At 37.9% G+C, this 72,089-nt stretch overlaps 4 protein-coding genes across 6 annotated transcripts in view; 2 read left to right on the top strand and 2 right to left on the bottom strand.

The window, feature by feature from the left end:
• Positions 1-3,282, top strand: part of LOC122029482 (probable amino-acid acetyltransferase NAGS1, chloroplastic) — a 12,314-nt gene extending 9,032 nt beyond the window's left edge. The window contains exons 9-10 of one of the 2 annotated variants that reach the window (XM_042588481.1): positions 2,385-2,457; positions 3,008-3,282. In XM_042588481.1, coding sequence (XP_042444415.1) covers positions 2,385-2,457; positions 3,008-3,167 — 233 coding nt within the window. In that variant the 3' untranslated portion in view covers positions 3,168-3,282. The remainder of the gene's footprint in view (positions 1-2,384; positions 2,458-3,007) is intronic. The other variant, XM_042588482.1, reaches the window with a different exon arrangement.
• Positions 3,283-43,239: 39,957 nt separating this feature from the next.
• LOC122029544 (elongation factor 1-delta-like) lies at positions 43,240-46,368 on the top strand. Of its 2 annotated transcripts, XM_042588575.1 has the most exons (8): positions 43,311-43,361; positions 44,056-44,163; positions 44,247-44,363; positions 44,449-44,539; positions 44,695-44,815; positions 44,951-45,064; positions 45,189-45,350; positions 46,101-46,368. In XM_042588575.1, coding segments are annotated over exons 2-8 (693 nt in total). In that variant the 5' UTR covers positions 43,311-43,361; positions 44,056-44,077; the 3' UTR covers positions 46,103-46,368. The 2 variants fall into 2 exon arrangements, with proteins under 2 accessions (XP_042444508.1, XP_042444509.1); XM_042588574.1 differs by lacking the exon at positions 46,101-46,368 and having other exon boundaries at positions 43,240-43,361; positions 45,189-45,358.
• A 912-nt stretch (positions 46,369-47,280) lies between these two features.
• Positions 47,281-55,788, bottom strand: LOC122029543. Its single transcript, XM_042588573.1, has 10 exons — positions 55,671-55,788; positions 55,346-55,547; positions 55,097-55,254; positions 54,843-54,988; positions 53,381-53,443; positions 53,156-53,248; positions 49,899-50,060; positions 49,676-49,779; positions 47,845-47,933; positions 47,281-47,758 (listed from the first exon to the last, which is right to left on the bottom strand). The coding sequence occupies exons 1-10, from the start codon at positions 55,756-55,758 to the stop codon at positions 47,502-47,504; spliced, it is 1,362 nt and encodes a 453-aa protein (XP_042444507.1). The 5' UTR covers positions 55,759-55,788; the 3' UTR covers positions 47,281-47,501.
• Positions 55,789-64,529: 8,741 nt separating this feature from the next.
• Positions 64,530-67,575, bottom strand: LOC122030549 (pentatricopeptide repeat-containing protein At2g01390-like). The gene is made up of 2 exons (XM_042589758.1): positions 66,805-67,575; positions 64,530-65,698 (listed from the first exon to the last, which is right to left on the bottom strand). The coding sequence occupies exons 1-2, from the start codon at positions 67,466-67,468 to the stop codon at positions 64,704-64,706; spliced, it is 1,659 nt and encodes a 552-aa protein (XP_042445692.1). The 5' UTR covers positions 67,469-67,575; the 3' UTR covers positions 64,530-64,703.
• Between the last annotated feature and the right edge of the window lie 4,514 nt (positions 67,576-72,089).

Below are 72,089 nucleotides of genomic sequence, written 5' to 3'. Positions count from 1 at the left end.
GTCTTTATATGATCATCCTGTTGGATAATTTGTCGGAGATTTTGGGGAATTAGCCAAATTTAAATTACATTGAATTAAATTCAACTTATCTATCGAGATGACCTGAACAGATAATCTCAAGCTGCTAGCAGGGGTTGATTTCTACCAAGTGCTGATTGCGGAGTGACTGAGCAAGCATAGTGTCCGGGCCGATCGGCCGAGTGGGAAGAGCATCCGAGCGGGAAGATCGACCGAGCAGGTAGAGCGGGAAGAGTGTCCAAGCGAGCAGATCGGTTGAACAGGCAGAGCGTTCGAGCGGACAGATCGATCGAGCGACAGATCAGCTGATCAGGACGAACGGCCGACCGAGTAGTGCGGTCGAACGAGCAGAGTAGTAGATCAGGCCGAGTGTCTAGATGGGCAGAGCAGCTGACCGGGTAGAGTAGCCTTTCAGTAGAAGGCAGGGCGGCCTGAGCGGGTAAGGTGACCGAGCGGGCAGAACGACTGAGCGGGTGAATGGACAGAGGCTTGTGATGGACGCAGTTTCCTTGAAACAGATTCGCCCCACCTCCGACTGTGCTTCGTGGTTTTCTCGGGTCATTTGTTTCCCAGGATACAATAGTTAACCTTGATTCCCACTAAGCACTGGTTGTCACGGTGAACTGAGAGGTACCCGACTATTATCACAAGTACTCCGCCGAGCAAAAGATGTACGACAGAGGAGGGTAACGAAGGTGGAGAGCTTCTGCTCGTGTGTCATTTGCTTGTGATCGCAACATCCTTATATAGGAGCTCAGACTAATAGGCAACGTTAATGATCGATTAATAATCATTATTCGCCGAGTAGTGAAACACCCACGTTTCACTCGGTCGTTTACATTCTGTATCAATCCTTAAATTTAACGCATCTGTTACATACCTAAATAAGTAGCAAAAAGATTTATGTGGCAAAATGTTGGTTGTTCCACTTGGGCAAATTTTGCCCCGACCGATCCGACATTCGGCGTGCGCAGGTAGTGCTCGCACACGAGTCAATTTGGTTCAGTGCAATCACGGGTACTCCGCTGAACAAGAGATGCACGATAGATAATAGTAATGGAGGTGGAGAGCTTCTGCTCGTGTGTCATTTGCCTGTGATCGCAACCTCCTTATATAGGAGCTCAGACTAATGACCAACGTTAATGATCAATTAATAATCATTATTCACCGAGTAGTGAAACACTCGGTCCGACATTCAACGAGCGCACCTACGCATGAGAGAGAACCTCTTCCTATGCATTTGTTCACATTATCAATGCATGTGAATCAATATAAACCAACCAACATGCCTTGAAACTCCCAATGTGGGACTAAAGTCTCATTCACAGTGGAGCTTCTTTCCTCTTCCACCCCTTCTCCATTCACATATATTCAACACATCCTTACATTAATTAAGTGATATTAAACCAATAAATTAGGCTTATGATTAAGCATTTAAGCTTCAATCTTTTTATATATATTCCTTACGCGAGTCAAATGATGTTAGGCCAATAGATTTGTTTTTTTATGTTCTTTTAGGGTTTTGGATTTAATGAACATAAGTTCCATTTAATACGATTTGGGCTTTTTGGAAATTTAATGAAGCAACGACCAATGTAGTGGAATATAAATTTGATCTATGCCATGTGTTTGTACTTATTGTTTTGGATTCAGAACATACACTCAATTAAAAAAAATGGCTGAATTTTGGGGAGAAATATATTCAACCATTGTTTGCTGATTTCTTCATTTATCAGGCTAATCTTGCACACTTTTATCATCGTAGTCTATGGTTCCCAGCTGGTGCAAGGGCGTTCTTTATTGTCAATGTCATCTCATCGTGTATTAATGCTAGAATGCTTTAGCTTACCAAAACTTTGAAAATTGGCATAAAATAACTCAGAAATTAGTTGACAATTGAAAGGAAAGGATGCATGTGATAACATAAAGCTAGAATGAATCTAGTGATAACATGGGTTGAAATCTTGTGTCATGCCGACCAACACAACCTAAAAATATTTTAGTAAGTAACCAAAACTTAATATTGGATGTATTATCTCTCGTGTCAATTTTGTCGTTCTTGCCAATGAGTATGTCAACATGCAACACATGTTGGTGTGCTTGCAAATGTCAAAATGCGTGGAAATGAATTCGGATGAGTTCAGCTAATGCTTGATAGTTTTTAATTTATACCATGTTTTTTTTAATAAAAAAACAATTAAATTGATTATCTAATTCAATTGTAAAAGTTAATAAAGTACAAAGTAACTGTGAAAATCAAGAGTAAAAGTAATTTGAATTTGTCTAGACAAAAAAATTTAACAAAACTTATTTTTAATTCACTCATGATAAAATGACCATCAACTCTTTGCTCCTCATTCATGCAGACTTCATTGAGAAGAAGGCATTATTGCTTGGACTAAAAAGACTTTTCCTCCTTACAACTCGTGCTGCAGACTGGTAAGTAAACTATGCACTTGCTGTCGAAATCTCCTGATAACCACGTAACACGTAGTTAATGGTTAAAACCAAGAACTGTATTATATAGCTTAAGCTGGCAATACACTTTCAGAAATTTACTGGTGTTTGTTATGATTCTTGTCAGCTCCTGAAATCATAAGTAATGACCCATATGCGTCTGCATGCCCTCACTGTTTATCTGTTTTCTACCTTTGTTACTACAGTGGTTGAGAAGGCAATCTTGGATCCTAGATACTCTATTTTACAGTCCATTAATAGTCTCGGAGACCCCATATTGCTAACTTAATGCTAGAGAAGGGCAATCCAAGATCCTGGATGTTCTATGAATTCCCCAAGTTAAACAACCAAAATTTCTAGCTACAATGCTGTTTTTTTTTTCCCTCTTGCTGTAGTACATATATTATTTGATGCTTGTTCCTATGCCTAAACCTTGTCTAGTTCAGCATCAACTGAGAATTAATTTTTTAGTATAAGATCACTTGTGGCTTGTTTAATGGAGTCCTCTGTGGTACTCATCGACATTCTATAGGTTTGTGAGACGTGGTTTCACAGAGTGCCCTGTCGATTCAATTCCAGCTGAAAGGAGGAAACGCATTGATCTTTCACTTGGATCAAAATACTACACGAAGGAGCTCCAAATGGAGGAAGGCGGCATCACTATTAGCAAATTTGCACTAGGCAATAGATAAACATGTATTTCTAAATCAACTCAGTTTTCAGTTTAATTTTATCTTCTGTTCCCTAGATGAATTGTTCGTATTAAGTTTGTTTTTTCATGGTCCTATAAAGCTCAAGTTAATTGGACATGCTTTCTTCGATAAATCTTTCTAATGGGAGCTTTAAAATGGTCGTGTTTACTTGACATATTGGTATTGTTTTTTCATGTCAAATGTTTCTACGAATTGAAGTGTATTGTTGATCGTGTTTGAAAGTGGGGGAAATGACCTTCTGGTTATAGGGCGGTGTCGAGGTGATTTCGATGTTGACCGTGTGAAGATTTTGAACTGGAGTAAAGTGACATCGAGCGAACCTGCGCAACAAAGATAGGAATTGGGAGAAGGAAGCATTAGTCATTAGGCTAGGGAAGGGGTTCCTGGCATAGATACTCCAACGTTCAAGTCAGAATAGTAGTCGAGTGAAATATGTTGGTACAATATTCCCTAGGTCAAGGTTGACTTGGTTAACTGAGTTTGAATTGGGTCAAGCTTGAGTCTTGATGTTTGGGTTTCGATATTTGACAATACATGGAGATTGCAGGGGCAATTATTCATGTGGGGAGATTGTGGTACAATTCCCTTTTTGGTCAAGGTTGACCAGTTCAGATGTGAAGGAGAGTCAAGTAGGTCAAGGTTGACTGGATACTTGACTGGAAAATCCCGGTGAGTGAAGCCAGGTGAAAGTCTTAACTGGGAAGCTAGGCAGAAGGAAAGTCCTGGTGAGTGAAGCCAGGTAGATGGAAAGTCCTAGTGAGCGAAGCCAGACAGATGGAAAGTCCTAGTGAGTGAAGCCGGGCAATGGAAAGACCTGGTGAGTGAAGCCAGGCACGAGAAAATCCAGATGGCCAATGGTGACCGGACATTCGGTAGAAGGAAGTCCAAGTGGGTCATGGAGGACCAGACACTTGGCACGAGATGATAAGTCCAAGTGGGTCAAGGTTAACCGAACACTTGGCACGAGGAGAAAGTTTAGATGAGTCAAAAGTTGACTGAACTCTTCGCGGTCGTAAGTCCAAAAGGGAGTTGACATGGAACTAGGAAGTTCAGATGTAATAAACTTCCGAAGGCCATAACTTTTGACTCGGATATCGGAATGAGGTGATCTCGGATGCGAAAAGAAGCTAATTCCAAGCTCTACACAGATTTCTGGGTTTCAATCGATTGGCCAATTGATTGGGGGATTCAATCGATTGGTTGACGTAATTTTGTGCAGAAATGAGCTGGATCGATTGGCTAATCGATTGAAACTTCTCCAATCGATTGGTCAATCGATTGGGAGAGTTTTTGAGCGAACAGTGAACTTATGAATCGATCAGTTGATCGATCAGTTGATCGCTAGAAATCGCTCGAGAAGCCTTGAATCGATTCAGGGTGATTCTAGAGAGCACAGAGGCACTCTGGATCGATCGGTTGATCGATCCAAAGCCTCCTCAATCGATTGGGAGCAATTCAATCGATTGGGATTCAGTCGTTGGCGCATGATCCGGTGGTAAGGATGGGGGACCCTCATGGGCGGAGGGTCAAAGACACGTGGAGGTCAACCCCAAGTTTGCGCCGAACAAAGGATGCCGGCCGAACGGAAGGATGCCGGACCGAACGGAAGCATGCCGGGCCGAACGGAAGGATGCCCTGCCGAACGGAAGGATGCCGGGCTGAACAGAAGGATGCAGGGCCGAACGGAAGGATGCAGGGCCGAACGGAAGGATGCCGAGCCGACCTAACATTCGGCCAGGAGCTTCCCGGGCCGGACAGAAGACAACCCGACCATGGGCGGGTTTCCGACGCTCATAGTGAAAAGGGTCACTTGGCCGAGCGGATAGCCCGCTCGGCCGGAGCATAAAGCATCGTTGCTGTGGAACACTCTCAGCCGAGCACCCGGTCGGACCGATACCTACGCCCGGTCGGATCTATGCCTGCCGAGCGGCTGGCCGCTCGGCGTGGGAACAGAAGAGACAAAAGGACAAAGGAAACATCTCCTGACAGCGGGTATGTTCAACGACCAGGCCATACGCAAGATCTTACAACAGAGGATCCCGCTGTCCCATCATAGATGTGCTCGGACTGTAGCAGTATGATGTCAGGTAAGCTCTTTTGACAAGCCCATACCGAGGTATGGACAGAGGACACGTATGCACCTTGGTATATGTGCCCGAGCCTCTTCACAGCTCTATATAAAGGGTCCTCACCCTTCGCCGGAGGTACGCATTCTTGCAGATTCGGAGCCACTTCTTTGTTGTCGAGCTTTGCCTGACTTGAGCGTCGGAGGGTCGTCGCCGGGAACCCCTTCCCGGCCCGACTTCCTTGCAGGTTCGCCGGATGTTCGTACGACCGGTCGGAGATCTACGTCAACGACTCGAAGAGCACCACGTGCCCAGCGTCCGTTGATTCAGCTTTCGGACAGGATCAATTTAGCGCCGTCTGTGGGAACGCTCCTGCATCCGATCGGAAGCAATGGACGAAGCTGGACGACAGCACTCGGTGATGCTCTCCACAGAGGAGCTCGACGCTTTGATCGAGACAAGAGCCGCCAAGCTTGTGGAACAGAGACAAAAGTCGCAAGCCGAGCGGGCTGAGCAGCAGGCAACATCAGCATCAGGCGGCCGAGCGGAAGCACCGCAGGCCACAGTTGCATTCCATCGGGCCCTATTCCGCACTCCTCCTGAAGCCGCAGCAACTAATCATGATCGAGGATCTTCTTTAGATGAAATGCCAAGACGAGATAGCAAAAAAGGGAAAGCCCCCCGAGCGGATGCCTCGCCTGAGCGGAAGACCGTCGAGCTCCGACGTTAAAAATCGAGAGACGAGCCAGCGTCTATAAACCCTCCGAGCGGAAGACCGTCGAGCTCCGACGTTTAAAATCGAGAGACGAGCCGGCGTCTATAAACCCTCCGAGCGGAAGACCGTCGAGCTCCGACGTTAAAATCGAGAGACGAGCCGGCGTCTATAAACCCTCCGAGAGGAAGACCGTCGAGCTCCGACGTTAAAAATCGAGAGACGAGCCGACGTCTATAAACCCTCCGCGGAAGACCGCCGAGCTCCGACGTTAAAAATCGAGACGCAGTGGCGTCTATAAATCCTCCGAACGGAAGACCGCCGAGCTCCGACGTTAAAATTGAGAGACGAGCCGCCTATAAATCCCCCGAGCGGAAGACCGTCGAGCTCTGACGTTAGAAATCGAGAGACGAGCCGGCCTCTATAAACCTTCGAACGGAAGACCGCCGAGCTCCGGCGTTAAAATCGAGAGCGAGCCGCGTCTATAAACCCTCCGAAGGAAGAGCTCCGACGTTAAAATCGAGAGACGAGCGTTTATAAACCCTCCGAGTGGAAGACCGCCGATCTCCGGCGTTAAAAATCGAGAGACGAGCCGTCTTTAAACCCTCCGAGCGGAAGACCGTCGAGCTCCGGCGTTAAAATCGAGAGACGAGCCGGCGTCTATAAACCCTCCGAGCGGAAGACCGTCGAGCTCCGACGTTAAAAATCGAGAGACGAGCCGGTGCCTATAAACCCTCCGAGTGGAAGACCGTTGAGCTCCGACGTTAAAAATCGAGAGACGAGCCGGCGTTTATAAACCCTCCGAGCGGAAGACCGTCGAGCTCCGACGTTAAAAATCGAGAGACGAGCCAGCGTCTATAAACCCTCCGGCCGGAAGACCGTCGAGCTCCGACGTTAAATATTGAGAGTCGGACCGGCGACTATAAACCCTCCGGCCGGAAGTAATGCTGTTTAGCGGTAATTCCAATTAAAGCCATGCATGTATTCAACTAAGCGAGTCCGGCGGACCAAGTGTGTAAGCGGGCGGGTTACCAAGAGTACCCCGTAAACATCTGACGAAAATCCCATTTGCGAAACGAGATATATTTAGCCGAGCGGACTAGCTATACAAAATACTTCGTGAGAAATCCCTTGCAAAACGCAAGAGTGGTGGGATGAGAGGCGATTAACGAGGAGAAGCGGAGGATGGTTTCTGGGATGCGCCGCTCGGCACTATGGGCGTCCAGTCAGTCGGACTATGCGCCTCCTTCGACTAAACTTGAAGGGGAGGCATGTGATCCGGTGGTAAGGACGGGGGACCCTCATGGGCGGAGGGTCAAAGACACGTGGAGGTCAACCCCAAGTTCGCGCCGAACGAAGGATGTCGGGCCGAACAGAAGGATGTCAGACCGAACGGAAGCATGCCGGGCCGAACGGAAGGATGCCCTGCCGAACGGAAGGATGCCGGGCTGAACGGAAGGATGCAGGGCCGAACAGAAGGATGCAGGGCCGAACGGAAGGATGCCGGGCCGAACGGAAGGATGCCGAGCCGACCTGACATTCGGCTAGGAGCTTCCCGGGCCGGACAGAAGACAACCCGACCATGGGCGGGTTTCCGACGCTCATAGTGAAAAGGGTCACCTGGCCGAGCGGATAGCCCGCTCGGCCGGAGCATAAAGCATCGTTGCTGTGGAACACTCTCAGCCAAGCACCCGGTTGGACCGATACCTACGCCCGGTCGGATCTATGCCTGCCGAGCGGCTGGCCTCTCGGCGCGGGAACAGAAGAGACAAAAGGACAAAGGAAACATCGGGGGAACATCTCCTGACAACGGATATGTTCAACGACCAGGCCATACGCAAGATCTTACAATAGAGGATCCCGCTGTCCCATCATAGATGTGCTCGGACTGTAGCAGTATGGTGTCAGGTAAGCTCTTCTGACAAGCCCATACCGAGGTATGGACAGAGGACACGTATGCACCTCGGTATATGTGCCCGAGCCTCTTCACAGCTCTATATAAAGGGTCCTCACCCTTCGCCGGAGGTACGCATTCTTACAGATTCGGAGCCACTTCTTTGTTGTCGAGCTTTGCTTGACTTGAGCGTCGGAGGGTCGTCGCCGGGAACCCCTTCCCGGCCCGACTTCCTTGCAGGTTCGCCGGAGGTTCGTACGACCGGTCGGAGATCTACGTCAACGACTCGGAGAGCGCCACGTGCCCAGCGTCCGTTGATTCAGCTTTCGGATAGGATCAGCGCAGATAAAGTCGTTGGCGAGCGTTTTTCTGTGCAGTTCTTCATCTCTTCTCCACGGGCGATCATAACAACTCTACACAGCGATCCTTTCTTCCTCACCGCTAGTTCTTGGAGGCACATCCAAGTCAAGAGGCGAGTTGCAACAAGAAGAAGAAGAAGCTAGGGTGTTATTGTAATCTTGTAAGATTTACTTGTATTTTGCTTCTTTCTTTCTTATTGTTGTATTGTGAGCTTGTAAGGCTTCTCTGCCTACGGTAGTTATCGTAAAGGAGTGTTTTCATAGTGGAGGGTGCGTGAGTGTGTGGATTCTTGGACTAGTCATGTAAGATACCGAAAAAATTTAATAATAAATATTATTGGACGACAGATCTTATTGGATTTTTCAATAACTTTTAGAGATTTTTCAGGAATTAAACGGGGTCTGTATGACCCGTTTTGAGGGGATGGATTCGGGGTACAGAAGAAGCCTGTTTTGGAATACCCATTTAAGTGGGAGTTGATTTGGGGGTTGACTTAGATTTTAATTAATCTAACCTAGGTTTAAATCCTAATTTCCCTAAATTTTCCCCTATTCCTATTCTTTCTCCTCGATTCATTCTTCCCGAAACCCCCTTTTCTTCTCCGGCGATTTTCTGCCTCACTGAACGCTGAGCTCGCGATCGCCGGCTACTAGTCGACGCCGTCGGCCATCGATCTCCTCCGTCGACGTACCCTCGGCCGAGCCTCCCTCCTCCCTCTCCCTCTCGATGCGTGGAGCCTTTCTCCCCTTCCTCTCTCGCGCGAACACCCAACGCCGACGGTGCGCGTTCTCCACCGCGATTGCAATCTCGCCGAGTCGCCTGAGGAAGAGTTGCTGGATATCGAAGGGTACCAGCCATATCCGGCTGAGAAGGTGTTCTGGTGGCTGTCTCTTGCGGGCGATCGATGGTGATCCGGCGGAGCTAGGGCACGGTGGGGTTCCGGTCGATTGAGCCCCTTTCGGTTCTCCTCCTCGATCGGTTCAATGGAGTATGTTCCGGATCGTCATCAGTTGGAATGGATCATGCGACACCATCTGGAGGCAACTGGTTAAGGTAAGGAAGTGTCGGGAAGTGCTGTGAATTCAAGGATTCTTATGTAATTGGGTTTGTTTGTGATGTTCTTCCTGATGCTGGACTTGTAGGAGGCATCGGATCAACTTCTTGGTGGATTCTTCGTGAGCATATCACTGCCCCTTCACTTCTTGTAGCGGTTGAGGTCTCGGTGGGAGGATTAGGGATCAATGGAGGTGAGTAAGGTCTATATTTGTTAGAGTTGCAGCAAAATGGATACTCTACATCTAGGTTCTGGGTTAATCTTGGAAAGAATTGGTGTAGGGGAGGCTCTTGGTGGCTGTTGGCAGGGGTTCTTGTGGAGCTGTGAGTTTGGATTGGCTGCCATATATTAAGGTAAGAGATGTTCTTCCAGTAGGGTATTTCTATTGGTTTCATTAGTGTGTTGCTAAATTAGGTTTCTAAAGGATGGTAGGGTTTGTGCTTGCTTTGATTTATGAGTGGTGTGATGTGGATTGGATGAATTATTGTGGATTAAGAATTAAGGTGATTTTATTTCTACATTGGTTTGGATTAGTAGTGATGGATTGTAAGAATTTAAATTAAGTTGTATTGGATTGATTAGTAGATTTAGAAGGATTTATGATGAGTTTGAATTAGTGTTTGATTGATGATGAATTATGTGAATTGAATTGGATTAATTCATGAGGAGATTTGATTAGTGTGATGATTGTAGATTATGGTTGGATTTAGAAAGAGTGGAGTTTAAGGATAGATCTATCATCTACTTTGGTTTGGATCATTGGGTGGAAACTAAACAGGGTTGCCTAATCGACGTAGGATTAGGTTTTGGGTTTAATTTGTTGTTGATTATGTGATTAGCTAAACATTATATATATACCATGCGATTCGCAGGACTTGGATTCGGGATGAGCGTCTCGAAGTGGGATTGATTTATCTGACACGGTCGACAGATAAAGGCGGGTATTTCTTTCTTGGCTTTATGTAGATTTTTATTGAGCTTAGTTCATGGTTTTATGTGATGGTTTAAGATGTTATACCTTATATCGTGTTCGTTTGTTGTTTTCCTGCTTGATACCGATGCTTGACCTTTGTGATGGTCTATTTAATTCTTATACAGTCTGCACTTTGGTTATCTATACTCTGTGGTATTTTTACATGTAGAGTATGCATGGTAGGGGATACTTTGTTGGTGGTATTCATATGAGGTTTGTCCATTGGTATGTCGTGTATACTTTTGTCTGATGAGATGATTGGAGGAGTTGTATTGATTGTATATTTGTTGTATATACACGTGTCTGATGTGTTTACTGGAGGATACATGTTGATTGTACCTATGTTCTGTGTGCATGTATCTAGGGGGATTGTTGGAGATTCTTGGTTGATTATACATGTGTAGTTGTATATATGTGTTTGTGGGATATGTGGATATATCATTACGATTATATTCATGTTGTGGGGTACTTATGTGGATTTGGGGGTGGCATGGATGATGATGTTGTTCGTATCATGATTATATATATATCATGTTCATCATTCATTGCATTGTTGACGACTAGTGTCTCCCTTGTGGTTGAGAGAGTCGTCAGCCGTTTATAGTTGTCCTTTTGACCACTGATGGAGAGTGGTAGCTAGGAGTGGAGCTAGTCCTGTCGTGCTTACTTCGACCACTCTGGAGTAGTGAGTCTTGAGGGTACAGTAGTCAGAGGGCTAGAGATGTGAGTGGTCAGGGACCCTTAGCTATGTAGTTATATAACTACTTAGCTGACCGTCCGCTTCGGCCGCCTATAGCGGTGCTTGTACTGGAGGCTAGTACGGTTTGTCACGGACCCAAGCCTCTCGGCTATACAGGGGTTGTGGTGTCTAGAGAGGTGGCGGGGGTGACCATGGAGCATGCATGCACATTTGCATTTGATGCGCGGTGCATCTTTGGAGATATATTTGCATACATGCCTAGTAGATACTAGTTGCATGTGTTTGTGGTATGTTGCATTTGTTTGCGATATGATTGATGCATATGGTTGTCACGCTGCATACATGTCATTTATTTTACATGTATATGCAGTCGTATCTATATTGCACAGGTGTCACGGGTATATCTGTTGCAGATCCGGTGAGTTTACTGATCATTGTACCATGTGTCGATCCCGGATTGAGTATGTATCTGTCATTATGTTAGTTGTGGTTTGTACAGTTTATATGTCAGGTTATTATGTCAAATATGTTTAGGTGCATTGATTATGATAGTATGATCATGTTCTTTATTCCCTACTAAGACTGTATACTTGTGATCTCCATGTTTATTTATGGACCATGCACTATCTTGTCTATTACCCGCTGAGTTACCTATACTCACCATCGCATGTATACATTTATGTTTTCAGGTAGCTTGTAGATGGTTGGTGTCGCTCGGAGTATCCTGTCTGCCGGGTTCTACGTCACATCCGAAGATGATTTCACCTAGTGTTTGTTTTCTTTTGTATATTCTTTTCTTATTCTTGGCATTGTATTTGTGTTTAGCCATGTGACTATCTTATTCTTTTGGTGTTGTATTTGCGTTTAAGTCGTGCCGGCATGCATTGTATTTATTTGGTTTGTGTGGGCTTTCCTTCGTTTTTCCGCTGTGTTTTTAGTACAGCCGTGTGAGTTGTTTTATATATAACTGCGTGGTTGTGATTGTTTCATTCCAGCCGAGTGGGCTGTGATTATAACTGCGTGGTTGTGTATATAAATATTCCAGCCGCATGTGGCTGATGTATTTTATTTGTATTGATGCTTCAGATTGTCACCGGTACAGGGGAGATGTTGTCGAAATTTTGTCTGCAGAGACTCCTTTGGGGGCGTGACAAGTCACCTCTTCTTGAGGTGGATACCAAGTAAATCCCTAGAGTTAGCATTGTTGTGTTGGTTCTCGTATTTTCCGCTGCACATCATCACAAGAAGCAAGCAACGACAAGCACGAGATCGCGACGAGTTATTCACCCCCTCCTCTAGCTACTTTTCGACCCTAACAAGTGGTATCAGAGCGAGGTCGCTCTTCACCGTAATCATCGCCGGAAGGGACAACAAGCTAGAGGGTGAAGAAGTTGGAGCAAATTTATCAAAGTCAAAGACTTCATTAAAAGGTTCAACTTCAAGATGGAATTCCAAGATGGGCTTGGATTCGATACAAGGGTGCCTCCACCATTCACAATGATGAGCTTCGATTCTTGGAAATCAAAGATCGAAAATTTTCTAATGATGGAGATAGAGCAATGGTTTGCTCTTATGGAAGGCTTCGAAGCTCCAACAAGTTCAAAGGGAAAAATTCTCAAGAGGAGCAAGTGGAGTCAAGAACAAATCCAAATGTGTGAGACAAATGACAAAGTAACTAAATTATTAGTTAATTTATTGCCAAGCACAATTCTATGCAAAATTGGAGAATTTGAAGATGCAAAAGAATTGTGGAGCAAATTGGCCAAACTTCATGAAGAACCCTCAACTACAACAAACCAAGAGAAATCCAAAGAGGGCAACTCATTGGAGCAAGACCAAGAGGAGAAGGATTCCGAGGTTGAGAGGTGCTCAACACCGGAGGATCAAGAAGAAACCTCTACGTCCGGATTAAAAGGAGAAGAAGCCATCCCTACAAGCAAAGGTATAACAATTTCAATTGTAAATAACAAAAATCATATCATTTGCTTTGAGTGTAGGGAACATGGACATTATAAGAGCAAGTGCCCCAAGTTGGCCAAGAAGAAGGGCCAAGTTGTATCAAAGGGCAAGGAGAAGTCCAAGGAGACTGCTCCTAAAACAAAGAAGAGTAAGGAGCACATTGTGTACTTCTTGTGTAACAAAAAAGGATATTACCGGAGCCAATGTCCAAAGGGGAAGAAAGCGGTCAAGGTCAAAGAAGGAAGCACAAGTCAAGGGGGAGCTTCCAAGGTAAAACCCAAGGTATCATTTATTGAACCTATTCCTTTGACTAATGGTAAAAAGCATGTTAGTTCCAATTTATATCATTTTAATCCTATTTACTATAAAAATAGGAGGCATGATAAAATTAATGAAAATCATGTGGCTCTACATGCTAAAACCACCCAACCTAGATTTAGGAAGGTAGATAAAAATTTAGGCAAGAACTCTAAGGGTTTTAATTATAAGCCTCGAAATAAAAATGCTCAACGATTTAAGGAAAAAATCAAAATCTAGGGATTTATGGGAAGAAAATCAAGTCTTGAAGTCAAGGCTTGATAAAATGGAAAAGACCTTAAGAAGGATGGAAAATATCCTAAAAGGGCAAAAAGAGCATAGTCTAGGTCTAGAAGCACAAAAGTCATCCAATGGCCATAGAGATTTGGGATACAAACCTAATGCTAAGAAGGATGTAACTTCTTACCATAGAGTTCCATATAGCTATGGAACAAACTCTAGGTCTAAGGGTCAAGTCAAGGATACAAGGGAAGTTATCCCTAGAAGTATTTTTGCAACAACGAACGTGACCAAGACTTCTAAGAAGTCTAAGAAAGCCACTAAGAAGGTCACGAGGGAAGCAATCCCTAGAATTGACCTAGAAAAAGTGACCAAGGCTTCTAAGAAGCCTAACAAGGTCATTAGGAAGGTATCTAGGGAGGTTATCCCTAGCAAGTACCTAAAGCATCCAAGAAGTACCAATAGATTTTGGGTTCCTAGGAGCATTTTCTCTACCCCTTAGATGGGTTAGAGAGTATCAACTCTAATTGAAAAGGTAGTTAACCCGATCATGATGAAGTTGACACTCGGAGAGCATTTTCAAGATTATTATTAACCTTTGAAAATGAAGTAAATTTTCATTTACTCTTGGAAAGAGTAAAATGTGCCATAATTTGAGAAAATTGATTTTAAACTTAAATTGGCACAATTGGGAGAATCATAAGAACTACCAAGTTGGAATTTTGGTATGTTCTTAGGGAATTAAAGGCAATCTAGGTCTTATTTTAAATTGTTATTCTTTAAAAGAGTAAATTGTGTCAAAATTTGAGGAATATGCTTATTTTAAAATTGACACAAATTAGGAAAAGTAAAAGAAATGTCAAAATTAAATTTTGGCATTTTCTTGGGAAATAGTGGGCAATCTAGGGTTTAAATTTTAAGTTAATTAGCTAAGGTTTAAGGATACTTAGATAGATAATTTAGGTATTTTATTTATACTAATGTGTCATGCTTTGTTTGCCCATCATATATCATGACATCATATTTTTGCATTCATGTGTTATTATGAAAAATATAAAAATACCATGTCATGTCATACATACATCATGTAGCTATAAAAAATTTTCTTTTAAAAATTATTTATCTTTCATGTATGTCATAACGCATCATATATTATTTTATTTCCTTACAAATTAAGGACAAATTGCATCTATTAATAAGTAACATCCTAGGTGGATGTTAATACTCTCAAAATGCTTAGATAGATATGCATGATCCCTAGTTTAGGGCAAAATCAAAATTTTATATTTCACAAGGACTATAAGGTGACTTGTATGTGGTTTTAGTACACATTAGATACAAGTGAGATGTTAGGATGATGAACAAGACTCAAGATGTTGATTTAGTGCATTCTCATGAGTTTTAGGTTCATCAAAACACATAGTTATGTGTTTTCCAATCATTGGGAAAGCTAATGTACAAGTCATGTGCATTGAGCCCAAAGAATATAGTTGGATATTGGTTTTGAAAATGATTTTAAATATACTTTGGAAAACTTTGGTGAAGACTATCTTTTGATAGTAATCATCATTGAAAAGTTAGACACAAACTAGAAGGAAATACTAAAGTTTTTACAAGTTTTCAAGTTTGTGTCAATATTTGAAAATAGAAAGTATTTTCCTAAAAAACAATTTTCCTTGATAGTATATACCCTAAGGAATGTCTACATGAATTTTCATGATTTTTGGATTTTTGTAGAATTTTAGGGGAGTTTCTGAAGTTCACTGAAAATGAACTTCAGAAATTTCAGTTCTCCAATCGATCACCTGATCGATTGGAGTGCCTCAATCGATTGGGTGATCGATTGAGAAGGCAATACTCGCGAGCAGAAGCTCGTTGGATCGATCGATCCACCTCTCCTGAATCGATTAGTGGATCGATTCAGCTAAGTTCAATCGATTGAGATTTCTTCCCAATCGATTGAAATGTTGATTTTGGCTGGGTAAGCTAGAGTTCAACATTTTTTAGTCTATATAATCACTCCTTACCCCTCAAAACACATTTGTATACATTTAAGGGGAGTTTTCATGATGAAAACAAGGATGGATTGGTTAAGGAAGACTAAGTAGAGGTTTAGGTTGAGGTTTGGTTTCAATATTGAATTTTTGAACATCAAAACTTCAAAATTTGGGTTTCCTATATGTTTAGGGATTCCAAGTCATTGTTGGTGCAATGACAGAAGTTACGTGCATGTCTTTAGGGGGAATTATTATTTAAGGACATGAAAATCTATTTTTCACACACCTTGGAAGGTGGTTAACCTTCCTTAGCGTAAATGTCCAAGGTTGAGCATTTTGAATACAATGAGGAGTGAATATCTTCATTGTTTGGGTGTTCGTGCTCAAGGATGAGCATTGATGATGAATGAAGGGTATGAGACATTCTTTGTTGAATTAGTTAATGCTCAAGGGTGAGCATTAAAAGATAATGAAGTGTATGAGACTTTCATTATGGTGTTGTACACAATATGTGGAGTTGTGAACAATGTTGGGTAACTCTTCAGGGGGAGAGTTTTTGATATGTGCCAATAGGGGGAGAATGTAGGGGTTAAGTTAGGCCTTCATTACCTGAGAGGGAGTTTACTCTCTAGAAAAGGAGGAGAATGAAGGGAACCCTCATTCATATATTGGCATGTAGGAGTTTGAGGCTACGGGATTAGCCTAACTTAAAGGAGGTATTGTCAAACATCAAAAAGGGGGAGATTGTTGGTGCAATATTCCCTAGGTCAAGGTTGACCTGGTTGACTGATGTTGAATTGGGTCAAGCTCGAGTCTTGATGTTTAGGTTTCGATATTTGACAATATATGGAGATTGCAGGTGCAATTATTCATGTGAGGAGATTGTGGTACAATTCCCTTTTTGGTCAAGGTTGACCAGTTCAGATGTGAAGGAGAGTCAAGTAGGTCAAGGTTGACTGGATACTTGACTGGAAAATCCTGGTGAGTGAAGCCAGGTGAAAGTCCTAACTCGGAAGCTAGGCAGAAGGAAAGTCCTGGTGAGGGAAGTTAGGCAGATGGAAAGTCCTGGTGAGCGAAGCCAGGCAGATGGAAAGTCCTAGTGAGTGAAGTCGGGCAATGGAAAGACCTGGTAAGTGAAGCCAGGCACGAGAAAATCCAGATGGGTTAATGGTGACCAGACATTCGATAGAAGGAAGTCCAAGTAGGTCATGGAGGACCGGACACTTGGCACGAGATGATAAGTCCAAGTGGGTCAAGGTTGACCAAACACTTGACACGAGGAGAAAGTTTAGATGAGTCAAAAGTTGACTGAACTCTTAGCGGTCGTAAGTCCAATAGGGAGTTGACATGGAACTAGGAAGTTCGGACGTAGTAAACTTCCGAAGGCCATAACTTTTGACTCGGATATCGGAATGAGGTGATCTCAGATGCGAAATGAAGCTAATTTCAAGCTCTACATAGATTTCTGGGTTTCAATCGATTGGCCAATCGATTGGGGGATTCAATCGATTGGTTGATGCAATTTTGTGCAGAAATGAGCTGGATCGATTGGCTAATTGATTGAAACTTCTCCAATCGATTGGTCAATCAATTGGGAGAGTTTTTGAGTGAATAGTAAGCTTCTAAATCGATCAGTTGATCGATTGAAACCTCCAATCGATCGGGTGATCGATTAGAGCGCTGTAAATCTCTTGAGAAGCCTTGAATTGATCGGGCAATCGATTCAGGGTGATTCTAGAGAGCACAGAGGCACTCTGGATCGATCGATCGATCGATCCAAAGTCTCCCCAATCGATTGGGAGCAATTCAATCGATTAAGATGTAACACCCCAAATTTCATGATTTGGAGTCCTAAAAGACCTTATTAAAATCTAGAAATGCTTTAGAAAAATTTTAGAGATTTTTAGAAATTTTTAGAATATTTTTATACAATTTTTGGAGTTCGTTTGGTATTTTTACCAAGAGGAAGAAGTTTAAAAAAATAAATAAAAATAAATGTTGAAGCCGGGTTTTGAACCCAAGATCACGGACCCGAACCCGAGTCTTAACGAACTCAGCCCAACCATCTGGTCTACAGATGTTTTGTTAATCATATGTGGAGCGATATTTATTTAAGTAGTAGTTAGGAACAGTAAAATAAATGGGAAATAAAAGTGCGCAGCGGAGGAATCGAAGCCCAAACCTTTGATTCGGTTAAAAGTCGGCTAACCAACTGGGCTAACAGTTGTTATTTAATTAAATAAAGGAAGAATTTTATTTAAGTAATAGAAGTTAATAGCAAGAAATAATAAGAAGAAAATACGTTGCAGCCGGGATTCGAACCCATGCGCTGGGCCTTAAGCAGAACGCAGCCCACCAACAGACCAGCCGAACTTTTCTTAACTAATTCTATATTGAAATATATTTAAGTAGTACTAGTTAACAGAAATATGAGAGTATTAAAAGGAGAACTTAGGTTTTAGCCGAAACCAAAAATTTCCCCTCCTCTCTCACGCTCGCGTCGGCGCTTCTCGTCGGGCGAAACCGCAGCAGCAAGCAAGGGGCATTCCGGCGGCCGGCGAGGGCGTTCTCCGAAGATTTCTTCACCATCGTGATCACCTTATCGAGGAGAACAAGTGGAGGTGAAGGAGTTGCCGAGAGCTTGAGTCCTCCGCAAGCCCTAGAAGCATTGGAAGCTTTCTTCTTCGGCTGTAAGTCCAAGAAACGCAAAGTAAGTTGCTACTCACCTGCAGTAGGATAGCTCCGAAGTATATTCCGTACTCCTCTCCTTGTTTCCGAAGTTTATAGTAGCTGTGGAGTTGTTTTTGTTTCTTGTTAGATTTTGGTTTTTCCGAAGAATGAGGTATAGAACGGAGCTTTGAGGTTTTCTGCCGTGATGGGCACATTCGACTCATGTTTCGGTTTTTAATGGCTATGTCTAGCATTTTGGTTTCTTGTAAGTTCCAGCAAGTTTTGGCTTTTGTTTGTGCTAGGTATGAGATAGGAACAGCCTCATTTGAAGCTTAGAACAACCTAATCCTCTTGTGCTTTATGATGAACAAGAATAGCCCCCCTTGGAGCTTGTTGCAGTCCAGATTTAATGGTTTCAATTTATGTTGCTGATTCTGTGAATTGCATGCTGTTAACTTTGTAGTATTAGTATTTTATCTCACCGCCATGTATAAGAATGAGTTTTTAATGAATAATGCAGTAAGGTAGTTTGTGCTTATTAGTCTTTTGTCTAAAGGACTTATAGGGATGAACAATCCAGTTCTGTGAATTTTGATTTGCCTTAGAGATTATAGTGTAGAAATTTATCAGCTAAGAATGCAGAATTCCGAGTAGCATGTTATGTAGATTCTTAGTTAAGCTGTATTAGCAGTAGGCTTGTATCATATTCATGTAGCAGTGTAGATTTTTCAATTCGTAGTAGACCAGATTTTTGTTAAGCAAGCGCAGATTTTTGTTAAGCTGGTATGCAGATTTCTGTTAAGCTATTATGCAGATTTTTTATTAAGCTAGTATGCAGATTTCCATTAAGAATTAGTGCAGATTTTTGATAACTATTGTATGTGCAGATTTCTTTTGTATTCTATGCATGATTATGTATTACATAATTAGTTTCATTCATAGATGCATACGAAAGATACCCCTAACAGTATTTTGGGTTTAAGAAAAGTATAAGAAAGATAAAGAAAAGTATAAGAAAGATAAAGAAAAGAAAGAAAAAGGCCGAGGCCTTAAGTAGATCCCAAAGTCAAGACTTTAGGGATTTTGGCACACAAGGTGCTTAAGAAAATGCTGAGGCATTATATATTAGAAGTATTAAAAGATAATAAGTATTTTACTTTTATCAGTGGCACTGTACTGGACTTTCAGTAGTCCTTGGGCTGGGCTCCCATAGTCGGTCCCTAGGTTTAAATAACCTAGTATGCAGGACTCTCAGTAGTCCTTGGGCTGGGCTCCCATAGTCGGTCCCTAGGTTTAGATAACCTAGTATGCAGGACTCTCAGTAGTCCCTGGGCTGGGCTTCCATAGTCGGTCCCTAGGTTTAGATAACCTAGCAAATCCTACTAGATTCGGGACCAGCTATCTCGGGTCTAGTTAGGGATGCGCGCATAGTAAGTACAGTTGCCGGGCCCAAGAAGAAGTTGATTATTATTTTGAAGTATTATAAGTATAAGTTTTGAACAAGTAAAGCAAGTTTTACATAAGTATAAAGTATTTAAAGAATACGTCTTTAAACAAGTGAAATAAGATTCAGAAGGTGTTTAGAATTCAGTAAGCTTAGTTCTTTATGCAAGCATGATAGTATAAACTTGCCTTACATGTTTAGCCTTTCAGTATGTTTCTTTACTAATAGAAGAGCATGAGTTAGTTTACTGTTCTTTGCTATTTATGAGCATGATTAACTATACATGTTTAGTATTTCAGTTAGTATGATTCCTTTGCTATGTATGAGCATGAGTAGCTTTACATGTTAGCATTCAGTTTTAGCATGTTTTTATTTATATACATGCATATCGAGTTTTTGTGAGTTAGATAGCGCTTACTAAGCAAATTTTGCTTATAGACTACACTTCCTCTTACTGCAGATAAAGGAAAAGAGAAGATTTAGCAAGGAAGGCGACAAGGTGGCGCGGATGGTGTGTGATGCCAGGACTATTGAAGCCTTGGGACTTAGTTTAGGAATTTATTAAGACTGTCATTTATTAAGAATGTATTAGATGAGTCATTTAGTCTTCCGCTGTTAGTTAATTGTATGTTTTGAGTTTTTTTAGAGTTTATGTATTGATCTTTACATGTGAACAACTCTAATTAAGTAAAGTTAGTAGTCCAGTAGCGCTCCGCCCTCGCAGACGAGTAGCGAGGAGGGTGGGGTGTTACATAAGATTCGACCGTTGACGCAGATAAAGCCGTTGGCGAGTGTTTTTTTGTGCAGTACTTCATCTCTTCTCCACGGGCGATCACAACAACTCTACACAGCGATCCTTTCTTCGTCACCGCCAGTTCTTGAAGGCACATCCAAGTCAAGAGGTAAGTTGCAACAAGAAGAAGAAGAAGCTAGAGTTTTATTGTAATCTTGTAAGATTTACTTGTATTTTTCTTCTTTCTTTCTTATTGTTGTATTGTGAGCTTGTAAGACTTCTCCGCTTACGGTAATTACCGTAAAGAATCCGGATAGACTTAAGCATGACTACCGGCGAAAGGGTTTCCTCATAATCAATTCTCTCTTTCTGAGTATACCCCTTCGCAACAAGCCTCGCTTTAAAGGTTTCCACCTTCCCGTTTGGTCCTCTTTTCCTTTTGTAGACCCATTTACATCCAATGGCTTTTACAACATTTGGTGGTTCTACAAGCTCCCAAACCTGATTAGAAGCATAAATTCTATTTCAAAGTTTATTGCACTTTGCCAAGATGCTGCATCTTTATCTTAGAGTGTTTCATCATGTGTCCAGGGATCAACTTCATGTTCACCAAGGATCAAGTCCGAAGACTTTCCTAAAAATATGAATCTTTCAAGTTGTTTAACAACCCTCCCACTACGTGTTGGTTGATACGCGGAATATCGTACCGGTTTCCCTGTACAAAAATTTTGTACAAGTCCTGAACCATTCCTAACAATCTATTGTGTTCTTTAGAAATTAAATTAGGAATCGCAAGCGGAACTTAACATTATTGATTCTAAATTTAACTTATCTGTTCTTAGAGGTTTAGACTTAGATCGCAAACAATGCTTAACATTATTAATCCAAGTCCACCCATGTTACAAAGTTGATTAAATATTTATATCTAAAATTGGCTTCAAGGTTAAACATGGCGAGGCACTAGGCCTTCTTGATTATGGGATCATCCACCACTTCCTTGACAAAGCCTTTTAAAGAAATTCAATATTCAATCTCCTTATAGTAACCCTAGGTTTAACCAATAAGAATAATCGAATCACAAGATCGAAAAAGAAAAGAAAAGAACACAAACTCGAATCACAAATTCGAAACCTAGAATCATATACCTCTTGTGTTTGGTATTTCAAAATCTATACAAAGAAAACTAGTATGATGCGGAATAGAATTACTAGTTATACATTTCTTTGTAAGCAACAACCTCTTGATCTTCTATCGTATTCTTCTTCTTATCTCGGACGTCGTGTGGGCGACGATCTACTGAAACGAGAACCACCCAAGCTTCCTTCTTCTCCAACACGTTTCGGCCACCACAAGATCTCCAAGAAAGGATGAGGTTCGACCACCACCACCAAGCTCCAAGGGATGCTAGAAACAAAGCCTCTTATCTCTTCTTCTTCCTTTAGCATGATCCGGCCACCAACCAAGCTCCTTAAGATGAAGATGTCGCCAGCCAAGGAAGAAGAATAGGAGAGGGAGAGGAAGAGAGGGGGTCGGCCACCAACCAAGGAAGACAGGAATAATAGAAGAGATATTGTTATGAGGTGAGACACCTCTACCCTCTCTTTTGTATTCCTTGGTCTTGGCAAATAAGGAAAGTTTTATTAAAACTTCCTTATTCTTTTTGCCAATGAAAGGAAAGTTTAATAAAATTTTCCATTCAAACTATATAAGGCCGACCACCTTAATCCCTCCAAACAAGGAAAGTTTTAAACACAAAATTAAAACTTCCTAATTTATTTCCAATTTTTTTTTAAAAAAAATTTCTCTTTTGAAAATTTCCTTCATGGTTGGTCATAAAAGGAAACTTTTATAAATTAAAATCTCTCTATTAAAACATGTGGATGATTTACAAAAAGGAAAGTTTTATCTAAAATTAAAATCTTCCTTTTAATCTACAAATATGAAAAGATATTAAATCTTTTCTTAATCTTTTGTAAAAACTATAAAAGGAAAATTTTAATTTTAAAACTATCTTTTAAATCATAAGGATGGTTACAAAAAGGGAAAGTTTTATCATAAATTAAAATCTTCCTTTTAACTACAAATAAGAAAAGATATCAAACCTTTCACTTAATCTTTTGTAGAAAGCTATAAAAGGAAATATTTACATTTTAAACTCTCTTTTAAAATTATGGCTTCCGCAAAAGAAAGATTTTAAAAATAAAATCCTTTTTAATTTAATGTGGCCGGCCACACCAAGCTTGGGTTCAAGCTAGGGTCGGCTACCTAATGAAACCAAGTCACCTTGGTTTAGTCGACCCTAGCTTGGGCTCCAAGCTTGGCTTGGTCGGGCACCTTAAGGTGGGTAAGAAGGTGGGTATGAGTAGATATAATATTTTATAAATAAGAGGCTACGATAGGGACCGAGAGGAGGAATTTGTTTTGGTCTTCCGGTGAAATTAAGCTTCCTGTGTTCGCCCCGAACACCCAACTTAATTTCATCAATAATAATTCATATCACTAAAGAATTATTATTGAACTACCGCACTAATCCCAAATTACATTTTGGGCTCCTTCTTATCATGAGTGTGTTAATCTCCCTGTGTTTAAGATATCGAATGTCCACTAATTAAATGAGTTACTGACAACTCACTTAATTAATATATAGCTCCAAGAGTAGTACCACTCAACCTTATTGTGATGTCGAACTAAGTCCACTGCAGGGTTTACATGACAATCCTTATGAGCTCCTCTTGGGGACATTATCAACCTAAATTACTAGGGCACAGTTTCCTTCTATAATCAACAACACACACTATAAATAATATCATTTTCCAACTTATCGGGCCTCTTAATTTATCGAACTAAATTTCACCCATTGATAAGTCAAAGAAATAAATACTAGATATATGTGTTTGTTATTATTTCAGGATTAAGAGCACACACTTCCATAATAACAAATGTCTTGTTCTTTTATTCAGTCAACATAAAAAGAACTTACCTTAATTGATCCTGCTCAATACACTTAGAGTGTACTAGTGTAATTTTATAGTTAAGATAAACTAATACCAAATTACACTACGACTATTCCAATGGTTTGTTCCTTTCCATCTTAGTCATGAGCTATTGTTTATAATTTATAAGGAATTGATAACATGATCTTCTGTGTGTGACACCACGCACCATGTTATCTACAATATAAATTAATTGAACAACTACACTTAGCATATAAATATAGACATTTGACCAATGTGATTCTTTATTTCAAAATAAATTGTTTACAAAAGGCTAGGCTTTTAGTATACACTCTAATACTACGACGAGACACTACCTGTAATTGTGCATCATTTGTGACACGTGTTGCAGTTACTTGTGGTATCTCATCTTGTACCGTTGGTACTAAAGTAGAAGTGTCCTCTCTTATTTCTCAAGAAAAATTTTACTCATGAGCTTGTGGTTCATTACATAGTTCTCTTCTAAAAATCGGGCATTGGTGCTAACAATGACCTTCTGATCTTTAGGACTATAAAACAAACCACCTTTCATTCCTTTAGGATATCCCATGAACAAGCAAACTTCTGTACGTGATTCCAACTTATCAGCGTCTCCCTTCAGCACATGTGCTGGATTACCCAAAATCCGAATGTGTTTCAAACAGGCTTATGCCCATTCCACAATTCAGTGGGAGTAGAGGGTACTGACTTAGAAGGTACCAAGTTCAGAATATACGCCGTTGTTTCCAGAGTATATCCCCAAAACGAATTTGGTAATTCTGAATAACTTATCATTGATCTAACCATTTCTATAATAGTCATATTCCTTCGTTCTGCCACACCATTTTGTTGGGGGTGTACCAGGTGCAAACAATTGGGATTGAATCCCAGCCTCTGATAAGTAACTCCTAAACTCTCCTAAGAGGTGCTCTCCAGTCTCCACCACAATCAGACCATAGTGTTGGAACCCCAAGGTTGTTTTGGTGTGATCAATAAGTTAAGTTAGGTCCTGTGTGTTTCTAACCTTGTATCTAAGTGTGCAGGAGCTTAGGAGCACAGGTACTTGAGTGGAAGACGCAGCTAGCGAGAATGATGACATGCGGTGCGTCCGAGGGACGAGGCGCTGCGGAAGAGTACATTGGCGGACGAGAAGGAAGCGTGCGGTGGTTTTGAGGGACGAAAGCCAGAGCGGAAGACTGCTCGAGGAGCAAGAGACGCAGCTAGCGAGAAGGACGACATGTGGTGCGTTTGAGGGATAAAGACTACGGATGAGTACGCCGGCGGACGAGAAGGAAACACGTGGCGATTCCGAGGGACGAGAATCCGGAGGGAAGCCCGCTTAAGAAGACCGAAAGTTGGGTTCGGGTGAGCCCTTTTGCGGATGACGGAGATCACCCAAGCAAGCGGATCCGGAGTAGAAAAACTGGACCGAGGCGGGATTGAACCGGAGAAGAGGTTCCGGATGAAAAAGTCAACTTCTGTTGACTTTGGGCTCCGGGGCGCCCGGAATGATTCCGGGTGACCGGAGCAGTCCGAGGCGCCTGGAATGCTTCCGGGCGCCCGGACCTTGAATGTTGACCAGATCGAGATTTATCTCGATCTGAACATTGGGGGATAAAATTTATCCCCCCCAGGGCGCCCGGAACCCTTCCAGGTGCCCCGACCAAGGCTATAAATATAGCCTTGGTCCAGAAGCTTTTCAATTAATTCAGAACTCAAGCATTCTTTCTACACTTGTACGCTTTTCTACAGTTTAGCTTTTGTTGTGCGCTTCATTGCTGTAAAAGGCTTCTCCGCCTGAAGGAGACACTAGTGCTACGCTTTCTTGGATTAACAACCTCTCCGGTTGTAACCAAGTAAATCTCGGTGTGCCTTTTACTTTTCTGATTTTATTTACTGCTTTTATTTTATGCAAGTGTTAGTTTAAGAGTTCGAGAAGGGTTGGTTTTGTTTTTGAATTGACAGGTTATCCAACTCCCCTTCTAGCCGGCCGCAACGGTCCTACAAGTGGTATCAGAGCCGAGGCGCTTTAGGAGGACTAACTGTCGAATGAAGCAATGAGATGGCCGGACCAAGCATCCACCCGCCGAAATACGAAGGGGACTTCGCCAGCTGGAAAAAATTGATGCATGTATTTTTTTACAACAGATTTCGAATTAGTTTTAACAATGGAATCTGGCTTTGTAGCTCCAGAAGGTAAGGAAAAATGTCAATGGACATCAAAGCAGAATACCATCTGCTAAGCGTTCTTCCACCTCAAGAAGTCAACAGGATCGGACACTACGACTTGGCAAAGGAACTTTGGGAGAAGTTCCTCGAGCTGCACGAAGGGACGTCCGAAGCCAAGCTCGCTAGAAGAGATTTGCTTCGCAATCAGCTCACCAGCCTACGACTTGGGGAAGACGAGACAGTCGCATATCTACACTCGAGACTAAAAGAGATTATTACCGGACTTTCGAATCTCGGAGAAAAGGTAAGTAACCGAGATTCGCTAAGGTACACTTTAAATTCCTTTCCTAGAAATACCAAATGGGCATCATTAGTAGATGCATTTTACATTTCTAAAGATTTAGAAAAGATTTTATTAGAAGAATTCTTTTCAACATTTGAAGTGCATGAGTCAAGATGTGCAGAAATGAAGGAGCCCAAGAATAACGTCGCCCTCAAACCTTCGAGAGACGAACCAGAGTCGAAATCCTCTCTCGACGACGAGGAAATGGTAATGATGGTAAGAAGATTCAAGAAACTTTGTAAATCCATATCTACTAACCATCCGCAGGGAAAGAAGAAAAGAACGATCCGCTGCTACCACTGCGACGAAGAAGGGCACGTCAAGGACAATTGTCCCAAGCTGAAGAACAAGGACAAGGAGAAGGGTAAGAAGCCTATCCAAAAGCGAAAGGCCCTAAAGGCGGCGTGGGACGATACGTCGTCCGAATCGGAAGTCGAAGCATTCTCTGGACTCGCACTAATGGCGAGTTATCAAGATGACGACTACGATTCAAGCTCTTTCGAGATGAGCATCGAGAGCATCGATGAAGGGGGAGCTTCGTCAGAAGAAAGCAGCAGGTCAGAGGGAGACACGGACAACGAACTCGACAAGGTAAGTCAGGTACGTTCTCTTCCTCCTGATAAACTTTTTAAGTTTGTCAAGTTATTAACTAAAGACTGCTGTAAATTAGAAAAAGAAATAAAGAATTTAAAAATAATTTTAGCTAAATCCTGCCCTTTAGAAGAATTAGATAAATCAAAATTAGAAAATAAAAAATTACAATTAGAAAATCAAAATTTGAAAATTCAAATAGAGAACTTGAAAAACTATGCATGTTCACCTAAAACCAGTTTTAGAAGATCAAATAATTTAAATTGGTACTTTAGATATCATCAGGGACAAATTAGGAATAATTCAAGAAAATATGTACCCAAGAAATATTTAGTTAATCCAGTAGGCTGGAACCTTTATTGGGTTATCAAATCTTGCTTAGCCTAAATTTTAAAATTAAAATTAATGCTTTCCAGTGAGAAAATTAAACAATGAATTTCTCTATGAGGCTTTGTCTAAGGAAGTGATTGTTACTCCAATAACCAAGAAGGCCTAGTGCCTCACCACGATCTGGAAGCTAAAATATTGAAATAAATGTTTAATTAACTTTCTGTCAAAGCATTAAAATTAGAATTAATTAATGTTTTAAAAAGTTTTTTCAAACATTTTTTTTCAAAATATTTTTATGCTTAGAAAAATACTTTTACGCGAAATTTCTACTTAGAAAATTTTACTTAGAAAAATATTAAGTTAGAATTTTTTTTTTAAAATAATTTTTGCAAAGACTTAAATTTGTACTTAGGAAAATTTTCAGAAGATTTTTTTTGCCTATGTTAAAAGATGTTCTGAAATTGAAAATTTCTGCTTAAGTTTTTTAGAATTTTCTTGTAATTTCACTTAGAAAATTTTCTTAAAATTTTACTTAAATTTTTTTTAAGGACTGTTTATGTGAAAATTATTGCAAATTTTTAAGGATCTCAAAATTTTCTAAGTCTTTAACCCTTAAATATTTTTAAAAACCCTATTTTTTTGTGATCAAAGGGGGAGAAGGATTAGTATAAGTCTAGGGGGAGGTAGACTAAAATTTAACTTGTTTTATTTTTGCACTTAATTGCAAATTTAGTTAAGTTTATTTCATGTCTATTTTTATCCTAACTTAACTTGGGTTGCTCACACCAAAAAGGGGGAGATTGTTGGAACCCCAAGGTTGTTTTGGTGTGATCAACAAGTTAAGTTAGGTCCTGTGTGTTTCTAACCTTGTGTCTAAGTGTACAGGAGCTTAGGAGCACAGGTACTTGAGTGGAAGATGTAGCTAGCGAGAAGGACGACATGCGGTGCGTCCGAGGGACGAGGCGCTGCGGAAGAGTACACTGGCGGACGAGAAGGAAGCGTGCGGTGGTTCCGAGGGACGAAAGCTGGAGCGGAAGATTGCTCGAGGAGCAAGAGACGCAGCTAGCGAGAAGGACGGCATGCAGTGCGTCCGAGGGACGATTTCTGCGGATGAGTATGCCGGTGGACGAGAAGGAAACACGCGGCGATTCTGAGGGACGAAAAGCCGGAGGGAAGCCCGCTCGAGAAGACCGGAAGTTGGGTTTGGGTGAGCCCTTTTCCAAATGATAGAGATCACCCAAGCAAGCGGATCCGGAGTAGAAAAATCGGACCGAGGTGGAACTGAACCGGAGAAGAGGTTCCGGATGAAAAAGTCAACTTCTATTGACTTTGGGCTCCGGGGCGCCCGGAATGATTCCGGGCGACCGGAGCAGTCCGAGGCGCTCGGAATGCTTCCGAGCGCCCGGACCTTGAATGTTGACCAGATCGAGATTTATCTCGATATGAACATTGGGGGATAAAATTTATTCCCCCAGGGCACCCAGAACCCTTCCAAGCGCCCCTACCAAGGCTATAAATATAGCCTTGGTCCAGAAGCTTTTCAATCAATTCAGAACTCAAGCATTCTTTCTACACTTGTACGCTTTTCTATAGTTTAGCTTTTGTTATGCGCTTCATTGCTGTAAAAGGCTTCTCCGCCTGAAGGAGACACTAGTGCTACGCTTTCTTGGATTAACAACCTCCCCGGTTGTAACCAAGTAAATCTCGGTGTGACTTTTACTTTCTAGCCGGCCGCAACGATCTTACACGTAGTGTCTTGATACTTTTACTATGACGTTTCTCCACATCAGCCTTGTACTCTTTGAACTTATCAAAGCACTCAGACTTGCAGCGCATCAAGTAAATGTACTCATATCTCGAATAGTCGTCTATAAAAGAGACAAAATATTCGAAACCATTTCTTGCCTCGATAGTCATAGGCTCACACAAATCAGAATGAACCAATTCCAACACTTCTTTGGCTCTATACCCTTTTGCCTTAAAAGGCCTTTTGGTCATTTTTCCTTCCAAGCAAGACTCACAGATCGGAAAGTTTTTCACTACCAATGAACCCAAAGGTCCATCGGCTATTAACCTTTGAATGCTACTCAAGTTAATATGACCCAACCTTAGATGCCAAAGATATGTTTGGTTCATTTCCAAAGGTTGCTTTCTCTTATTAGAATTAGAAGATGTGTTATTAATTTACATTTGTTGCATCGTGGGAGTTATTGAATTAAGAGTATACAAATTGCCAACCAACGCACCAGAATAGATAACCCTATTTTTATTGACAACTACGTTGTCATCAAAAGAAACAGAATATCCATCTATAAATAATTTAGAAACTGAAACCAAGTTCTTTCTAAAACATGGTACGTAAAGACAATTTCTCAGAATCAAATTTTTATTCCTATCAAAAGATAAATAAACATCCCCCACTGCAACAGCCGCCACTCTCGTAGCATTGCCCATGTAGACGGTGATTTCCCCTTCATGTAGTCGTCGAGTTTCCTGGAACCCCTGCAATGAATTACAGACATGATCAGTGTCTCTCGTATCTATACACCAGGTACTGGTAGATAACACCGCTAAACATGTTTCAACAACTAATGAATAAGATACACCTTTATTGTTCTCCTGCCTGGCAGCCCGATTCTGGTGTCCGAAGAGTTCCTTGAAATTGAGCATCATGTCATAGGCAGTGGGTAGGGCCTGATGCTGATGTTGCAACACATTTGACATAGAAGCCAAAATGTAGCACCACGCCATCTCATCTGTCTTCACCCATTTCCTATGTCTCTCTATCTCCTCTTCACTAGAATTCTTATCAGGCATGCTAGAACAGACCTTAAGAAGTACGAACTTATATTCTTCAGTAGTTAAGACAATGTCCAAGTTTCGTTTCCAATCAATATAATTTGGACCAGTAAGTTTATTTTCTTTTAAAATAACAACAAGAGGATTGAAAGTCATTTTGAAATCTTGAGAATCACAAAATAAAATATTTGGTCAAAACTTTAGAATTTAAAATAATATTGATTCATCAAACAATATAATTTAAATTCACCAACACCTCAAAACACCATGAATTTCGAATGTCACGATAGTGTGGACGTATACTAATTCAAACATTTGTAAGAGGAGGTTTATCCATTAATTTTATTATCTTGTCAACCTAACTTTATGACAAATAAAATTAATAGTTGATTCATCTTCGGCCACACAAATTTAGCAGTGACTCCGATGGGGAGGATACTATTAAATGCGCCTAAGTATATATCATTATTTAATATTTAGTCCATTAATTAGGATTGTGCCCCTTCAGATGGAGAAGATCACACATACCTAACTAATTTTCTATAATCATCCATAGAGGAAGTTTGATCTAGTGATCCGCAAACAAACTCATTCGATATGGAGGAAGACACTCAAAGCCAACGCGCAAGTTTGAATGCATCACTTACAAATCAATAATGGAGACCGTGAGATTTATTTAAATAATCTCTCTCCTACTTAATTATTTAAATCGAGAAATTTTAACATGCACACACAGCATAATACACATCACAGCACATAAAACAACATATAAAGGCAATAAATATGAAAATAAAATTTCCAACTATTATGACCTCATCCAACGCTGTCCTCCAATATGCCGCCAATGGATCGCTGCCCTCCAATATGCTACCAATGGATCAAGCCGTCGAGTCTATCTCGCTTCCTTCTCTGACGTGCCTCCGACCCTCAAAATAGCACCACGCATAGCAAGGATACAAGCCGCAACAAAAAGAAATAAAATTTACATTTATCGATCCTATATTCCACAAAGGAATTTACATGTAATTTAGATCGAACAAAATGTAAAAAATAATAATAATACGGGCAACTAGTCGTATTTAATTATTACATTCATGCACACACAACAACCTCGACATGTCCGAGGGTTCAAATCACACACAAACACACAAAGCCATAATAGTTGGACTTAGGATATCTGCAACCATAGAGTTAATCTTTCTTGTACATCCTACTATTATCTGGCCTAAACTTACGTATGAGCAGTGCATAATTTAATTGAAAACCAATCACACAGAACCAGAAAACTTGCTCTGATACCGCTTGAAGGCGCTAGAATTCCGTTCTGTTTAAATTTCCCTATACAAAAAAATTGTACAAGAACAGAACTTTTCCTAGCAACCCGCATGTTCGATCAAACATGTGTTTGATCAATCAAGCAAGTTCTTGAATGATCAAAGCACACCTTGATCGATGTACAAGATCGCTGGCCTCTTGTGTTGGTATTTTAAAAAATGATACAAAGAAAACTAACTAATTACGCAACGGAATTAAGAACTAGTTGTACCTTTCTTTGTAGCTAAAGACCTCTTAATCTTCTGCCGTATCCCTCTCCTCCTCTTGGACGTCGTGTGGCCGACGATTTACCAAGACAACACCACCCTCCTTCTCTTCTCGGTTTCCAAACCACCGGCTACAAAAGAAGGCTCTAGGATGGGACATCTTCTAATCTTCTTCCTTCTCTTCTTTTTCCTCTTCTTCTTCCTCTTCTCCAATCCGCCGACCACCAAGTAGGAGGGAGGGCCGGCCACCAAGGAGGAGGGGCGCCGACCACCAAGGATAAAGGGGCGTCGGCCCTAGCAAAGGAGAAGGGGAGGGACGCCGACCACCAAGGATAAAGGGGGCACCGACCCTAGCAAAGGAGAAGGGGAGGGGCGCCGACCCTAGGTGAGGAGGAAAGGGAGGGGTGCTGGCCACAAGGAGGAGAAGAGAGAAAATTAGGTTTTAGGAGCCACCGCCTACTCCTTTATATAGGCTTGTCGTCGGTTACAAAGAAAGAAAAATAACAGAATTTTGTTTAGAAAAAATCTTCCTTTCTATAACCAAGTTAAATCAAGCCAAGTTAAACCAAGCCAAGTTAAATCAAACCAAGTTAAACCAATCCAAGTTAAACCAAGCTAAGTTAAACTAAACCGAGTTAAACCAAACCAAGTTATGGATGGGTGGATGCGAGACTTTATATAGCGACTACAATAAGAACCTAGAGGAGGAATTGGTTTAGGTCTCCTGATGGGCTTGACCTTCCTGTGTTTGGCCCAAACACCCAATCCAAGTCAATCAATAATAACCCATACCACTAAAGGGTTATTATTGAGCTATCATACCAATCCCATATTACAATATGGACTCCTTCTTATCATGAGTGTGTTAATCTCCCTGTGTTTAAGATATCATATGTCCGTTAATTAATTGAGTTATTGACAATCCAATTAATTAACATATAATTCCAAGAGTAGTACCATTCAACTTTATTATCATGTTGGACTAAATCTACCTGTAGAGTTTACATGATAATCCTTATGAGCTCCTCAAGGGGACATCATCAGCCTAGATAATTAGGACACATATTTTTTCTATAATCAACAACACACCATATAAATAATACTATCTCCCAACTCATCGGGCCTATTGATTTAACGAATAAATCTCACCCATTAATAAGTTAAAGAAATAAATATTAAGTATACATGTTTGTTATTATATAGGGATTAAGAGGACGCGTATCTATAATAATAGAGGTTCTGTTCTTTTATGTAGTCAGTATAAATCAAACAACTTCAAATGATTCTACTCGATACACACATAGTGTATTAGTGTAATTTTATAGTCAAGACAGACTAATATCAAATTACACTACAACCGTTCCAATGGTTCGTCCCTATCCATCTTGGTTGTGAGCTACTATTTATAATTTAAAAGGAACCGATAACATGATATTCTGTGTGGCGCCACACACCATGTTATCTACAATATAAATTAAATGGACAACTGCATTGACATATATGTAAATATAAAATGCAGACATTTGACCAAAGTGATTCTCATTTCAAAATATTTCAAAACAGATGTTCATACAAAAGCTAAGCTTATAGTATACATCACAACCAATAGAAGAAGGGAAGAGTGGCCGAAATTCATTAGATAGCATTCTTTGGTATCCATATCTTCCACCAAAACTTATTGCAAATTCTTTCTTCCTTATCTTTTGATCTAACTTATGCTTAAATTGCAATTGATTCCTTCTTGCTATTCTTTATGATAAACCTTCATAATGTGATTTATATCCATGATCATGGTGGAGAGTAGAAGATAAACAAGCATATGGTAGTGCAAGAAGCATGAGTAGCTTGATTGCCCTCTACTATTGATCACATTTTGAATTAGAATGAGAGCCATGAAAATTTTTATCTTATGAGGTTAGAGTGCTATTATTTTCAATTCATTCATGAAAGTTGGAAATTAGTATGTTGTTAACTGAGAGTTAAATTTGATGTCCATGAATGCTTGAATTTTGGAATTTGATAATCTTAGATGGTTTTCCTTTTCTATTCTCTAATTATGTTTATGAATGTGTTGAGGGGGTACCATTAAAGTAGATTCTTTAGTTTTCTGGACTTGCATGAGACATGCAAGAATAAGTGTGGAGGATTTTGATAATGTGCTCATATAATGTTCTATTTTTCTTGGAATGGTTTGTTTATGAAGATTATTTTGTTTGTGAAATTGATTTTAGAGTTGGTTCTTGCTATGCAAGGAATATTTTGAGCTAATCTAATTCATTACTATCAATTCAAGGTGTGTTGAGATGTTTAAATTGGGCTTTGTAGGTTTGGACTCATCAATCACATTCGGGTTCACTCAAGTTCAGCCAGTTTGGAATTTGAACTCGATTTACAGTAAACCAACCATTGTTGAATCAAGCCAAGCTAGCTCAGCCAACTTAGCTATTGTTGAATCCGAACCAAGTTGTTGTGTACATGTTCGATGTTGAGTTTAAAAATGCAAAGTCGACACGGTGAATAGTGTCTTGCGCTACTATTCACCATGCCACTTTCTTCTTTCTCACACACGGCAACGCAAGTTCCTTCCGCTTCTAGATCTGCGATCGAGTTTGTTGGAGTGTATACTGAAAGCCTAAGCTTTTGTAAACATTTATGTTAAATAAAGAATCACATTTGGTCAATTTATCTATATTTGTTTGTAGTTGTTCAATTAATTTATATTGTAGATAACATAGTATGTGGTGTCACATATAGAAGATGATGTTATCAGTACCTTATAAATTATAAACAGTAGCTCACGACCAAAATGGAAAGGAACAAACCATTGGAAGATCATAGTGTAATTAAGAATTAGTTTATCTTGACTATATAATTACACTAGTACACTTAGAGTGTATTGAGTAGGACCATTTGAGGTTGTTTCTTTTATACTGACTTTATAAAGGAACAAAGACCTCAGTTATTATGGAAGTGTGTGCTCTTAATCCTAATATAATAACAAGCACATATATTTGATATTTATTTCTTTAATTTATCAATGGGTGAGATTTAGTTCGATGAATCGATAAACCCGATAAGTTGGGAAATGATATCACTTATAGTGTGTGTTGTTGATTATAGAAGGAAACTGTGTCCTAGAGATACTAGGTTGATAATGTCCTCAAGAGGAGCTCATAAGGATTGTCATGTTAAACCCTGCAGGTGGACTTAGTCCGACATGACGATAAGGTTGAGTGGTACTACTCTTGGACTAAGATATTAATTAAATGAGTTGTCAGTAACTCACTTAATTAGTGGACATTCGATATCTTAAACACAGGGAGACTAACACACTCATAATAAGAAGGAGCCCAAAATGTAATTTGGGATTGGTGCGGTAGTTCAATAATAGTTCTCTAGTGGAATGAATTATTATTGATAAAATTAAGTTGTGTGTTCGGGGCGAACACGGGATACTTAATTTTATCGGGAGACCAAAACCAATACCTCCTCTCGGTCCCTATCGTAGCCTCTTATTTATTGAGTACTATACCCACCTATACCCACCTTCTATACCCACCTAAAGGGAGCCGGCCAAGCTAGCTTGGAATCAAGCTAGGGCCGGCCTAAGCATGGTTTAAGGTGGCCGGCCCTAGCTTGAACCCAAGCTAGAGGGGATGGCCAAATTAAATTTAAAAGAATTTTAATTTTAATTTTTATTATGTGGAAGATATAATTTAAAGAGAATTAAAATTAAAATATCTCTCTTGTAAAAGATCTACAAAAGATTAAAGAAAGAGATTAGATCTCTTTCCTTATTTGTAGATTGGTGAGATATTTTATTTTCTCTTTAAAAATTATTCACATGTTGAAAAATTAAAATTATAGAAATTTCTTTTAATCAACCATGAAGAGATTTTTGAAGAGAAATTTTATTTTTAAAAATTTCCGGAAACAAATTAGGAAGTTTTAATTTGTCAATTAAAACTTGTCTAATTTATTTCCACATGATGTGGCCGGCCATTATGTTTTTAATTGGGAAATTTTATTTTATTTTTCTCAATTAAATCATGTCAAGGAAATTAAGGAAATTTTATTGTAATTAAATTTCCTAATTTGCCAAGGCCAAGGAATATAAAAGAAGGGGTGGGGGTGCCTTCATGTGGTGAACCTCTATTATTTCTCTCCCTCTTTTCCTTTGTGTTGTGGCCGGCCATCATCCTCTCCCTCTCTTCCTCTTGTGGTGGCCGAATCCTTCATCTCCCTTGGAGCTCTTGTGGTGGCCGGATACTACTTGGAGAAGAAGAAGAAGAAGGAGAGAAAGCTTGCATCTCTTGGAGCTTGGTTGGTGTTTTGTTCTTCATCCTTGGTAAAGCTTCTTTATTGTTGGCCGAACCTAGCTAGGAGGAGAAGAAGGTGGTTGGTGGTTTCTCATCTCGGAAGATCGTTGCCCACACAACGTTCGAGGTTAGAAGAGTAATACAGTAGAAGATCAAGAGGTCTTTCTAGAAGGTATAACTAGTAATTTTTCCTTTCCGCATCATACTAGTTATTTATGAAAATAATACCAAATACAATAGGCTTACGATTCTAGTGTTTCGAATATGTTTTTCGATGTTGTGTTATTTTGTTTTATTTTTTCTTGTGATTTGATTGTTCTTTTCGGTTAACCTAAAGTTATTTTAGGAAATTAAATATTAGCTTTCCATAAAAGGTTTTGTCTAGTCGGTGGTGGTTGCTCCCATATCCAAGAAGGTCGTGTGCCTCGCCACGTCAGTACTGGGAACCAATTATGGAAATTAATATTTAATGGAATTAATAACTTAAGGTGATTTGGGTCGAACGTGTTAAGTTCCGCAGGAGACCCAAGTCAAAACCTAAAAGAATGAATAGATTAAGTTTTGGATCAAACGTGTTAAGTTCCGCAAGCGATCCAAAATTTAATTTAAAAGAACACATGGTAGCTAGGAAAAGGTTCAGACCTTTGTACAAAATTTTTGTACAGTGGAACCTCTAGGTTTTTCGAGTAGCAACCAACAGAGTTCCCATCATTGATGGAGAGTACAAAGCATCCGGGGATCAACGTTCGAGGACAATCTGTGTCGGAGGGTGATTCCCTTGTCAGCGATTTTTGAATTCCTCCTTTCACAGACAAGCTTAGATCCGAGGGTGTTTCCCTGATCTGTGAATCTACAGTCAACAGAGGTTTTAGAGGAGTTTTCCCAGAGTTTTTGCATCCAATTCATCTTCACATCCGCTCATGACTTCGGAATCGAGCAGATCAATCGATTGAAGCTCGCGATTCAGATTCACTTCCTCTATTCTTCGAGCGTCAAGCATTCCAGGTGATTGCGAGCTTGTAGGGAGTTACCCAGGAGCTGTGCGTATCTTCTTTGTTAGCTGGAAGTTTGGATCTACCCGTTGATTACTTGAAGAGAGTTTCCAGGAGCTTCTTGCATTTCAACAGAGAGATGAGATTAGAACTATGATTTGAGTTTGTGGATGTTTCTCTATTTAGAACTTAGATTTAATTGTTAGATTTGATGCTTAGCTTTGCTTTCTTTATCCATGAAAACACAACCCGATTTGAATTTTCCACTGACCAATGGTTGCAATTAGGAATTTGCTTTGGATTTCATTTCAAATTTGCAATCCAGTTGTTTCATAGTTTAATGATGTAATTAGGTTTTTATTCTTGTCTAGTTAGCTTAATTGATGCAATGCAATTCTTCATCTAGTTACAACAAAACTTGTTATGCAATTTGAGTCTTAAATTCCAATTCCCGAGTCATGATTTCAGCTAAACATCTAGGGAGTTTATAGTTGATTAGAGCAGTTAACTTGGTTAAGTAGTTCTCAATTGTATCTATTCCGAATCAGTGCTAAAAGTTTAGTCAAATTCAAGTCATGGCTTAGTTTCACTTTCTAATTTCTGAACTTAGTTTTGTTAGGATTTAATTTCTGCAAGTCTTATTTTCTACAATGAATCCATTTATTAGTGTAAAACTTGTCTCATTTGATTGATTGACTTTGAGTTCAACACAGTTTAGTTTAGTTTATGTGTTGTTCTTTTAATGCAAGTTAGTTTGGTTTATGTTAGGAGTAAATTAGTGCTAATTTTCAAGTTGTTAATTAGTGTTAATTGGAGTTTCACATCTAAATCAAGCACATACTTACTAGTTATCCTTGGAAAAAAATACGACTTATGACTCCTTACTACAACTCTTCTTTTGAGTTTAATGAGTTTCCAATCTTTATTAATTTTGAAGTGTCACGTGACATGCAAATGAGATACATCATACGCAAGAACAAAAGTCGTAGCAAATGATGTTCTTAACCTGTTGGTGGAATCCTCATTTTATAGTCCCGTCCGGTCGCTTGGATCCCCTCCCAGGCGTCTGGACTGTGCTGACACGGTGAGGTCTCATCGAAACTTCATCCTCAAAGTTTATCCACCTTCGGGCGCCTGGACCGTTGATGTAGGTTCAGCTAGTCTCATACTCCAACTTAGCTTCTGGATGAGTTTTGCTAGTCTGAGTGCCTGAACCAACTTCAGGCGCTCGGGTGCTCGGCGAGGCACTCGTCTGGTAGAATATGGTTTCTGCGCCCGAACACCTCTTTTTCACACTTCTCTTTTCTTCAAAAAAGAGTTAGTCCAGGCAATCAAAATATAATTATACTGTAAAACAAAGTTAGCACAATAAGGTAGTAGTATTAATTAGATCCTGTCTCCCCGAGACCAGGATCTAGTCACGACCTCAGCTTAGGTTTCCTAAATGGATCTAATCTAGATCGACGCCTATTGTTCCCTCAACCCGGAATGCATCCTTACTGAATCACTCTCCTCTAGTGACTTACCTCCACTTACCTGCCAAACATCTAGTCCTTCAGACTTGTTTGGACTTTCTCTGGCCTTGCTTAGTATTTGACCAAGTTGATCTACTAAGATTTACCTACAACATTGAGTTAGCACAATAGATATACAATGGTAAAGAAAAATATTGTTAGCATTATTAATAATTCGCTGGTCCGGTCGACAGAGTGTAATCGACCGAAAACTAGTCGGTCACATATTACCTAGGGTTATCTCCCCCTATGGTTGCTCAATTCCACTCACTAGGACTTCCATTGTCTGACTTCACTCACAGGACTTTCACTACCTAACTTTACTTACTAGGGTCCGACTTCACTCACCAAGACTTTCACTACCTACCTTCACTCACTAGGGTCTAGCTTTGCTCACTAGGACTTTCACTACCTATCTTCATTCACTAGGGTCTGACTTCACTCATCATGACTCCCCTTGCCTAACCTCCAGTTAGGACTAGTCACTCGGTAGACTTCTCACATGCCTATCCTTCGGTTAGGACTTACCTTTGCTAGTCATCTAGTCCTGACTAGACTTCTCTCTTCCAAACATCAAGTCTTGTTTGGATCAACCCTTGGTCAAACTGACCAGATTTAGGTACATTGTCAAATATCGAAACCCTAGAGGTCGATTGCACCAATAATCTCCACCTTTATGATGTTTGATAATTTTCTTAAGTTAGGCTTAGGTCTTTAAAGGTTAATTCTCAAAGTTTGAGAGATTCAAAAAGTTGGGAGATTAGAAATATTTTATCTCAAAGTGTGGGAGATTAGAAATATTCTTAACTTTTCTAACTTAAGATCACTCTCCCCCTTTGACACACATCAAAAAGACATAAACTTAAGGTTACTCTCCACTAGGTTTTGCATCAACAATAATATTTGAAAGACATAATTAAGTGTTTCAAAAACATAATTTTTAAAACGTAATTTTCTAGAGTAATTGTTAAAGGGGACTTTCAAAATAATTTTTCAAAGACATGTTGCACACAATTTTCAAACATAAAATTTTATAAGAATTTTGTAAAATAGTTTTCAAGGTGTTTTCAAAGCAATATTCCAAATAATTTTAAGAACAAAGAGTTTTACAAAATAGTATTTCTTAATAGATTTTCAAAGTAATTTTTAAAATAATTTTTTTAAATGAAGTTTCAAAGATTTGTAAAATTAATTTTTGAAAGAATTTTGAAAATTATGTTTAATCTTTCAATCGGAACTTCCCCTCAACTTGACATACCCTTAGACATCCTTGTTAACTGCAAGGAAAACTTCCTGTGTCTAGGGGGTTGATCAAAAGAATACCTAAGTTATCTTCAGAATATTTTTAAAAAGGTATTTCAAAATAATTTCAAAAGTTTAACAAAAGTATTTTCCAAACATTTTTGTTAAAAAAATTTTACAGTAATTTTTAAAATGAAAATTTCACAAGGATTTTGAAAAAACTACGTTGAAACTAATTTATCAAAAGTTTAAAAATTATCAAAATATTTTTTAAGTATATGATTAAATTTATCTTTCGAATAAGTCTCCCATTTAACTTAACACTTTCTTATAAAACCCTTATTAACCACCTATATGTCAGGGGATCTACACGTTTATGGTTGACTTTAAATGATCTAGATACTAAGTGTTGGTCAATAATTATTTTAAAGAGTGTATGTTTTTGAAACGTATATAAGTAATTGTAGTCATGACTTAATTTTCTTTTCCTAGCATCTCAATCATTGTAGATTTTTAAATATGGTAATCTTATGTGTTTAGAGAGATACTTAACATGCATTGTCTAAAGTTGATATAATTTGATTTTTAATTTATTTTGGATTAAAAATTCTAACTTAAATAACCCAAAATTAATGAATTAAGTTTGATTAATTAAAATCTTGAATCATTAATTAATTAGTTATTCTGAATTTTAAAATAGAATTTTAGATTAATCACGAATTGTATTTAAGTTAAGTTTAAGATTGTTTTCATATTAAGCAATTTAGTTAAATTAGTTTTAAAGTAAGTGAATTGATCATATATTAATATATTAAGTTAAGATTGAGATAATAGTTAAACTTCTGATTAATTTATTAATTAGGATTAAGTATAATTTAATGTAATTTAATTTGAATTTGAATTAACAGATAAGCTTCAATTATTTTTGGATTAATAGTAAACATTGAATTAATTATTGAAAGTAATTAATTTTATTTAGTTGATTAATTTACATTAGTATTAATTTGATTAACTGATTAGAATGATTAAATTCATATCATTAAATAAATTATTAAATCAGGATTAACTAATTAAAATTTGAATTAATTGATTATTAAATTAAATTAATTTAGATAAGCTAATAAATTTTAAAATAATTAACTAAGATAAATAATTAATGAATTTTAATTTTATGTTTGAATTCATGTTTTATTTAATTAAGTTTAAGTTTTAAGTTTAAATTTTAATTTTAATTTAATTTAATTTTAATTTGTTTAACTTTATTTAATTTAATTAAAATTAAATTATTTTAATTTATCCAGTTAAACTTTTGTCCCTATTTAATCTAGTCCTAATTACTTAGCCGGGTAAATTATTGTATTGGAGGTGCTAACTAATTTAGAGTCTCCACCTAAATTATTAAACTTTGGGTTTAGGTCTTACGTTTGTGTAGTTTAAATTTTAAATTTTAAATTTGATTTAGACTTATAACATAAGTCTAAATTTTGTATGCTGATAAAATTATCAATAATTTTTTCTAGTTTATCAAGTTTGTCTTTGCAAAAGTGTATTTTGTTTTTCTAATTTTTTAAAACTTGAAGATGAATTTTTTGAAAGATCATTAAATGATTTTGAATTAGCTTGATTAATTAAATTAATTAATTTGTTTGAGTGAGTATACATATCTAATTTTTGAGAAGAATCTAAACTTGAGTAGTAGTAATTATTCAAATTACTAGCATGTGTAGAAAAAAAAAATAGAATTATCATGTATTATAAACTTACTAACCTTTGCTGCCCCTAGATCCTTGGGTCTTCTTTCTGAGCATTGATGTATATAATGACTCATCTTTTTGCACTTAAAGCATTGGATATGTTCCTTCTCTTTTTGAACTTTTGGTGTTGACTTCTCCTTTACCTCTGGTTGTGTGGTTCGAGTCTTATAGGTGAGACATTTACTTTTGTAATGTCCTTTTTCACTGCATTTAAAACCCCCTCTGGGCTCCTAGACTGTTGACGTAGGTTCGGCCAGTCGTCTCACTCTAACTCATCTTCTGGATGAGTTTTGTTGGCATGGGCACCTGGACCATTTCCAAGCACTCGGACTGCCCGGGTGCTTGGCTAGGCACCTGTCAAGGCGAATCTTGTCTGGGCGCTCAGATCAACTCCAGGCACTCGAAGTCCGGGCGCTTGGATCCCTTCCAGGCTCCTGAATCCCTTCTGAGCGCCCTGACACCTATTTTTCATACTTCTCTTTTCTGTAAAAAAAAAAAATAGTTTAGGCAACCAAAATATGTTTATCCTGCAAAATAAAGTTAACGCAATAAGGTAGTAGTATTAATTAGATCCCGTCTCCCTAAGACTAGGATCTAGACACGACCTTAGCTTAGATTTCCCAAATGGATCCAATCTAGACCGACGCCTATTGTTCCCTTAACCGGGAACAAGTCCTCATTAAATCACTCTCCTTCAGTGATTTACCTCCACTTACCTGCCAAACATCTGGTCCTTCAGACCTGTTTTAACTTTCTCTGGCCTTGCTTAATATCTGACCAAGCTGATCTACCAAAACTTGTCTGCAACACTGAGTTAGCATAATAGATATACAATGGTAAAGAAAAATAGCATTAGCATCATTAATAATTCACTAGTCCAGTCGACTGAGCATGATCAATCGGAAACTGGTCAATCACATATTACCTAGGGTTACCTCTACCTAGGGTTGCCCAGTTCCACTTATTAGGACTTCCATTACCTAGCTTTACTCATCAGGACTTCCGCTACCAAGCTTCACTCACTAGGGCTCGACTTCATTCACAAGGACTTCCACTACCTAGCTTCACTCACTAGGGTCTGACTTCACTTATCAAGACTTCCACTACCTACCTTCACTCACTGGGTCCTGACTTCACTCACCAGGACTCTCCCTTGCCTAACCTCTAGTTAGGACTAGTCACTCAGTAGACTTCTTATCTATCTATCCTTTGGTTAGGACTTACCCTTGATAGTCATCTAGTCCTGACTAGACTCTTCTCTTCCAAATATCAAGTCCTATTTGGATCAACCCTTGGTCAAACTGATCAAACTTAGGTACATTGTCAAATATCGAAACTCTAGAGGTCGATTGCACCAACACCTTCCACTACGGGCTCATCCGAACTTGACTTAGAGGCGCCTTTGTCAAATTTTCTTTTTGTTTTTTATGGTGTTATATATATATATATATATATATATATATATATATATATATAGAGAGAGAGAGAGAGAGAGAGAGAGAGAGAGAGAGAGGGGGTTAGGGGTTGAATTATAGTGTTTAAGTTATAAAATAAAAAAATATTTAGGTGCTCATGGAGTTAGGGGTTGAATTATAGTGTTTAAGTTATAAAATAAAAAAATATTTAGGTGCTCATGGAGTTATATTTAGGGTGCCTAATAATATTTTTATTTCTCGGATTAAGCCAATTAGATTTTACCTCTAGGATTTAGGGTTGGGTTATAGTGTTCAAGCTAAAAAAAAAAACATAAAACTAAAAATAAATTAGGTACTCACGGGGTTTATATATATATATATATATATATATATATATATAATGTAAAAAGGTGAAATCCGGAGGCCCCCATGACTTTTTTACATTATTAGAGGTGTTAAAAATAAATCCGATCTGATGACTCGATCCGAAAAAAATCATGTTTAGGTTGAAAATTTTTTGATTCGGATTGGAGGGTCTAGAGTTGAAAATTTTTAGGTCGGGTTTTGGTGGACCTGAGTTTAAGGTTTAGTGGGTTTTTTAGGATGAAATTAAATTTTATTTTGAAAATTAAAATGATGTTATGTATATTAATATTAATATTAGTATGATAATGATAAAATATTAAGATAAAAATAAAAAAATTATAGAGAAAATAGTTTTAAAAAAATTATTTTAAATCAAATTATTCAGATTAAATTCGAATTTAGGAGTTTTAGATTAAATTCAGAGTTCAGATTTAGATTGAAATTAGAAAAAAAAAATGATCCGATTTAAACCTGTTCCGACTTATCTGAATTAGGAGGGAATAAATCTCGGATAATCAGAGACTCAGAGTTAGCCGTCACATATAAAAAATTTTGAAATTCAATTGAGTCCGGTTCAATCAAACCGTACGACTTCCGACTAAAGATCGGGCTTGGGCTCCCACAGTGCCATTGTTACCCTCTGTATAAATCTTCGTCTCATTCGCTTCTCTGCTCTTCACTGCCGCTGGATTGCCTCGTTCCTTCACGCTTCTGCAAACCCTAAAAGGTCTTCATCTGCTCTTCTGTTTTGATCTCTTGTGGATCTGTTGCAATTCTATATGTTTGATCCGGTTGCTGCTTATGTTCTTCATTTCCTAGATTTCTTCTGATCCTGATCGGCTTCTTTTGTTCCGTTACTTGTTTCTGTACTAGAGGTCTTCGATCTCCAACTGTTTTCTGATTTGTGTTCTTCAGCAAATTCGGTGGTATTAGTGTTTTTAGACGAATCCGTTCGTAATTTTGCTATTATGTGATACATGCACAATCTATTCTCGACGCCATGTCTATATAGGAAGATATGCCTCTTACTTTTTGTTATGATACACAGACGTAATTTTAGATGCACGAACTGTATCGTTGTTTATAACTTTTTTGGCTATAAGTTTAGATTGATCTAGCAGAAGATTGGATCTCCTTTTTTTTTCTTCTGTGTGAAGATGTTGCTGTTTGGATAGATGAAATCGTTTGTCCAGAGAGTTATTTCTCATTGGTCTTGTAATGCATGTGAATAAAAAATTGAGACTTTTCCATTTTGATTTCCCATATTCCCCTTTTCCCCTTGAAATTAAGTTTGTATAAAATACTTTCTTATATTACTTGATTTTTTTTTTTTCCAATTGAATCTATGGATGCTAACGCCTGTTGATCTGTACGACGAATCCTTTACATATTAAAACTTAGATTGTTTGAGATCGTTGCAGGAGGCTGCTTATTAATTCAAAAATGGCTGTTGCTTTTGCCAATCTCAATGCGGCATCTGGGCTCCAGAAACTTAATGAATATCTTCTTGCCCGCAGTTATATAACTGGGTAAGGTGTTTGGATGGGTTATTAGCATGTTATTCTATCAGTGATGTTAACATCTCTCTCACTTTTGAATTGGTACATTTCAGTTACCAAGCATCAAAGGATGATATTGCTGTTTATGGCTCACTTAATGCACCTCCATCCTCTGAATATGTCAATGCAGCCAGGTGGTATAATCATATTGATGCTCTACTTCGGTTGAGGTATGTGCTTAAACATGGTTTATCTTGCTTGAGGTGTAGCATCAGTAGGTATCTTGCCATGTTAACCTCTGTGGTACAATGTCAGTGGCATCTCTGAAGAAGGGAAAGGTGTCAAAATTGAATCATCTGCTACTGTACTTGAAGACATGCCAGCCACCCCTGCTGTTGTTGACAAGGTATATTTTTGTACCAACTCTTGTTTGGCAAGAATAATTTCTAATCTAAAATTTAACAAGTTCACCATGGCAGTGTAGTAATCAAGAGTCGGACTACTATGAAAGCGTATTAGAATATGTTGAATTACTTTTCTGATTATACCTGATATGTTCAGGCCACAGCAGATGAAGACGATGATGATGATGTGGATTTGTTTGGGGAAGAAACTGAAGAGGAAAAGAAGGCAGCTGAAGAACGCGCTGCTGCCGTTAAAGCATCTGCCAAGAAGAAAGAGTGTAAGTTTGACAAAAGATCCATTCTCCACTTATCTGATCTGTGTTGCTTAAGTGTGCAGTTTGTGGTTGCGTATCAATGACATCTTTGTTATCATTCTCATAAGATTGTTCATTGGTTTCTTCTTTTACAAGCAGCTGGAAAGTCATCAGTACTTCTTGATGTGAAACCATGGGATGATGAAACAGACATGAAGAAGCTAGAAGAAGCTGTGAGGAGCGTCCAAATGGACGGGTTGCTCTGGGGAGCCTGTATGTATACTTTTTTTAGGCAACATAAACACACATGAGCCATATTTTTTTAGAAAATAAAACTATCTTTGCTCCTGCTGAGATATGTATTTTGTAATCTTGTCTATACCTGTTCAACATACAGCAAAACTGGCACCTGTTGGGTATGGCATCAAAAAAATGCAGATCATGATGACTATTGTGGATGATTTGGTTTCTGTGGATAACCTTATTGAGGACTATCTCTGTGCTGAACCAGCAAATGAGTATATCCAGAGTTGTGACATTGTCGCATTTAACAAAATATGTGAGTAGTCAACTTCATCCAACCATTCTTGAATTTTGAATTATGCACTAATAGTAATCCTTTTGTTCTTTCTTTTTCTTTTTTGTTAATGAGCATATTAGTTGATATAAGTTAAGCAATAGGCTGCAAAATTTTACCTGTCTTTCACAAACTTCTAAAATAAGTATATACCATGTTATAATCCTAAATGTGAATATGGAATAACTTGCTTTGATTGCATATTTACATACCAATTTTGTACAAAGGGATACTCTGATACTACAAATACAAGAGATGTCTCTGAACTTTGCGTGAACTGGGTAGGTTAATTATCTTCCGTATTTGATTTATGTTTATTAGGTTTGCAATACAATTTGTGCCTTCCATTCAGATTGTATTTATTCACAATTGAATAAATGCTAATGTTGTATGTACAAATAGTTCAATAAGGCTATTCTTCCATGCATTAGTCCTTTCCATTTGTCCCTCAGCAAATGGAAAATAAATAGTAGGGATGACTTGTATGGAGTATCTGAGATTTACGTAAGTATCTCGGTGTTGCAAATAGAGACATTTGGGTTATTGCCGTAGTATTGTCGATGTATTCTGCTTATTGGATTAGCATTACAATCTCTTCGTTTTTCTGTGTTACTTGCCACTGACACGCTGTTACAAATTGGCATCTGTGATTCTAATCATCTATTAATTTTTGTTGTAAATTTTTTTAATATGTTCTGCAATCATATTAACTAACTTCCATGTTTCTTGCAGGATACATTTAGGAACTCTACAGCAACGCTCTCCCTAAATTTCTAGTTATGTTAATTTAATTTTGTGGCTCAGTGGGCTGTAAGTCTCATTGGCTGCTTTCTTTTTAGCTAAGGGACTTGAGGTTATCCTGTGGGACATGAGTTGGGACATGAATTCTAGTTTTTCGAATGAGTTTTCCATACCGTATGCCAAGTTACTGCATTGTGTACTCTGTGTATGACATTTATTTCTCTGTTAGCTAAAGCCATGCTTGATATTTTCTATAGAAGTTAAGACAGGAGAAGAAAAAAAGAAACTGGGATGGGCAAACGACGTTTGGGTTCAATAACAGAAATACGTAGATCGAATTATATAGTGCTTCGATTAGGAGGGGAAAAGATTTAAGGCCATGTTTTATTTAGAAATGAGTTTATTTTTTCATTCAGAAAATTAAAGTTAAAGTCAAAAAGGAAAATAAAATAATACTTATTTATTTTAGACATGTGTAAATGTGTTAGAGCTCAATGCTAAAATGAATATTATCAGTAAATGTTATAAGAAATATTATTATTGTTATTTGCAAAGAAATTGATATTTTTTTAATTTATTATAGATAAATACTAATATAAATATATATATTTTAAATTCCTGCTAATCGAAAGCTGCAAATAGAGTTTTTTTATGGTTTAAATATTTAAATATTATATTAAAAACTCTTAAATTCTTCATGGTATACAAATAACTGATGAATTGAATCTCCTAATCATAATCTAGTGCCGTATGGGTTCTACAAAGCGTATAAAAATTTATATGTAGAAAATATAAGAATATATATGAGCATGGATGTCTGTTTCAACCAGAATATTATATAAAAAAAATAAATATATAATTATAATATAAATATAATAACAAAAAATTTGATTGAAGAGACACCATATCTTTATCTTTTAACGTCGAAAGCAAACGAGAATAATCTTCTAAGAAGCTTAAGGGATGATGGCACTAAAAAACTTCTTATCAATAGGGAATAAGAAATTAGATCAAAATTATATCCTAAACTCTTAGAGACCTCCCCTTATATAGGCAACAAATCTATTATCAATCCATATAAATAATAAAAAATTAAACTAAAGAATTCTTCACATTCAGTTCACCGAAAAAGATAATTATACCCCACAGCAACGCCTAACAAGCAGCCACATTTGAAGCAATAAACCTGTTTTTTCTCACTCGTTCGTACAAAATACACACCATGGACGGTGAGGCAATAATTAGTACAAAATTGAGTTCACGCATACAATTGGTGTTAATCTAAAGTTACAACACATGCTACAACTTAATGACAAAATGAAAAAGAAAAAAAAAATGCTACATCCTGAAAGCTAAGAGAACCCAACAGTTGAAGGGATCAGGTTTTCTGAATTAAAACCACCTGAAGAATCTGCGCTGCTTCCTTTCTTCCCCTCTGCGATCTGATGTGGGCGTGACGTGGAGCCTTTCGACATTGTCCATGGCCCATCTTTGGAATTCAGGCGAAGAGACCAACTCTGTCAAGCCTTTGTTAGTCTGTTCTGTGGTAAAATTATCCCACTCTTTCTTGGAGAAGCGCCTCACAGGAGTGCGATGAATGGTGGAGTAATAGTCATCATCATGCATTGGTGACCTCCTATTTATCGAACCTGCAACAATGCAAAATACATGATATTTTTTTGACATGCTGACTAATCATAGTGATCAACCATCTGAATATCTGGCCGATAAGCACCTGAGACTGGGAAATTATATGATTGGGATCCATGTTGATGCAAGTGATCTGAGAGTCCTCCAGTCCTTCGAGTCCGCTTGTACATTCGCCTAAAAAACATCAACGGATTGTTAATTGTGTAATATATAATATGCAATTTAAATTGATCTAGAAGACATTCTTCAACTTTCTGACATCGAATTAAAAAACAAAAGATTCTTCTCTAGAGAAATTATAACGTGATCAGCAGAAGTTTTTTGTGTGGTATAGCTCCTGAAAATAATATTGACTCAGCTGAAATATGTCCCAAAGCATTATAATCGATGGAAATTGAAGTCAATTTTTGCATGAGAAATACGATATTCCACTAATTGAGAAAATAGTCTAACTAGAGCAAACCAAAGTTAGAATCACAATAAAATGGTTCATATACCTTTTCCCATAAGATTTTGCTAGTCTCATATTTGCACGATACAATCAGTTAGAAGGATTTTTCAGGTAAAGCATGACAGTGCTTCAGAAATACCAACAAACTCCCAATGAACACCAAGATTTGATCTACCTAAATTGATAACTAGTACAGAGGAGCGAGGAGAAAGTATCACAACTATACAAGTGAACCATTAACCATGACAATTGTGTGACCTTTTTCCAATCCCTTCCCACTCGCTTCATCTTTCCAAGTAAAACGAAGTCTAAGTCTGTTTTTATTTTATTATAATCCATAGCATGCTATTCTGAAAGGAATCCCACTGATATTAAGATGATCTTTTTTATAAAAAGCTTCATGAAAATTTCTAATTTTAATTTTGTATTTTTTAAAATAAAATTTTAAAATAATAAATAAATATTTGTCATATTATTCATCTCTAATAAATTCAAAAAAAAAAAAAAAAAACAGTCCAGTGCACAAAACTCCCGCCATGCGGGGTCCGGGGAAGGGAAGGATCCATTGTACGCAGTCTTACCCTACTTTTTTTTGCAAGAGGCTGTTTCCAGGATTCGAACCCGTGACCAAAACATTTTGATCACATGGCAACAACTTTACCGTTGCGCCAAGGCTCCCCTTCATCTCTAATAAATTCAAATGCATAAAAAACTCAACATTGTTTATTTTATTTTCTCTTTTCAACTCTCAAAGTTTATCTTAAAAAAATAAAAAACTAAAAGAGAAAAAAAACCAAACAGAGCCATGATAAACAGATTAACTAGAAACCTCTGCACTACTGAACTGCTCAGACAGATAATTTCAAACCTCTGTTGATAACCATTTATTTGGAGATATCAGTTTTAATGCTACCAGGCTTGGTTAGGAGACCGTATCACCAGACTTGTTAAGGAAATCACACCTTGAGAGAAATTCTACTTGAAAGGGTTTCTCTAGATCCGTGAGATTTAAGATGACATGATCAACCTCCAAAAATTAGTGCAAGGAATTTATTAAGTTCAATCTGTTGATTCAAAGAATCTTGAGTTTTAAGTAAAAAATACACCTAGAAAAGGAGAATTTCCCATAACAATGATGCTGACTAGTACTCAGCACAACTAGAAGACCTAATACAGAAATCTCATAGCAGACTTTTGGTTCTTTTGTATTGTACGCAATACAACTCTGCAATGCTGTAATTTCACTTGCCAAAGCACAAAATCAGGTCGATCTTATTTTGTATTATGATGTGGCAAACATTCTTAAAGATCAACCTACTGTTCTTTCCAAAAGTATAAATGTCAGCATTCCGAAAAGAAAAAAAAAAACAACATAGCATTCTATGGCAAAGAATTACTACTATTCCATGCCCCATACTGCAGAATCAAATGCAATCTACTGTCAGAATATATGAATCAGACCTACCTGAGTACACGTCGCAGAAATCGTAACCTTTTTCCCTTTGTCATTGCTACGGTAAACATTATGAGACCGAGCACCTCTGCTGCAAAAAGTGTATCCAAAGAGCTCTACAGAAAATGGTCATTCTGAATTTAGTATGATTTCATCAAAAAATTCCAAAAAATACCATATAAGATCAAGACGGCTTAAAAATAATCTAAAATGAACAGATGAAGAAACAAAATACCTCAAGAATTAAAGCAGCAGAAAATATCCAGATTGACCATTCAACAAAATAAGCGACACCATAATCGACCAACCCTTCCTCCGTCAGAACGAGTTTGCGGACAGCCCAATAACCAAACCAAGCTCCAGCTAACACAAGGCATATAAGAACAAATATACCCAGCTGGAGAATGCAAAAAGGAGGGGAGTAAGCAAACCACGAGAGAATCACTAGAAAGACAGTAGTTGCTGTACATACTGGTTCTTAATAAGAGATGAAGACAGAAAAACGTTCAGAGATATACATAGAAATCGGCAGACAATGTAACCAAATAATTGTAGTTGACAATAGGCACAATGGAAGATTGGAAAAGATCACTCTGAATTTCTAAGAAAGGTAACTGTCTAAAATACTTTTCTCACATCAAGTCAACCCAATAATTCATTCAAATAATAGTTGGATTGAGTCCATCTTTCTGACTCTGGAGAAGTAGACATGTATTAATTCAAAAGCAACTTATTCTTTTTTCCAAACAGAAAAATAATGTTTATAGAATTGAGAATTACCCAGAGACAATAGGAAATTTGAATACTCAATTTCTTTTGATAATCTGTACTCCCAATGGCTATGCATTGCTCAAGCACACTCCACGGATGATAGCTAGGGGAAGACAAAATAAGGAAGAGAAATTGAGAGTTGAATCAAGGTGTAATTTTCAGCTTAGTTTTTCCTTATGCCTGGTTTATAAATACACATTGTAACTCAATACTCGTGACTCTTGTAACTACATCCTCTGTCTAACCATGAGTAAACTTGCATGCCCACTGCTAGATAGCCACTAGCCCATTAAAGACACTATCCCAACCTAAACTTATGTGAATAACAACAAACCACAAGTACCAATAAAGGTTTAGGATGATGTTCCATGCTTGCCAACATAGGTCAAACATATTATTTCACCAACCATCACATGGAATGAGCTAAGAAAGATTCTTCTATGCTGTCTTCTCATACAATCCGCATACTTCTTCACACAAGGACAAGGATTCTTCCCACCAAACTTCCTCTACCAAGCAATGTGAGTTAACACACAACCTTCTGCATGCAAATGGTGACGTGAGGAGCCGACTATGATTTCCTCCATGTAAGAAGTTGCTCGCTCGCTCTTCTTCTTCATCCTCTCTGGTATCATATGTTGGCATACAAACAAAATATCATTTCTAACTATTTCAGATCATATCTTGTCATAATATGTAAGGCTATCACTAGCAGCATCAAAATATTTTAAATGATATTAAATTACATCAAATAGAGTCCCTTTCAGTCCCCCTCAACCCTTAAAAATGCCATCATAATTATTCAATTTGTAAAACTATGCCCACTGAACATGTTACCTTTTTCCCTTCATATTATCTGCTAAAGCTAGGCTTAATTGCTCCACGGCAATAGTATTTGTTTTATTTCATATACAACTCCACACGTCCACCTTAGCATTCTTATCTTTGCTATATTAATTACTTCTAACTGCTTGCACTCTAGCCCCATTAGCTTCATAAAATACTTTTTTTAGTATCCACTCTTTAGCCTAGTAATGGTTCTTCATCACTATCTACTTTCTTAAGTAATAGATACAAGATATTTAAAAGTATTAAAAAGCTATCTACTTTGTAAGCAATACATACAAGACATTTAAAACTATTAAAAGGATGTCTACTAGGTTAAGTATTCGTTCATCTTAACTATTACCTCACTTCTTTTCTAATTACAGAGTATATATTTTATATATTCAATTGTAGGTCTTTTAACTTAAAAGAAAAAATAATAATAATTTCCATAGTATCCAAAGCTGAAGCTTCAAATTATTCCATATCAATTAGTGTGTTTCTATCATGGATTCAACTATAAAATTCATATGGTAATCATGTAAAAAATAGGAACTTACAGCTAACCCTTGATAAAAGCTTACAGCTAACCCTCTCATATCCCAAAGACATTGTAACTCGTTAAACATTGTACACAAGTAATATCATAAGAATATAAATAGTAAATTCATTTAATCTTAGTTCAAAAGATAGGAGGGTAAAGCTAATGCTCATTGTGAATCTACAGCAATGAAAAATCATTTGTTATAATCCAATAGTCTCAACATTAGTAATTAAATTATCATGTGTTATTTACTAAATCAAACAATTTACTACATATTCCTTCTTATCTCAAAAACACATAATAGTAATTATTTGAAGGTCAATCATAAAATTTTCCAAATCATCAGAATCATAAGTGAAATTTTCTTTTCATTATATTCTCCATAGACATCATTGTTAACTAAAAGCATATATAATTAATTATTCAAATATAAACCAAATTAATATTCAATTGTTTTGTTTCATCTCTTATTATTCTATCGACCATCTTTTCATAAAGATTCAAGATAAAACTCGTCAACTTAATCCCTTTACAAATAGAACAACACTGTATGTGACTTTCGTCCAGTTTATATTAAAAACATGTCTTTCACAGATGAGCATCTCCTTGATCCTCAAACTTGATGTTGAATGACTCAACCAAATAATACTTGCTCCTGAATTCTTCAAACTATTAAAGGGATAGCATATACTCCCTTTTACTCGACATAAACCATGTGGGCCTAGGCCTTGGCCCGTGATACCATTATGTAAAATAACTTGCTATAACAACAAGTTTGCTCATGGCAACCTGATGACTAGGTTCTGTTGAAAAAAAAAAACTTTTTATGCAAAGCATTGAACCTACACTAACAGCTCAATATTGGCAGATAAGACCAAATTAAGCACAATGAGAAGACAGTTCAGTACTGCAAAATAAATAATACTACTAACATATTCAGATCCAGCGCAAACATTAATTTCATTGTTCATGTGCTTTGACAATTTTGTGCCATAACCCAGAAAGCAAATTGATTGAATCTTGCAACTCAAAGCATTAACCAAACATGACTTCAATTATCACTATAAACCTTACACACCCCTCAACAGTTACTGAAATGTTCATTTGTTGTTTCACAACATTCGAATGATTGTTCTAATATATATTCAAATGGCTAAAAGATAATGCCTTCTTTATCCCAGATGTAATATACTGAGCATACGTGATAATTACAGCATGAACATTTATGATAGTGTAAGAATGAGCTAGATAGTGAGGAGGGCACTTATATAACTAGGATTGAAAGAAACAGATGTTGCCCTTGTACTGTGATAAAACACAAAAAATAAAATGCAGAATGGGAACTTACATACAGGATTGTGCATATCTTCACTAACTCCCATCTCCACAAGAAATGTACGTAATAGTCCAGAAATATATGTTAAAAGAAAGGTCCCGACACCTACCTGTCAAAGCAAATAAAGATGGCACAGAATTAAAACAGGAAGAACAGTTGCATGTGTAAATTTGTAGAATTGCCAACCCCAAATGCATGAAACTTGCAACTTTTTGTTATCACATTAAGTCATAGAACTCACAATTGAAGAATAGAGGACTATAGCTAGTGAGCTTTTTCTTCCTGTTGGCAGTAGCTTCATGCCCTGTAAATGAAGAATTGGAAACATATAAAGAATTACAAATGTGAAAAGAAGGGTAGCCATCTAGGCTAAGATAATGTCTAAAAAGAAATTCCACAATCATGAAGCTATAAAAAAATTTGCGGTTGGATGCAAGGATTTTTATGCTAATGGTTTTAGTCAGTCAAACCAGAAACGAATAGATAAATCAAAGTAAATTATGTACATTGCAGTTGGTAATATGATCAGTGGACTTCTTCGTTGAGGATTGCTATGATATATGTATTCTGGAAAGAAAAGTGTCAAGTTTCAATAATTAATCACGGCTTGTAGCCACATGGCAGTTTTTCCTTACAAAGTGACAATTTATGCACAAGTAATGTTACTAAAATTAGAATTGCATCTTCTGAAGTTTTTTGCATAGTGACCAAAAAAACATTAGGATATACAAATTATCATAGTTTGCTTCAAATATGTTCTGCCAGCAGGATAAAAACAAAACACTATGCAATGTTAATAAATACTAAAAACATTTGATAATTTCATACTATCCAATTGGAAATAATTAGATGCTCTTCCAATTATTTTTCAGCCTTTTCCCCACAAGGACATAAATCTTATTATCTAATGTTTGAAAGCCCAAAGCAATCTAGAAATTTTATAACCAAGGCATTCTCATCTTACCAACAATTATAGCTAATTTTTATGAACTACAACCAATTTAAGATTTTGGAGTCATTAGCGAAGCAATAGATCAGGAGTTTCTTGATGTGTGTCTGCAACGGATTACCTATTGAAGCTAGGATTTTCATAACTTATCAATTTAACTTATTTCCTGTGCTTTCAGTAGTTCTATAATGGATGACTTAATAGTGCACATATAAATATGAAGAATGTAAACTAGACACAACATTTAATTAATTTATAACAAACAAAAAGAACATAGCATCAAATTTCCACAAAAGATAATTTTTTTTTTCAATATTTACTTCTCATTAGTTAACAATTCTAATGCTTAGATTCGAATGCTTAATTCTGATAGTTAAGGTCAAATGATTATTCATCAAATTTTTTGTATTTTCATTAAATAGGAGGTATTTCTATGTTTAAATGGCGGTGCAGTTTTTTATTTTCCAACGAGAAGGTAGAACATAGGTGTGTGCCAAGTAAATCAATAGATAGTGTTGATAGTATTGGACATATAGATAGAAGTGAACAACCTATTCTATACGATATGGAGAAAAAGGTTCCTAGTTGGTATAGGATAAACGACAGCAATTTGCATAAAAACACATAAGAAATCTGAAATAATTCATAGCAAACAAAAGGACATACTATGAGAGATAAGATAAAACTACAGCAAATTGCATAACAGCATATAAGAAATTATAAGATCACAATGATAGATTTGAGAGTTGATTACCTGAAAAAGAATGATTAGAACCACCACTATGATACCTAAGGTCATAGCGCCACCATAATAGAAAACCACCGACTCGCTAAGAGTATGAGCAGCTACCATCATGACCGCACCCAAAACCAGAAAAATCAAACGATGGAGCAGAAATTCTGAAAAACAAAATGGCGAACACATTACTGGCAAAGATGATGACCAGATAAGCTGGAAAGCCTGGAACATGGTTTATATTACTGATTAAAAAAAATGCCGGGAGTTACCTTCTTCTGTGGATAACTCAATCTTTCTCGATGGCTCCAGTGGCGTCCGGATATCCAATATCCTATCCTCGTATGGCGACATCGACTTAGTCCAAATAGGTTTGGAGAGCTTCTGCCACTGATCAGGGGAGCACATGCCTACCCCGATCGAAAAGTTCCTTGCCACAACCAATAAAAAAAAAAAGACCTCAAATGACAAATCGCAATATAAGACTCCAGGAGAAGGCGAGCTAGGGTTTAGGAAGGTACTTGTGGAAGCAGATCTCGGTAGTCTGGATGCGGAAGAGGGCATTGACTGGGTCGACGGAGACCGTTACCTTGAGGGCGTTGGCGTACTTGGAGGCCTTATGGAGCCGGGAGAAGCCACGTATAATGACACGGTTACAGAGGCCCTGAGATCCATCGACTGGGCGCCCGGCGGGGAGGACGAGCTTGGAAGGGTGGGAGACGACTGCATCCGTTGAGATACCCGGAGAATAAGAATACAAATAAGCGCAATGGGGTTGCGATTCGTCGGGGGATCGTGAATGACGAGAAAAATAAGGTACGGGAAAAGGAGGGTTGATTTGCTTACCGGAAACCTCATCGGAGGCGACGGTGGAAAGGAACAGGGTGTTGGTGACTAGGAGGAGCAGGGGAACGATTGCGGACGAAGGCAGCATTGTCGTAATTGGAATGACCGACGGTGAAACAACAGCAAACGAGAGTTGAGAATGGATTAAATATATAGTCTGTTTTTTTGTTTTTTAGAGTCGGTGGGCGGTACAGTGACAGGGTAAGACGGTAGGGGGCCGCTCAAGAAATATGTAGCGAGTATGTATTACAACCTAAGTAAGCTGAGCATAAAATTAATTAACTTTTGAAATGAGGGTTAAAGTTTAACTTAATTTATTTTTATTTTATTTTATTTTATAAAATTGAACTTTGTTATATTACTAATGAATGAAAATTAGAATTCACAATTAAAAATATATTAGTAAATTAATTAACAATTTAGCATCACATCCTCGATAACCCAATTAAATTCAAAATATCCTGCATAATATGTGACGGGAGTATGAATTTAAGATGTTTCTAACCAATCACTGCTCTCCAAACAATGGTACAACAATCCAACATTCTAACGACTAATCAGTTATTTAAGACTCGAATATCAACTACTACGATACATAATAAGATATTTTTTTTAGAGTAATGATGCTCGTAGCAAATTTTCTTAGCGAATTTGCTCCGCGACTGAGGTGACATCATTCGTGGCCAAGTCCACGTAGGACAAAAAATCACAGATGAGGCCTTTTGTAATCTTCCTCATTCGTGACCCGTGCCCTAACTCTCCTCCTCCCCCTCCGTTTTTTCGCGACCCCTCCTCCTGTGCCCTAACTCTCCTCCTCCTCCTTCGCATTCTTCATCCCTCTCCCGAAACCTACTCCCGTCAGTCAACTAACACAACGAAGCCCACAACCCCCTTCCCTGCCCTAACTCTCTTCTCCTTACCTCGCGCTAACTCAGCTGCGCCTCCTTCTTCTTCTTCCCTCTCCTTCCCAAGGCGCTGATCTTGTTGTCAATTTTGTGGTGGTGTGTGAAATCAGGCATTCGAGAAGGGCATCACGAAGTACATCAAGAAGGAGTTTGATAGCAAGTACAGACAGATTTGACACTACATCTCCGCATTTCACCATGAGATTTCTTACTTGATTAAAAAAACAACAAAATTACCTTCAACAATCAAGGCTTGTTGATATTATTACTTTCTAGCAAGTATTACTTTCTTCACCTTATTACTTTCCATTGCTCAGTTTATCTATTGTAGAATGTTTGTGTGAAAGCCCTTGACTTATTGTTGTTTGTAAATTAGTTGTATGTTTACAATTAGTCTATTATTTACAAACAAATTATATGAATCGGGTGAAGAATTAAAGGTCATTTAGGTCTGTATACTTTTTTTTTTAGTTTTGTTTTGTCTTAGAGGGACTTTGTTTCATGTTTTTTGATTATGTCTTTGTTTTCTATTTATTTTTGGCTTTGTAATTTTTAAAAAAAATAAATGTAGGTGAAGAAAGTATCATGGAAAAAGAAAAAATTGATTCAAATGAGATAAAGGATAATAATGACCATAGGGATCAAGACTCATCTCCATCTAGTGTAAATGAAGTCAAGCTTCCTGAGATTGGAATGACATTTTCATCTGAAGAAGAAGTTTGTACTTTTTATAATTCTTATGATCAGAATGGGTTTCGATATTTGCAAATTTGGTGGTAGAAATGGAGATGATGGAAAGTAAAAATATTTTTCTATTGGATGTGCCAAAAATGATAGGAAAGTATCTCAAGCAAAAAATATTTTATACCCTCGACCTTCTACTAAGACGAATTGCAAAGCTAATATTAATGTTGTTATTCGAAATGATGAGAACTTTGTGATTACTAGTCTATGCCTTGAACATAATCATATCTTGAGTCCTGGAAAGTCATGACATTTTAGATGTAATAAAGTATTGGATTCAGCCATAAAGAGAAAATTAGAGTTAAATGATCAAGCTGGAATAACTTTAAGTAAAAGTTTTCAATCATTTGTAGTTGAGGCTGGAGGTTATGAGAATTTGACATTTTATGAGAGAAAGTGTAGAAATTATATTTCAAAAGCTAGAAGATTGAAGTTAGGGGATGGAGATGCTGAAACTTTGAGTACTTATTCTTGTCGCATGTAAAGTAGGAACTCACTTTTTTTATATGCTTGATTTAGATGAGGAATCTCAAATAAGAAATATTTTTTGGGTAGATGCAAGATGTAGGGCCGCGTATGATTACTTTTTTGATGTCGTGACTTTTGATACAACATATTTGACTAATAGTTATGACATGTCATTTGCTCCATTTGTTGGGGTAAATCATCATGGTCAATCTATTTGGCTGGGATGTGGATTATTATCAAGCGAAGACTCAGCAACTTTCATATGGTTGTTCAAATCTTGGTTGACATGTATGCTCGGACATGCTCCAAAGGCTATATTCACAGACCAATCTCGTGCCATGACAATTGCAATTGAAGAGATATTTTCAAATTTGCATCATCGTCTGTGTCTTTGGCATATCATAAAAAAGCTTCCAGCAAAATTAGGTGGTCATACTCAATACAAAATGATAAAGAAATAATTGAAAAACATTGTTTATAACTCACTTACAGTTGATAAGTGTGATGAGAATTAGTTGAAAATGATTAAGGAGTTTAATTTGGAAAATAATGATTGGTTAAAATCTTTGCATGAAGAACGGAATAGATGGATACTTGTATACATTAAAGATAATTTTTGGGTAGGTATGTCCACATCTCAAAGAAATGAAAGTATGAATGCATTTTTTTATGACTACGCTCATTCTAAAACATCCTTGAAGCAATTTGTTGAGCAATATGATAATGCTTGGAAGAAGAAGATTGAGAATGAAAAACATTTGGATTTTATTTCTTTTAATTCTACCATGCCAATTATTCTTGGTCATCTTTTAAGTTGTTCCAAGATGAAATAAGAGGATTGATGTTTTGCGATGTCTCATTATTGAAGAAAGAAGAGACCACTTTAATATTTGAAGTAGTAGAAACTATCTTGGGAAAAAATGGAGAACCCGTAAGAGAAGTTTTCTTTATGGTACATTATACGGAGTTAGATTACAAATTGAAATATGTGTGCCGTTTATTTGAGTTTCGGGGAATTTCATGTAGGCATGTGATCAAAGTGTTGATAAGAATGAAGGTGACTGAGATTTCTATGAATTATATTATGGACCGATGACGTAAAAATATTAAGCGTGGGTATCAAAATATCAGTAGCATCTATGATGATTATGTTTGTGATGGAGAAAGACATCTGTATAATATTCTCACTCCATTAATACAAGAGATTCAACAACTTGGTGCAAAAAATGACGACAGTTGTTCTATGTTGGTGGAAATCTTGAAAGACACGAAGGAAAAACTTATTGTTAATGATCTTCAGCATTCAAGGGATGAACAACTGAAAGGAGTATTTACATCTGGTGCAAAAGCAATACACTCTCCATTAAAAATAAGATCTCAAGGTCGTCCACCCACAAAGAGAAAACAATATAAGATTGAACAAATTATGAAGAAATCAGTTGCAAAGGCCCGAAAAGAAGGTAAGTGATACATATAATAGATACCTAAAATAATTGTGTAGTATTATTTTGTTCAAGTAGATTCATGTGATTGTAGCTAGTTTAAAAAAAAATTCTAATCTATCTTGCAACAATAAAGATTGGAAAGTCGATGAGTTGATTGTGGAAGACTCGTGGAAAAGTGCAGGCAAGGACTAGAAGGTGAATGAACATACTATCCTTTAGCTTCTACAAAATTGTGTTTATGTTTCAAGTGTTTTGGATCCTAATTATAAAAACAATTGGTATTTACTATCAAACAAAAGTATGATACTGGTTTAGTTGAGATATATGAGAGTATGTATTGATAAACACTTGCTAAAATAACTGACTATTGGCTTTATTGACTTACATATCAGACAGATGATCTCAAAACTGTGGTCACTTACAATAAACAAATTTCTTGTATTGGACTTTGGGGGCGATCAATATTAGGTGTTGTTACAAGGTATTATTTTTTGCTGCATAGTTATTATTGTCATATGTCATTCACTTATCCTTAGTTTTGTTTCTGGTATAACAACCTTCTTTTTGGAGCAGAAGATTCCCCTATTGTCGACATGGTGTTGGATAGTGCCTTCTCAAATTTATTTGATCTTATAATGCTTGTGGATGTTTACAAAATTTGTTGGAATCTATCAAATTGAGAACAACTTACTGTGTAAATATGACATCTTGTTTTCCTTTTGTTTTTCCTTTTGGTTTTTGACAAGTAGCAGTCTGTGACATGCATATGCAGCCATTTGTGGACACATGTCTCATCTTCTCTGCATGCCTCTGGCAAAGTTTGATATCTCGAAGAGAAGAATTTGTATCCAAACTCCATTTCATTTCGAGGCACAAGAATAAGAATAATAACTCCGATGGTGAAGTCGTCGGCCTGAAATATTAGGCCCTACGTATCACAAGGCCTGAAATACGCAGGGCCTGATATTTCAGACCCTGCGTATCATAGGGCCTGATACGCAGGCCCTGAAATTTTAGGCCCTACGTACTTAGAGATAAGTTCGATGTGATCAAATAGTACTCAGAGACAAGTTTTGTGATCAAATAAGGGAACTGCCAAGTTCATTAAAAAAAAGAGAGAGATTGAGGAGAGGACTGTAGAAATATTATCTTCTTCCCTTTGATTGTAGAATTAACTTCAAGTTTTAGGAACTGAAACTTGAAGGAATTTAAGCTTGGATCATATAGAATTTAGTTGAAGAGAGGATTTCATTTGACACTATATTGATTGAAGTTAAAATTCAACCTGCAGTCGATCAAAAATCACAATCACAACACCATTTGGCACCAATAGGTTTCACTATTCTGAATCATTTGTAACTTCCATCAAATGTTTTTCTTTCAATTACATAATCAGGTTCCCAACTCCCTCCTTCATACCCAATTTGTGTTAACTTGGAAACTATTCACAAGTCTGATCAGTCCCAATGTAAAGAGTATTAAATAATAAAATACTCAACATCATAGTACTCGATACTAATTAACAAGATAAATTAACAAAATAATATATAACAAAATGCTTCGCATCATCCAACAATATTCAATACTAATTATCCTAATACAATTACAACATCAACATAATTCAAGATTCAAAAGTAGTTAACGATATAAACTAACAAACGAAATTTGTGTCCGGAATTACAAATATTTAGGTAGTTACATTACAACACCAATACTATTTAATACTAACTTGTCGGATGAACTAACAACCCAATCAGGATTATGGCTAAGAGAATCAAGTTCACCATCACTAATATCTAAATGAATTTCGGTACATTGATTATTCCCGGATAATGTCCATGAAATGCATTGTGCTCACTTTCAATTTTGCCCGATGACCTAGTATCGATCATCACCCACTTTTGTCATCCATGTTGCTCACATTTGTAATATTATTTTCCAGGATTCTTGGTTGATTTATAAATACACATAAATATTCTTCGTCCGCAGTCCCTACATGTTATAGGTTCGAATCTTCTATTTGTCAATGCTGCTATAACTTAAGGATGCCATGAAATAACAACCTAATAAACAAATTCCTTCACTTAGATTAAAAATAAATAAATTTATAACATCCATATATTAAACCAACAAACTACAACATTCAGAGAGATTGTATGCTAAATCAATTGAGAAATATTTAAAAAAATTTATCACTAAAATGGCAAGAGAGTTTTATAGCGGCTTAATAATTAAGAGATTGAACATACAACTTCAAAGTTAGGAGTGTTAACTTGGAATTACTCTTTTGCAATATTCCAACTCCTACGAGAAATAGATGCACGAAACATACATGATATTAAAACGAACCAAAAAATCATTTAGTCCTATTATTTGATATTGGTTGACTCTATGGATCTTGTTCCTCCATCCAACTACATTGCTGGTGAGAAAATTATGTTAATCAGAGTTCTCTTGAGCTTACTCTTTATATTTTTGAACTTCAACTGATTCAATCTTACCACAAATCAATTGATTGTCTTCAATATGTCCAATTTAGCATCACAATAATGGTTCCAAATTATTTAGTCAATACCGTCCAATTGAACTGGCACTGTAACCTAATCAGTAACTTTGAGTTGTTAGAACATAGCAACAGACCATGATTGATTGGAATCAGAAACAAAATTCAACAAAAAAGAATCCACTTATGAGCATGAGCAATGAGGTTGTTTCATTTCCTATCTACATGAGGAAGGATAAAAAAAATAGTATATAGTTGAGCTATTTAGGCTAGAAAGCTAAAAATCTACGGATGTATAAACCAAATCCCCAAATAAAATCACACTGTGGAACCACAAAAACATGAAAACAATTTAAGAACTTTAATTTTGTTGTTTTTTTAATCAAGCACGAAATCTCATGGTGGAGTGCAGAGATGTAGTGTCAATTATGTCCGTACTTGCTATCAAACTCCTTGATGTACTCTGCGATGACCTTCTCGAACGCTTGATTTCACATACCACCACAAAACTGACGACAAGATCAACGCCGGAAAGTAGGCGAAGAAATCATGGCAAAGAAAATTTACGAAATAGAGGGCTTTGATTCCTTGGGAGAGAAAGAGAAGAAGAAGAAGGAGGCGCAACTGAGTTAGCGCGAGGGAAGGAGAAGAGAGTTAGGTCAAGGAAGGGGACTGTGGCCTTCGCTATGTTAGCTGGCTGACGGGAGCAAGTTTCGAGAGAGGGATGAAGAACGCGAAGAAGGAGGAGGAGGAGAGTTAGGGCACGGGAGGAGGGATCGCGAAAAAATGGAGGGGGAGGAGGAGAGTTAGGGCACGGGTCGCGAATGAGGAAAATTACAAAAGGCATCATCTGTGATTTTTTGTCCTATGTGGACTTGGCCACGAATGATGCCACCTCAGTCGCGGAGCAAATTCGCTGAAGAAATTTGCTACGAGGATCATTACTCAGAAATTATCTTGTTGCAGCCAAGGATCAAGTTTGTTCTAAAAGATAAAATTGTTGCCCCAATTGAAAATGGATCAAGATACATGGATTTATAAGTTAGCAAAAGGCGAATACGTTTACTCCTAGTATTCCCACCAATTCGTCCCAGACTAATATGAAAGAGAAATCACGGACGGCTATTAGTCTTAGAATAGTGACTGGCGCATGAGGGAGATATTTACCTCGGCTATGTCGAGATTCAAATCTCAGACCTCAAGTTGATAACACCTCATACGTTAACCACCAGACCATCTCAACAAAATACATGGATTTACAGACTTAAAGCATGAAGAGATGGTGTGAGAAACAAACTGGAACAGTAGATAGATGAACATCAGCAACCTGTCAACACATTGAAAATAGGTCAATGGAGTTCTCTTAAAACATTCAGCAATCTGTGTATGAAGTGACAAATTCAGCTTCAAATCGTAAATGGTGGTAACAATTACACAACATAGAACATGTTACTGAGAATTTTGTAGACGTACTGTATTGATAGCCAATTGAATTGGATTTAACCTTTATATAAAACAGTTGAGCATAATGTTTGTTCAATATATCCATTGTTAACCAGTTTGGAATTTGCTAGTTTAAGTCAGGTTAAAAAAGAATTATATTAAAGTCAACTAAACGGAAGGGCGTTATCTGCTAAGTGGAAATAGTTTTGGCAAGCCCTACAACTCTACTAAGAAACATATCGAGCCAAATTCCTGGATGTGCTCTACACAGACCTACCAAAAGATTGATGTTGTAGCTTTCAGTTATATATTGGATAAATAAGCAGTAAACACCACCAAAGCTTATATATATATCTAGCACTTGCACCAAGAAGCCTCACACAATTAGGATGAAGCAACCAAATTAAGAATATTACAGGGAAGAAATTTAAGAACACACTATGGTGGTAGAGGTTTCACGAATTATCAGCCAAATAAGAAAAATCATGTAATGAATGCACTAGACGAAAATTCAGGGTTAATTACTAAACAATACCTAAACTATCGCAGACATTTCAAATAGATCATGCATATTTCTGTCATTCTGTGTCACTCGTTGAGTTTCAGTCACTCCAGAGTTGCTTATTGAAGGTTATGAAAGTGCCACAGCCAGTCCATACATAAGTGTACTATTAAGAACACAAACAATTTATTACAAAATTTAATAGTGAAAAAAAAACTAATTCTGTTTCTATGATTATTACATATTTGTCATTTATCTAACAATTGTTTCACGTTGACTAAGATGACATGGATACTTAGCAGGCATTCATAAATCACAGGTCCATTAGTGTAGCTGAACGATATAAAACAAAGTGCAATGATTGGAAAAACAATGAGGTTTAAAGATTTGAACTATTGACCAATTAGAAAGATTGATGATAACTTAGGAAGAATTGAAGAAGATTAGGCCCGAGAAAAGCTATATAACAAATTTTGTATCTTACTGGTCAATTAGATACAGATTTATTACAAAACTAGAATGAAATTATCTGATTTACCAATACAATTGTTGCACTACTTACCGGTAACCTATTTCGGCTTCTTTACAAGGATTGAAATATTCATTCTCGGAGTAGGAAATCTCATTTATAAACCACATATAACACCAGCATCTTTTATGCATTACTAGTTGGTGCAGAAAATCAAAACCTTCAAATTCAAACAACTAATGGTGTTGCATCTCCTAACAACTGAATATTTCTTTTGACTCATAACAATGCCACTGGGCATTCCTCTTGATCATGCAAGATCCATCCTCTTTTTTTATTTTCATTTGGAACTTGTTCCTTATTGATTTTCCAGCCAGAAACTTCTTGAGTTTCTGTCAGTTTATGAAACCTTATAGTATCCAGTTGCTACATGATCCAGTTCCGAGTGCTTTCCTAATGGATCTTAGGAGATATCTTCTAGTCAGTAGCAATAGCAGCAACAAAATGCTCAAGACTTCAATTTCTCAAGTTATTCTCAGTAATTCAAATGCTGCCTAACTGGGAGTCCCTTCAAAAAGGAAATTACAGAAAATTTCATCCAGTGATATTTTATCTTGATAATATTTATTCCCTCGAATTTTCTTCTTCTCTTTCCTACAAACTTCTGCATCAGCAAATCTGCCGCACCTTTGTAGACCAAGTATCATCACCTCATATGTGCCAGATGAGATAGGAAGGTTTTGTGTTCTTAATTTTGAGTAGAGATCAAGAGCTTTCTCAGTTTCACCAGCTTGAAAAAAAGCATCCATAAGAGCTGTACAGGTAATAATGTTCTGCTCCATTGGCAAAGAATAAAAGATATTTTCCGCATAACTACAGAGCCCTGCACAGCCAAGCCTATATATCAAGAGATAAACAAGATATGTTCCAAAGTTAATGCCAGTTTTGGCCATTTCATGAACAATCTCCAAGACCATCTGAAATGCATTCTCCCTGGTGAAGAAGCCAAGAAGAGAGATGTAGGCAGCTCTATTGAGAACTGTCCCAATTTGCAAACAGTGTCTGAATGCTACTAGTGCACAAGAGGGCTTGTAACATGCACAACTGACTTGAATGATAGTAGATATGAGCTCAGTGTCAAATTCTATATGCTTGCTAATCATCCCATGGAGCATGTGCTCTATAGCAATAAAGTTCTGGTTTGCTAAAAGATTAATTATTATGGACCTATCGACCAAATAATTTGTATCAGAAAGAGTTCTTTGATTGTCTAAGTCCTCTTCACAGCCTTCAAACGAAAGATGAGGGTTCACTTCTCGAAGAAGATGATCACATTGATTTTTCAGTCTCAAAGCTTCTAGTGCTTCCATAAATACCGCATGGCGAAGAACTATTGAGTGTTGCTTCATTTGCTGGAGAATTTGTCTCATTACCAGTGTTTCTCCAGCTTTGGCACACTTCTGAATGAGAATATTGCATGCAGCTTTATCAGGTACAATTCCTGCCTCTTGCATTTCACTCATTATCTCAAGGACAGCCTTAAATTTACCTGAGGAGCAAACATGCTGACCTTAGTAACAGAATGTACTAATAAACTAGAAACTTCTCCTAGAACTAGTGGGCACAGCAGGGCACATGCACTACTATAATTTTCGAGAGCTGAAGGGCGAGTACATTGGTGAAAAAGAAATATTTTTTGTAAAAATAAATAAAGAGCTCCTTCCCACACTCTTTTTGCACTCCTCTTCATCACCAATAATGTGAACATTGCAAATAGAGGCGGGCATCCAAAATTGAAACAAAAAAAGAACCAAATCAATCACACCTGTTAATCGCCATTGGCGATTTCCTTCAGCTTTCCTGTTTGTCAAATTTTTTTTGCTGTATTTGCTAAGTTTCCTACCCAGAAACTCCTGATTGCCAAATCACACAGTAGGTAGTAATATTTCACATAATAAATAGGCTCATTCTGCAATTAAAATCCAATGCCTATTAGATACATTTCCATGTTATCTTAACCTAATCAAGTATACATTACAACATGCAAATAAGACACATTGTTGGAAGCATACAAATTGCATAACAAACCAATGCTTCCAAAATTGTTCTCAAACCAAAGAAAATGTGATATTTCCTAGAACACAAATCTCTAGCAAGCTAACTAAAATAGTTGTCAGTGTTATATTTCCGGTATATCATAAAATTTTCACACTCAAAGAGCTTCAAACTGCAGTTACTGCCGTATGTACATTAATGCGCTTCCCTCTCAATATTCCAATGTTAAAAAATAAACACCTTCATAGAAATTTCAAAAGTTCAATTCAATTTCTTTCCCTTCCACATTTGGGTCATCTACACATTTCATTTCTTCAAATGCTAGCTTTCTTATCTTCCTAGCACATATATTTCATTTGCCAAGAATAATCTTTGTTCATGACACAGCTACACTACCATTCATCCACCAACTATTCCTGGATTCAGTTTAATTGGTATATGGTAGAAGGCTGGAGAAAAAGGTAACACACAGTAGCTAAACCTAACGGAAGAGAAATAATGAACGGAAAAGAAGCACCAAATCCACAACTTCAGTAATCATATATCAACTAATTCAATGAGAATTAGCATTCGCGAGTTTTTATTTGAAGTTTGACTCACCAACTCCTGCCAGGTGCTCCATGAGCACTGTATAGGTGTGGCAATTAGGAGAGAGCCCAATCTCCAACATCTCCCTATAGACGCCGGCCGCCTCATCGGACCTCCCATGGTCAAACAATATCTTCATGAACGCAGTATAGGACACCAGCGTCGGGCGACACCCCGTCGCCCTCATCTCCTCCCACGAGCGCACAGCTCCTTCCAGATCGCCGGATTTGGCGAGCCAATGCATGACGGAGGTGTAGGTAGCTGCGTCCGGGACCACTCCCTTGTCCTGCATCTCCCGGAATACGTGCCACATGGAGGATATCCGCCCTGCCTCGCCGAAGATGTCGAGCATGGTAGTGTAGGTGAACCGGTCGTGCTTGAAACCCGGAAGGCGGGCGGCCCAGTGGAAGAAGAGCCAGGCTTTCTCCATGGGTGGGTGGGTCTTGAGGACGCGATTGACGGTGAAGGAGTCCCATCGTATGGGGAATTCGCGGAGCTCGGCGGATGCGGAGTGCCAAGGCGAGGAGCGGAGGATGGTGGAAATCTTGTGGACGAACACAGCCACCGGGGGATTCGGCGGCGCGGGTTTCGCGGGAGCAGATCGAAACTTCTTGTTGAGGCGACGGGTGAGGAGCGTGGAGAGAGCACGGCCACGGGGAGCCTGCGGCGGCATCATCGGGCCGAAGCAGAGCAGCGGAAGGGGTTTAAGAGGATGCTCATCAGAACATAGATAGCATCGGGTTGTCGGATCAAGTCTAGCACTAGACCGCCCCGAGGAAATCAATCTTGTTCATCCATACATATATTTAGAACAGAGCATTCTATTACAATCAGACTAATTGAACGGAACTATTGATAATGGAATTAATCAAACTTTCGAATCAATCAAATTTTGTTATTAAAATCAAATAGATGGAATTGTAATTTCGTCGTAGCCAAATTAATCAATTTAAAAAATTAAATTTTTATAAAGACTTAACCAATTTAATAAAAAAATCTTAATATTTTTTATTATGTAATAAACAAATTAATTTAATCTATTTTCAAATTTTAAAATCGAACTAATTTAAATTTAAATTTGAAACAGTCGATATTTTCCAAACTTCCAAATAAACCAAATTGAATTTCTGAATTAATGGTTTTTTTAATTAATTGAAATTTTTTTGCTCCTGACATATAATAAACATTCAAGTAAACAAACATGATATTTTTAAATTAATTTATCAATTTTTATCATAAATTTATCAAATATTATTGTTTCGCTTGCTAAGGAGTGGCTAAATAGGATTTAGTAGATCTTATAATTAAAGCATTAACATCAAGAATTATAATTTGTGCAGATTTTTTTTTTTAATGTGCGGTTTGTATTTGAATAGGTATATATAAGGGTGGCAATTTGATTCTGGTTCGGGTTGGCGGGTTGGTGGGTTAGAAAATGACAACCTGAACCCGATCTGATTATGAATTAGAGTCAAACTATTCAACCTGAACCTGATCTGTTTATTTTCACTTGACCCGAACCCAACCCGTTTGACCCGTTTAACCCGTTTGACCCGTTGACCCGTTTAACCCGTTTGACCCGAACATGACCTGAATTAATAAAGAAATTTTGCATATTAAATTAAAAATTAAAAATAACATTTATCTACGTAAATTTAAAATCCATATCATAAATGATAAATCATAACAACATTGCAATCAATAGCACATATCTATGTTTAGGGTTTTTTAACTTTTTTAAATTTGTAATTTTAGTTTAAATTTATAATTATAAACGGGTTCGCGGGTTATAATTGGGTCATTTCAGGTTGACCCGAACCCGACCTGTTTATTAATTGGGTCAATTGGGTCGACCCGATTTCGACCCGAACCCGAAACTACCCAACCCTAACTTGATTTTTTTCGTATTCGGTTCGAGTCTTGTTTTCGTGTCGGGTCAAAAATTGCCACCCTAGGTATATATTTTCATAAAAAAATATTCAAGGTTAATTATGGCCTCTTTCTAATAATTGTATTGGAGAAAATGTTAATTTAAATATAATGAATTTAAAATGATGTTATGTGATCCTGTCTGAACCAGAAGTCAACAGACGCTGGGCACGTGACGCTCTCCGGCTCGCTGATGTAGATCTCCCACTGGTGGCGCGATGCTCCGTCTAACCTGCACAGAAGTCGAGCCGGGAAGGGGGTTCCCGGCGGCGACCCTCCGACGCTCAAGTCAGGTAAATTACGATGAACAAGGTGGCTCCCCAAAGTCTCAGAATACGTAGAAAATCTTACCTCCGGCGAAACCTGAGGTTCTTTATATAGAGCTGTGAAGGGTTTGGGCACGCGTACCGAGGTGCATACGTGTCCTCTGTCCTTTCCTAGGTATGCGGCTGTCAGAAAGCTTACTTGTCCTTTCCTAGGTATGCGGCTGTCAGAAAGCTTACCTGACCCATATCGCTACAGTCAAAGCATGCCCTCGATGGGACAGTTGAATCCCCTGTCACAAGATTTAGAGCATGGCACACACGTGAAACCTACCGGTTGTCAGAGAAAGAAATCCTCTGGCCTTTTCCTTTGCTCCAAACTTGTCGTCCGAGTGGACAGATCCCTCAACATCCGACCGGACATCTGAGGTTGTTTACTTGTGCTTTGTGGAGACTAATAAACAGGGGTGCTTTATGACTGTGGTCGATCAAAAGGTCAGCTCGGTCCATGACCTTTTTAACTGAGCGTCGGAACCCCGATTTGACAGGGTGCCTCCCCACCATAAGTGCGAGCCGGCCGGACCCATCCGGGTATTCGATTCCATCGGCCGGCCGGCAGTCCGGTCGGACCGGCTGTCTACGGCCGTCCGTCCGGTCGGACCATACTCTCCCCGGATGGGCGGCTGCTCCGGTGACTTCCCCTTGGCGTTGACTTTGCAAGAGGGGGGGGCCCACTCTTACTACCGGATCATTATGTATGGATCAGGATTATAAATTCTCCTATTTTTATCTATTAAACAATATTTAAGTACTTGAAACGTATGGTTATAGATATCTCACATGATTGATCCTAAAGAGATAATCAAGAAATCAAAGAGACTATTATATGAGAGATTATTTCTATCGACTTCGTCGAAAATTGAGCCTCGCTCATTTCTACAAATTTACTATATGGAATATGGTGATTAACTTGACTATGCTCTAAGACTATCAAATATTAGGGGGTGTTTGGTTCTTTCCTAGGAATAAGAATCGGAATGGGAATCATTGTATTGTGGAATGGGAATGGGTATGAGCATGGATATCACTCTTAAAAGCAATGTTTGGTTCGTTGCATATTTTCTATCGGAATAAATCAAAATTTCCTTTTTTACCCTTAAAAGAAAATAAGAAAAAAAATTAGATGTGAGAGAAAAATGAATGTGAGAGAAAAATATGATGAAAGAGAATGATGAGAGAGAAAGTATGATGAGAGAGAAAGTGTGATGAGAGAGAATAAAAAGAGAGAAAGTATGATGAGAGAGAATGAAGAGAGAGAAAGTGTGATGAGAAAAAAATGAGAAAAGAGAGTGTGATAGGAGAGATCATGATGAGAGAGAAAATATGATGTGAGAGAAAGTATGATGGGAGAGGATGAAGAGAGAGAAATTGTAATGAGAAAAAATAAGGAGAGAGAGTGTGATGAGAGAGAAAGTATGGTGAAAGAGAAAATATGATGAGAGAGAAAGTGTGATGAGAAAAAAAAGAACACTGAGTGTGATGGGAGAGCTTGAGGAGAGAGAAAGTATGATGAGGGAGAAAGTATGATGAGAGAGAAAGTGTGTTAAGGAAAAAAAGGAGGGAGTGTGACAAGAGAGATTGATGAGAGAGAAAGTGTGATGAGAGCAAAAGTGTAATGAGAAAAAAAAAAAGAGTGTGATGGAAGAGATTGAAGAGAGAGAACGTATGATGAGAGAGAAAGTATGATAAAAAAGAAGGAAGAGAGTGCGATGGAAGAGATTGTGGAGAGAGAAAGTATGATGAGAGAGAAAGTGTAATGAAAAAAGAGGAAAGAGAGTGTGATATGAGAGATAAGGAGAGAGAAAGTGTGTGAAAAAATGATGAGAGAGAACAAGGAGAGAGAAGTGACATGAAAGAAAAAATAAATAAATATATTTTGATATTTGACATTAAGGGAGAACATTTTAGTTTTAGGTCAAGGGTATTTTTGGAATAAGACAATATTTTGATTGATGAAAATAATGTAATGGCTCATTGAAAGGGAGGTATATGGGAATGAGTTATTACCCAATTTCAAGGATTCATTCCCTTATTTGTATTCCTATTCCTATAATCCAAACATTAACAATGGCAATCAATGATTCTCATTCTCATTCCCCACTCTTATTCCCAGGGGCGGAACCAGAAAAAAAAATTCAAGGGGGCTAAATTGTACAGATATTTTTTTTACGACTAAATAAAAATATTTAATAATTAAAGTTTTACATCAACTCTTAGTCTCTTACATAATATGCGATACTGCAGAAACTATACATATGAAATCTGAAATCTAACGGACAAAGGAGTTAAGCTCTAGACTCTAGTCTATTCATTTCCACTGTGCTGATCCCTCCAAGGCTCCAACTCTTGCATAATATACGTTACTGCAGAAACTGCAGCCAAATAAACATGAACGTCACTCACATAAATTGTAATATGCACGGACTTTTTATGAGAGAGAGCATAGAACAGAGCAAAAAAAAGAGGTTCAGAATTTTGAGAAATCAACGATGAACAAAAAACAGTTTAATAGCAAATGTTTCTGTCAATATAGAAGCAATAAGAAATAGGTCTACATCTCATTTTGCAACCCACTTGATGACTAACAACATAAAACACTCTCCATGCAAAAGCTATTAGCCATTTAGCCTATTAAGTTAACCACAACCAATTGATCTTATTGAACACTTAAGATTCTCATTTAAACCATATAACAGGCTACAATACTAATACTTACTGATCCTGTCTGGAAGCTGAGAAAACGAACCTGCCGGTGTGACGTGTCTGGAAGGTTGACCGCATCCCCATGACCCGGTCGATGATCTGTCCTCTACGTTGACCAGATCGTCAGAAGTCCTCCTCCGGTCAACTGTACCTGTATCCAGCGACCGGGTCGCCCCCGGTCTCTGGTACCTCGGTGCTCGAGGCGAATCCCACAGACATATAAATAATCGCATAATAGTATAGCATAATTAACTGAATGCAGAAAAGGTACGAGAACGTACCCTGGCCCAGGGGGGCGCCCTCGGATGGATGGATGAGCTGGTCGAGCTAATGATCAAGTCG

The sequence above is a fragment of the Zingiber officinale genome, chromosome 10B (assembly GCF_018446385.1).
Source record: "Zingiber officinale cultivar Zhangliang chromosome 10B, Zo_v1.1, whole genome shotgun sequence".
NCBI lineage: Eukaryota > Viridiplantae > Streptophyta > Magnoliopsida > Zingiberales > Zingiberaceae > Zingiber > Zingiber officinale.
The sequence above is the reverse complement of the archived record's forward strand: the minus strand, read 5'-3'. Positions and strand labels throughout refer to the sequence as shown.

Coding starts and splice junctions, on each gene's coding strand:
- LOC122029544 (XM_042588574.1), top strand. CDS start 44,078: ATGGCTGTTGCTTTTGCCAATCTCAATGCGGCATCTGGGCTCCAGAAA. Junction 44,164..44,246: donor GCCCGCAGTTATATAACTGG/GTAAGGTGTTTG, acceptor GGTACATTTCAG/TTACCAAGCATCAAAGGATG. Junction 44,816..44,950: donor ATCTGCCAAGAAGAAAGAGT/GTAAGTTTGACA, acceptor TTTTACAAGCAG/CTGGAAAGTCATCAGTACTT.
- LOC122029543 (XM_042588573.1), bottom strand. CDS start 55,758: ATGCTGCCTTCGTCCGCAATCGTTCCCCTGCTCCTCCTAGTCACCAAC. Junction 55,548..55,670: donor CGCCTCCGATGAGGTTTCCG/GTAAGCAAATCA, acceptor CAACGGATGCAG/TCGTCTCCCACCCTTCCAAG. Junction 53,249..53,380: donor TAGTCCTCTATTCTTCAATT/GTGAGTTCTATG, acceptor TTGCTTTGACAG/GTAGGTGTCGGGACCTTTCT.
- LOC122030549 (XM_042589758.1), bottom strand. CDS start 67,468: ATGATGCCGCCGCAGGCTCCCCGTGGCCGTGCTCTCTCCACGCTCCTC. Junction 65,699..66,804: donor GGAGCACCTGGCAGGAGTTG/GTGAGTCAAACT, acceptor TTTGCTCCTCAG/GTAAATTTAAGGCTGTCCTT.